This window comes from Oryx dammah, unplaced genomic scaffold (genome assembly GCF_014754425.2).
Source record: "Oryx dammah isolate SB20612 unplaced genomic scaffold, SCBI_Odam_1.1 HiC_scaffold_12, whole genome shotgun sequence".
Taxonomy (NCBI): domain Eukaryota; kingdom Metazoa; phylum Chordata; class Mammalia; order Artiodactyla; family Bovidae; genus Oryx; species Oryx dammah.
This window is the reverse complement of record NW_024070196.1, coordinates 43,490,433-43,562,521: the sequence shown is the minus strand read 5'-3', so window position 1 is coordinate 43,562,521 and position 72,089 is coordinate 43,490,433. Positions and strand designations below refer to the sequence as shown.

General features: G+C 39.9%; 2 protein-coding genes across 7 annotated transcripts in view; both read right to left on the bottom strand.

The window, feature by feature from the left end:
• Positions 1-7,889, bottom strand: part of ZNF140 (zinc finger protein 140) — a 13,776-nt gene extending 5,887 nt beyond the window's left edge. The window contains exons 1-4 of one of the 2 annotated variants that reach the window (XM_040251512.1): positions 7,701-7,889; positions 7,316-7,368; positions 5,645-5,771; positions 5,298-5,396 (exon numbers count right to left, since the gene is read on the bottom strand). In XM_040251512.1, the coding sequence (XP_040107446.1) occupies positions 5,298-5,396; positions 5,645-5,771; positions 7,316-7,324 (235 nt within the window). In that variant the 5' untranslated portion in view covers positions 7,325-7,368; positions 7,701-7,889. Of the gene's footprint in view, positions 1-5,297; positions 5,397-5,644; positions 5,772-7,315 lie in introns of both variants that reach the window. The other variant, XM_040251513.1, reaches the window with a different exon arrangement.
• Positions 7,890-37,463: 29,574 nt separating this feature from the next.
• ZNF84 (zinc finger protein 84) lies at positions 37,464-67,319 on the bottom strand. Of its 5 annotated transcripts, XM_040251485.1 has the most exons (7): positions 67,112-67,319; positions 65,399-65,511; positions 63,513-63,615; positions 62,022-62,214; positions 46,284-46,410; positions 44,928-45,023; positions 37,464-43,560 (listed from the first exon to the last, which is right to left on the bottom strand). In XM_040251485.1, exons 4-7 carry the CDS (start codon positions 62,034-62,036, stop codon positions 41,588-41,590), a joined length of 2,211 nt encoding a protein of 736 aa, XP_040107419.1. In that variant the 5' UTR covers positions 62,037-62,214; positions 63,513-63,615; positions 65,399-65,511; positions 67,112-67,319; the 3' UTR covers positions 37,464-41,587. The 5 variants fall into 5 exon arrangements, with proteins under 5 accessions (XP_040107419.1, XP_040107420.1, XP_040107421.1 ...); XM_040251486.1 differs by lacking the exon at positions 63,513-63,615; XM_040251487.1 differs by lacking the exon at positions 67,112-67,319 and having other exon boundaries at positions 46,284-46,426; positions 65,399-65,643.
• Between the last annotated feature and the right edge of the window lie 4,770 nt (positions 67,320-72,089).

The following is a 72,089-nucleotide window of genomic DNA, read 5'->3' as shown; positions in this document are numbered from 1 at the left end:
TCTACTTTCCGCTCAGTTTTGCTGTGAACCTAAGACTGCTTTTTTAAAAAATAAAGTTTATTAATTAATAGAAAAATCAATATATTATTTGCAGGGAAAGTTTAAGATATTATTAAAATGCTACAGTAAAGACTGAGAGATAAATATACAAAGTCATTAGCATTCCTATAGAAAAGCAATATAACTTCTTAGAAAAGAAACTTTAAAAAATTGCTTAAGAATAAATTCAACAACAGGGGTACGGAGATTTTACAAAGAAAATTCAAAATCTTGAGAAGCTGTACAGGTAACTCCTAAATGTGTATTTTAACTCAGCATCAGTATCACGGGGGCTTGTTAAAAATGTCAATTCTTGAGTTCTGTCCCAAACCTAATGACTCAAAATTTCTGGAGAGGGCCCTGGAAGTATGTTTTAAAACAATCCAGAGGACTAAAATTTGAGAAGCACTGTGATCTCTCTCTTAAGATCTAGACTATGATACTCAGTTGCCTACTGAATTTATATACTTGAGTAACCCAAAGATCCAAAATTTAGTAAGTTACAAATTGATATAATCTTTCTTTTTTCAAACTTGCTCATCCTTTTTTTCTTCCAAGAAATAATAATACCAGCCAAAAAAGTGATGTCAATCACAATTCCTCAGTCATCGTCATGTCATTTATCTAGTCAATCACCGGGTCTTTCTGAGTTCACTTCCTTACTTTGTTGCCATCTGTATACCTTCTTCCATTCCCTGGACACCTCCATGGTTCAGGTGATGATTACATCTAGATTAGGTTATGGAAACAACTCTTAAATGGCTATCCTGTTTCCTAGGCTTGCTTCCAATAAATCTGTTTCACAAACTTCAGCCAGAAGAATGTCACTAAAGTGCTTGCCTGCCTAACATCTTTGGATGACTCCCTATTAGCCTAGGGATGAACTCTAAGTTCATTAATACAGCCTGTAAAATACCTGTATGATCTGACCAGTGCTTTCCAGAACCATCCTTAATTCCCACCATTTTCCTCTTACACTTTATACTTTTGCTCAATCTAAACTGAACCTCATCCTCTCACTTTATTAGCATAATCTTTACACATGCTGTAACTCTGTTTTTTTTTTCTTCACTTATAAAATATGACTGGCTCCCAGCGTGTACAGATGGACTAAGTATACTCTGACTGGCTCTCCCACTAAGTACAAGTGAAAACCATGAACAGTGCATAAAGGAGGTAGCTGAGTATTTTAAAAGGTAAATGGTAGCAAGCTGACTGCAGAAGGAAGTCAAAACACAAAGTAACACAACTGAGTTTCTTGTATTTTTTCCCATCTCCACTCTCTCCAGGCCTAAAGTCAAATGCAACCTGAAAGCAAGAACTGGGCAACAGGTAAAGAGCTCCAAGAGAAGCCTTTATTTCTGTCTTATAAATGGGAGAGGGGGGCCATACAGAGAAATCTTATTGTTTGTTCATTTCCCATTCTCTTCTGCTCAAACCCAAAGCATGCTGCAGCAGTGATGACCATATAGGCAATTAACACTCCAAGGCAGAGTAACATTTCCTCCCTCAGCAGGAAAACCTATCATCCTAAGAGCACAGGGGTAATACCCCTCACCTTGTTTTTTTCCTCTGTCCCCTTGTTGCATGGCTACAGAGGCAGACAAAGTTACAGAAGTACAGAGGGGAACCTAAAGGTCTACCTTTCTATCCAGAAGACCTGAAAGAGGGGTCCCTGGGAGCCAAAAAGGAAAGGGGAGATTGTGAAAAAAGGAGCTCAAGAAAGTGATCTCGTAAAGTTGTGTATGAAATTCTGGGCTCATCCTTGAGCTGTGCATGCATGGATCTGACCCTAAATAAAACACCTAAAGCTGAACCCACTGTCTAAGTTCCGGAAAGGCCACTAAGAGGTGCTTATGGGGATGAATGAAATAGACCTGCAAAGGCTTTGAAAACCAGACTGTCATTGGATCCATGTACAGAGAAAACAGGTTAGAACTTATCCATATTGACAGCCTGCTTAAATAAAGTTAGTATCTCAACAAGATTTAAATAAGACCCAAAGTCTTAACATTAAAAAAAAAGTTACAACTCAGTTACAGGACATAGAGGAACATTTCATAATCCCACAGGGAAAAGACAATCCAGTTATAAACACATTTATGAATCATTTATATATGGATACTGCATTAAAACAAAATTAGGGAAAACTGTTATTCTGATGTGAAAAATATTCCAATTGTATAGAAAATATCCCTATACTTTATACATGATAATGAAGTACTATATAGTGAAGTGTCAAGATGTCTGTAAATGACATTATTCAGCAAAAAAAGGAATGAGGTGAGGCAAATACAATCAAATGTTATCCAGTATTAAATCCATAACTGACTATTGATTTATGCAAAGATAGAAAAATAGAAAAAAAAATAGGGAACCCAGAAACATACACAAAAACTTAACTTTCTGAAGATTGCTTTGGCTATTCGGGATCTTTTGTGTTTCCATATGAATTGTGAATTTTTTTGTTCTAGTTCTGTGAAGAATGCCATTGGTGATTTGATAGGGGCACACTGAATCTGTAGATTGCATCTGGTAGTATAGTCATTTTCCCAATATTGACTCTTCCTACCCAGGGCACAACAACTTAATTTATGAGTAACCAGTGAAGGAAAGGGCAGACATATCAGTAAATGGTACCTTGAGAAATGGATGTCAACAAAGAAGACACCAAAACTGACCACTAAGTCATGTGACACACAAAAATAAATCCAAAGTGAACCATGGATCTAAATGTGAATGGCAAAACGACTAGGCTTTTAAAAAAGAAAATCTGGGAAAACATCATCATGACCTCATGGTAGGGAAATATTTCTTAAACACATCCAAAAAAAAAAAAAAACCCTCATAAAGGGAAGGACTGATGAATCTGACAGCACTAGAATTAAGAATTTCTGTTCATTAAAAGAGGTTTTAAGGGGAAAAGTAAGTCACATGTAAGAGAAGATATTTGAAGTGAATAGAATTGCAAAGGATTTGTATCCAAAATTTGTAATTCCTACAAAACAAGAAAAGAATACAATAAATGAGCAAAAACTAAGAGGCGCTTCATAAAAGAGGGTATCTAAATACTCAATAAACATATGAAAAGGTGCTCAACTTCATCAGTAATTGTAGAATGCACATTTAAACTAGATTAAGCTCCCACCGCACACACTCCTAACAGGTGTGCTATCTCCTGACAGGTGTGAAGATTATGATATCTAATAGTACATGGTGTTGGTAAACATGGGGAGCAAGAGGAACTCACTTATGGTGTTTGTGGGAGTGCAAGTCAGTAAAAACACTTTGGAAAACATTTTGGCATCATCTAATGATGTGAAAGAGGCACATCATCCTCTGGCTCAGCAATTCCAGTTCTAGATATAAACCACAGGAACCCTGTGCCAGGATGTGCCAGGACCCAAGGACAACAGCAATGTTACTTGCAACAGCCCTAAACTGCAAACAACCCAAGAAGCTGTCAATAACAGAATGGATAAACTGGGTTGTATCTACTTGTACAATGAAACAAACTCCTAGATCAATATGCAAAATATCTGATTATAATAATAATTTTGAGAGAAGTAAATTAGAACATACATATTATGATTATCTGTAAAAAAGTCATAAACATACAGATGTAAACTAGTGACTAGAGACACAAACAGTTGAAAAAGCTATAAAGAAAACCAAGCAAGTTACTATCATTAAAGAAAATTAATTACCTTTGCAGGGGGTGCAGTGGGGAGTGACTGGGATGAGCACCCAAAGAGCTCTTAGGGACCCAGGACTTCTGTGTTTACCGACCTGAGTGGCAGATACATGGGTGTCTTATAATAATTTAAGCTGCATGTTTATGTTTTATGCCTTATTTCTGTGAGCTATTTCACCTTTCAAAAAAGTTATGGGGGAACAGTTCCTCAGAACTATCTGAGGTGCTGTCTCCTGGGCTGCAGTGCTCATTTTGCCCCCAATAAAATTTAACTCACCAAAAAAAGGGGGTACTGGAAGGAACACACAAAAATTGCAAGAGCTATATTAAAGTAGTGGTATTAGAGGCTTTTTCTTCAATTCATCCTTTGATGAGGAAGTCTCTGGGCACTTGTCCCACCTTGTGACTTTCAGCCATACAGGACTCTCTTTCCATGTACTTACTCCTGGAAGTCTTGCTCTCAAAGTCAGAACTCTGTTTTCAAGGCATCTTCTGTCCTGTCACTAGTCCTTCCATTAGCTTCTTCTCTTTAAATGTAAGTGTTCCTCTGTTATCTCCAGAGGACCACTCTCTAAAGGCCAGTATATTTCCAATAGAGGTAGGCTTCAGAATCAACTACAGAACTTATGCAAATTGTCATAAATACATGCAATTTAGGCTCCAAAGGTCTTCTATGTCAGAATCTTAAATGGTGGAGCATGGCCATATTGATTTCTTAAAGAGCTTCATCAGCAATTTTATTTCAACCTAACATGAAGAAGGCTTTCAAAGCTCTTCTCAATCAATCTCATTGCTTCTATTTTTTCCTTCTTAATACAAGATTCCCAGTTCTACATTCCTAACTTGAATTCTTTTCTAAGACATATTCCAGTAGTTTGTTGCACCTCTCTACTTGGAAATACCATCACACCATGCATATCTCAAGCTAATTCACCACATTTTCTCAAAAACTGACCCTTTTTCTGTCTTTTTTATTTCTGTTACTACTATCCCTATTTGAATTACCCAGGTCTTTAACACCAACTGGAAATTCCTTTCTTCTAATTGTTGAACTGCCAACTTGAGGACCTCTAACCAAGTTATTTATAGACCCACTATCTCACTATGCCATGCCTTCTACTCTCTGAGGCATACTACCTAAGAGAAAGTCTTAATGAGATTAAAAAATAAATATTGTTAATATATTAGTGAAGGAATAGACCCATTAATTAACCAAAGCATAATGAATTACTCAAGAGGGTTAGAACAACAATATAAAGGAAAAAATATACACCTTTTAACTTAAGACAATAAAAGCACATATGTCAATTTTTAAAAAGAAAGAGAAGAGAAATAAAGTGAGGAAAAGGATGAGAAGAGAACTGAAGGCAGACAGGTAAGTAGGAGTGAAGTGATCCCCTTGCATGGGAAAGACCTCACAGTCCCCTCCTGTATCTCTGGCACCATTCAAGGAAAACTTTCTATCCAACATATAAAAAAGTACTGCTTTCTCACTGGCTGCTTGGGTTGTTATTTTAAAAAACTTCAAAAAAAAAACTTCATTACCAGCTTCTCACTCACTCACCTGGAAACAGCTCTCTGCTTACATCTCCATTCCCCAGCCAGGGCTCTTTCCCTTGCTCCAATAAGGAAACCACATCTGGCTTAGAAATGTTAAGACCTGCTTGTGGAAAATGAAATACATTCAAAATTAGTCCTTGAATCCTTACCAAAAAAGAGGCCATTATTAGAAATGCCAGCTATAAGTATGAAAGATGTCGAAAGACTAGTTGAAGTTATAACCCTCCTCTTGAAAGAAAACAAAAAACAAAAAAAACACTTTCCTTCCTTGGGAATATCAGTCAGATAATCAAGATTCACAACAGTCATCCTAAAGGTCAAAGGTCAGAGGAGATGAGAGGAAATACCTACCCAGTGAGACCAGGTGGCCATAGTTCTCCAACATTACATGTCTGTACAAATCTCTCTGAGCAGGCTGGAGCCATTCCCACTCCTCCCGGGAGAAGTCTATGGACACATCTCTGAATGTCACTGACCCCTGAAATGACACACATACATCTGTACAACCAGCATCTATGCTCCCAAAGGCCCTGATCAAAGAGTGAAATGAATCCACTGTGGAGGGTGGACAATGTACGTAAGTAGTGCAATGACAGTTTTCAGTATTCTGAGTTATTATTAAGACTATAAGTAAGAGCTTAGCTGTTTTGTTTTATTGTGTAGTTGAAAAAAAAATATGCTTTGTCCTGAGATAATTTATAATTTTGTGACTATACATGTGAACAACATGTATTTCTGGCTTTGGCTGTAAATATTCTTAAGATCTCACAACACTTTATCAATAATGAAGACAATCCCTTTATGTTTAATAGGGGATGTATATTTTCCTTAATACCAGCCTACTTTAGCGGGGGCTTCCCTGATGGCTCAGCGGTAAAGAATCCGCCTGCCAATGTGGGAGACACAGGCCACATGGCTTCGGTCCCTAGGTCAGGAGAATCCCCTGGAGAAGGAAATGGCAATCTACTCCACTAGCCTTGCCTGGGGAAATCCCACGGACAGAGGAGCCTGGCGGGCTACAGTCCATGGGGATGCATAGAGTTGGACATGCATTAGTGACTAAACCAACAACATTTTAAAATGATTTGACAAGAATTTCTTTGTAGTCACTACTGGCTGTAGCATATAGCAGCAGCACCTGTTTAAGGGACACCCAGGTTTATCCCAGGCATCCCCATTTCTGAAGAAATAGCTGTGAAACTTGGAGACAGTTTCAGCAAAGGCAGGGAACAAAAGAATAAAGACTAAAGTATAAGGACATTCCAGGGTGGAACCTAAAGCTTTTTCCCTCAGGGTTGGGGTAATAATAAGCCCCTGCTTTGCAGCACTTGAGTGATCCACATAGCCATCAGGCATGAACGGGATTTTTAAAAGTCCCAAACTAGTAACAGTTCCAGAGGTATGACAGAGTTATATTTTACAGTTAAAAAAAAAAATTCAAGTCCCTATAACTTGTTATAGATTATTGGCTAATAAAGGAAGCTGTTTCCTAATATAATATACTGCAGTGGGATCTGCAGTACAGAAGGAAACTGGACTCCCAGCAAAAGTTGGAGAGTCTCTGGATTTGGAGACAAGCATGAAAAAAAGCAGGACAGAGAAATGAAACTGCATCCAGACGGAATAATTTGGACTGGCTGGCCTTCTTGTCCCCCACCTCTGTGAAGCACAACTGCCTGCCAAGCATTTAGCCTCAACGAAAACAATCAATAAAACAATAATAATAAAATAATCAATAAAAACAGGACTAATAAGTGAAAGAACGGCAGCGGGAGAGAGAAGCCTAAAGCACTCCTCATTCCACCGAATTCGTTTGGCAAAAAGGAGAACGGGACAGCCAGGTCTACGTTCAGACCCCGCCCACATCGGGACAGCGCCCCCAGCGCCGCGCCCCCAACGAAGCCTCTCACGTCCTCTCAAGCACGAGAGAGGGAGGCAGGGCAGGTAGAGGGGTAGGAGTTACAGGAGAAGGAAAGCCTATGTGTACACAGCTGCATTTAGAAGAAAGGAAGCACAATTTACCTGCGACATGGCTCAGGGCAGGGCCGGCTGAGAACGGAGCGTGGAGGGCGGAGCTGGCGAGGAGAGAAAGAAGCTGAGGCACTGCCGGCGGGGCCGTGCGGGCGAACCGGGCCGGGCTGGGGGCCAGTCACTCCGCAACCACCACCCTCGTCACGCAGGATCAGGGACGTCCACGACAGCTCCCTCCCCGCCGCGGCAGGGGCACCCAGCCTGGGCCGGACCCGCGGCCGCAGCGCCGCAGCCTTTAACGGGGCCGCAGCTGGGGCATCTCCTCCGCGCTGCTGGCTGGGCAGCCACGACTTCCAGAGCTCGGGATGAGGCCACCGCCCTCAGTCACCTCAGCCCCGGCGGACCCCGGCTCGGGCAGGGGGCCCCCTTCTCCTACCTCGGTCAGTACAGGACAGTTCTTGTCTCTGCAACGGGGACCCCGAGCCAGAGTCCCGCAAACTGCCCCTTCCGGAGCCTCAGCCACCGACCGCGACCAGGCCGCGGGCCTCAGACAGCTCTGCTTCCCAGCACCCACCGCGGTCTCTTCGCCTCGCGGGCAGAGAGCCCCCCACACGACAACTCCCAGTACGCCCCGCGCCCACAAGGTGAACGGGGCCTCAAACAACTACAGTTCCCAGGGTCCACTGCGGCTTCAGCCTGAGTCCAAGCCATCCACACCTGGACTACTGTTCCCAGAATCGACTGCAGCCCTTGCCTTTGCTTCCAAGACTTGCAGCCCAGAAGGCTGCAGTGGCAGGACCGTCCTACCCGAGGGACTCTGACTCCCAGACCCTGGAGTCCGGTGTGGCAGCTCAACCACCGCGGCCGGGGCGGCCACGGCGATCGTCCCCAAGCCGAGCCCGGATTGGCGAGCTGTCCTCATGAGCAGAGGCGGCAGCCGGGCTTCCACCCTGAAGCTCCAAAGGGAGACCCGAAAGCTCGGTTCCTCCCGGTGCTGACAGCTCGGTCCCGAGCACACACAGAGGACTAAGCTCTGACAGAGCTCCGAGCTGAGGGAATGGGAGGTAGGGCGAGAAGCTTTGTATTGTGATAGGAAGGTTAGGAGAGATAAGGCCCGCTGAATCAGGGAACCTTATTCTAGGTGGAGCTGAACAGTTTATGAAAAAAGAGACAAGAAAGAAAAATGATCTGTTAGCAAACTAAACTTGGATTGGCTCAGCCATCCACAGTACAATCAATCCACGGAAACAGGTTTCTGGTGACAGCAAGTGGTGCTTAAAAGACTCGAAGGCTTTCAGTAAGTTTTTAAAAACATGATGAGACAGGGTTTGTGGAGTGCATCAGGTTGTGGACATTCTGATTTGCTGGCTGTGAGGTAATTGGGGGTCAGCATCCCCAACCTTCTGTTTCTAACTGGTCTGGGGTCTAGTACTAGTGGGCACCTTATAGTTAACCTCTTCAACCTGGTGAGGGTTTCGGTATCTGCAAAACAGCTCAAAGGAAGAGGCTTATTATCATGTTATCTATAGCCCTTGAGGAGAAACTAAAGGTCTTTCACTTTGTTTAGTGGCTAAACTATTATTTTTTCTTGCTTTACTGTTTTCCTTTCTGCATTTTCTCACTTCTCTGATTAAATTTGTTCTTTGGAACTTGAAGAAGGCCTAGGAGGCTAAAGTTTTCCTACATTTCTGAATGCATGGACAGGATGAGGGGTGGTGAGGGGAGTTATTCCAGGAAGGCCCTATAGGGTCCTGCTCTGTTAACAGTGTACTGCTTTTCTTGGATACTCCTCAGTCTTGAGGGGGAACAGGTGTGGAATAAGAGAGGGGATAAAGTTTAGGATTGAGAGGTTAATTTGAAACTTGGCAGAGGAGCTCAGTTTTCGTTTCCATTTCTGTTTTAATTTTCCCCAACTCTTTGAGCAAATGGGAAACAGCCACTATGGCTACTTCCTATTAAAGTGCCCTGTAGTCCTGCCTCAATTTGGGGAAATTGGACACAAAGTTGGAAATAGTCTAATTCCCAAGCTTAGCATCAACATTTTGTATTATGAATACATTACTTCTCTCTTTGTTTTGTTATACCACCTGGACAAACATTTGACAATTAGTAGACAATTACATTAAGGATAATGACTAAAATGCACCCTTGTAGTATTCCTGAAAAGAGCCCTCCTATTTTATATGGCAACTGGGAAAATAAGTTTTGGAGTGTTTTTATTTTTTGCCAAAATATAATTTAAAGCAATTTTATTAATGAATACAATTCTGTCTAAAGAAACTAGTGCCTTTTGCTGGCAGGTTATAGCTTGAGCTCTTTTGCCACTACTATTTCTAAAGTAGGAGAAAGATTTCATAGTTGTGAGGAGACATTAAGACCATGAGGTTCTGATTGGCAGCTGCTAACAGATAAAATAGCTGTTTTGATAAAATGGCTGATGATGTCCTTAAGTCTGATAACGTTTAGCTAACTCAGGTTCTCAGTAATATAGGACTGTGTCTGAACCTACATCCACAATGGCCACCCAGCTCCATTTTGGATGTCTGAACCATGGTTACTTCATTCTGATTTTTAAATATTTTTCCTTACTGGCTAAAGCAGATATACAGTGCATGTTTAGGCCACAAATAGACTGTTTTGTTTAGCCTAAAGTTCAAATTAAATCATGTATAAGCCAGAGTCACTTTCCCATACCTCAACATGTGAAAAATTTCCCCATCATTTTCCCCTTTTGATTGCAAATCTTTTAATGGAAAGCATTGATATGATCAACATGTCTATCACTCTATGCCATGGTGGGTCAGCTGCCTGTCCCAGGTGCAGATTGTCTTCCTCGGTGTTGGGTGTTAGTCGCTCAGTCCTGTCTGACTCTTTGCGACCCCATGGTTCCCTGACCATCACCAGCTCCTGGAGCTTACTCAAACTCATGTCCATCGAGTCGGTGATGCCATCCAACCATCTCATCCTCTGTCGTCCCCTTCTCCTCCCGCCTTCAATCTTTCCCAGCATCAGGGTCTTTTCCAGTGAGTCAATTCTTCAAATCAGGTGGCCAAAGTATTGGAGTTTCAGCTTCAGCATCAGTCCTTCCAATGAATATTCAGGACTGATTTCCTTTAGGATGGACTGGTTGGATCCCCTTGCAGTCCAAGGGACTCTCAAGAGTCTTCTCCAACACCACAGTTCAAAAGCATCAATTCTTCAGAGGACAGCTTTCTTTATAGGTAAACAATGGGGAAACAATGTTTTACATTGACAAAACAATGGAAACAGTGACAGACTTTGTTTTTTGGGGCTCCAAAATCACTGCAGATGGTGGCTGCAGCCATGAAATTAAAAGATGCTTGCTCCTTGAAAGAAAAGTTGTGACCAACCCAGACAGCATATTAAAAAGCAGAGACATTACTTTGCCAACAAAGGTCTGTCTAGTCAAAGCTATGGTTTTTCCAGTAATTTCCACATTCAGTTCAGTTCAGTTGCTCAGTCGTGTCCAACTCTGCGACCCCATGAATCACAGCACACCAGGCCTCCCTGTCCATCACCATCTCCCGGAGTTCACCCAGACTCATGTCCATTGTGTCCGTGATGCCATCCAGCCATCCCATCCTCGGTCGTCCCCTTTTCCTACTGCCCCCAATCCCTCTCAGCATCAGAGTCTTTTCCAATGAGTTAACTCTTCGCATGAGGTGGCCAAAGTACTGGAGTTTCAGCTTCAGCGTCATTCCCTCCAAAGAAATCCCAGGGTTGATCTCCTTCAGAATGGACTGGTTGGATCTCCTTGCAGTCCAAGGGACTCTCAAGAGTCTTCTCCAACACCACAGTTCAAAAGCATCAATTCTTCGGCGCTCAGCTGGGAAACTAATCAGATATTGTGACTAAGGTCAGAAGTTATGCTAACAGGGAAACATTTCATAGGCTAGGCATTTTGTCATCCATACCCAGTTGTCACAGAAGCATTATACATGTTCTTTCATCAGTAGACTTTAAATAGTGCTACACATCATGAGTAGTTATACTCTGTGAAAAGTCCATTAGGAAATCCTTTTTCTATGATAAACATGGAGGACTACAATGTGGTTAAAAGTAAAATAATAACTTTAACCATTGATAGGGAGATAAGCATTGAGTAAATAGCTCAGTTAAAGTAGTGTGACTGGTGTTACAGGCCTGATTTGGATTCTTGGGTCTGCTGCCTACCATTGCTATTGTCTTCTTATCCTTGTATGAATGTTGTTTGAGGTCAGCAAGCCAGCAGTCCTTTCTGTAGACTAGTCCAATGCGGAGGCCCTTCTTAAATGGGAAAAAAGAATTTGAGTTAATTCCCTTCAGTTTCTTTGTGCATGGCGGACTTAAGAATACCTGGCAAGAGTATTCTTTCATCTAGGTTGGAGACAGCCCTTTAAATAATGCTTTTTCTAGTATGCATAATCCCCTGTTTATAGGTCAGGGAGCATCTGATTTTCATCTAAAGATAGATTACAGTGATCTTCAGAAACAAGTTTAGAGTATCTTCTTAGTAACTCAGACTTTTCAATAATGTAGCATAGCAACAGAGTTCTTTTTGGGAAGTAAATTTTAAACAGTAAAAATTGACCTTAATTAACAAAACTAGAATTTAGTATCTATTACAACATAATATTTTTCTTTCTAAATTACCTCATTTTACGAAATATAGCCAAATTAAGATCAATTTGTTTGCAAAATGTCTGGTTAATTATTCACAAAGGCTTTTTTTTCTTTATTTTTTCTTCTCCTTTATCATTTTGTTGTTGCCGTCAATTTTTGTTTATTTCAAACCCTTGTTTTGAGAACTGACTTTCAATAGATTGCAGCAAGGGAGCTGCTCTGCTACATAGGAAAACCCCGACCCAGAAGCAGGTTGCCTAGGAAAGGTTTAGCACTAGGTTCCTCACGAACATGTGGCGCATGATGGGCAAGGGGGGGGTCACCTTTCCAGATGCGCCCCTTTTCCCAGGATGAAGGGCTCTCCTCACCGGACCTGGTCCCGACAGAAGGCGGGGTGCGCCATGCTCGGAGGGACATTGGTGGCAGCCTGCCGGCGGGGACAGCAGGAGACTGGCTATCTGAGGCCAATGGAGGCTCCATCAGCACTGCCATATTGTTTCACTTGGACAGGATTCTGACTTAGAGGCCTTCAGTCATAATCCCATAGATGGTAGCTTCGTCCCCTTGGCTCCTCAGTCAAGCACATACACCAAACACAAAGGCTTTTTTAAATTGACCATGCTGTAACTTTTCTTCAGAAATCTCAGACTGAAGTTTTAAAAGGCCTCTCAAGGCCAGGAAAGCCACAGCAAGGCTTTGTCACAGATTCCACCTGTAGATTTGGGTGAATTCTTCTCTCTTAAGGTCCACAAAATATTTTGAGATTCTTCAGTTGTTAAGAGATTACCTTCCTTATTCATTTGATAAAGCTTCTGGGAACCTGAGAAATTCTAATTTCTGGAGGGGTCAGGTAGATATAAAAGATGTATATTTCAATTCCATTTACAATGGTATAATTTACCAAGTTGTTATAAAGTATAATCAGCTTAAAGGGAAATGTTTCCTTATATCTCAGAGACAAAGATTAAAAGCCAATAGTGTCAGACAAAATCAAATCATAAAAATAGAAAAGGCATAAGAAAGGCATAACATTATATTTATCAGTTCTTCAATCCCATGTAATTAATTTTTGTCCTGTTTGAGCTCATTTTTTTTCCATGAATTTTGTGTGCTTTACCTAATGACCAATGATAATAGTGACAGTGGCAATCTCAAGAAGTGTGTGGGATTTTGTTAAGGCTCATATGATTTGCCCAGTTGAAGTAGGTACCTTGATCACTAGAGACTGTAGAAAGTATACCCCAAGTGAAAAATGGATTTTACAACCATTTCTTTTTTCATTTTGAGGGTATCATCCTTGCAACAAGGGAAGATTTTAACCCATCAAATAAAAAATGAGATTTGCCAGGGAGCCAGGAAGAGTCAAGCAGCTTTGTGTTTCCCATAGCCCAGTTGTTTAAATTAACAACTATTGTTAACAGTCTTAATTTCTCTGATTTATGAGCAGATTTTTGCCATGCTACTAGGACATCAGGATGGCAAATTCTGACAATAAAGGGTTAGTTTTTTGTAGGAACAGAATGGACTTTATATGTGCCACAGTCTTTACAGATTCTGTGTTTGCCTTTACGTGAAAATCCATTAGGGCATTTCCCTAATTCTCAGGTTCAGTCTTTGTGAGCCTCAATTTTGATGACAGATAACATTTTATGTCAGGATATATATGATTTCAAGGAATTTCCTATGATTTCTGGAACACTTAATATGTACATTTTAATAGATATAATATAAAGAAGGTTTAATGTTATATTTTATAACACTTCTGTAATTTAATCTACCAAATAATCCTACTTAAAATTTTTTCTGAGATGCCTCAGGGGCCCTTTGGAATACTGAAAGTTAGCTAGAGAAAGAAGTTTACAATCTGTTATCAAAGGCAGCTCAATATATCAGGATAATTTTGCTCTCCTAACACAGAGAGAAAAACAAATTCCAGCTTACTGTTAATAATAAAATTCATTTATTTAATGGAATTTAATCTAATGTCAATGCTGACAATGTACAAAATGATTTTCTCAAGGATCCTTTTCCACAAACCATTTATCATTTTCTAGATCCATATTAGTTTGTCCCTTAGTTTTCCATTTCATAAACAAGCAACTCTAGGACAAAATTATTCTTGTTTGCCCAACAAATGTATTTCCAGTCTTCGTATCTTCTACCACCAACAACATAAATCCTGCTTTCTTTACACTGAAATGTTTCCCTTATTATTTTAGTAGCTTACATTACAATTTTTAACCCTTAAAAAACCTTAATCTCTGATGAAAATCAAGAAGCAAACAATTGTGTACTGTTTATCATACCAGTATTTCCTGATTAGAAAACTTAAGAAAATATTACATAACTTCTAAAAAACATACATTTTTTCATAGCATAATTTCTCTTTTTAATGTGGTGTAAGATATGTGACTAATAAGCCCAAGCATCTTAGTTTTTTTCTCTTACAAAAAGGAAAAAATACATAAACTTAGACTTCTATAGCAATCAATGATGTAGTATTTTATTCTAATTAAATATGACCTAGACCTCCAATGAATTTTTATCATTTAGGTTAATTTAGTGAAATTCTAACATTTGAAGTTTAGTAAGAATCTGGAAAAACTAAAATATAATTATTTCTACAGAGTTCACCTGAAAGCTCCTATACCATTTCTATTGTATTACTTGTGATAGTATCATCATACCAAGTTAATTTTCTTGTTGACAAATTTGCAATAGATATAGTATGAATTTATTGACTTTTATTAAATCTAGAATCTAGGTACAATAAAAGTACCTAGAATTTGATGACTCTAAAGATATATCTGTATTAATCAACAAACAAACTGTAAAATCAGATTATTAATTTAATACTGAATATTTCCCAGATCAAGTGAACATGAAATTCATTTGGGTTATTCTCTATTGCATTTTAAAATGTTTGATTTGTAAACATTTACGTTTCTTTAAGCCAGGTAAATAGAGCTCACTTACAAAATAACCTCAGAATATTTTCCAAAGACAAAGACACAATCATGAGACATACTTATATCCAGACACACAGAGGCCTCATAGCCTATTTTAAAACTTATTCATGAGTTAGTTGTTTAAATATAAACCATAGTTGTTTATAATTTAAAAAATATTTATTGGCTGTATTGGGTCTTAGTTGTGGCACTCAAATCTTTATTGCATCATGTAGGATCTTTCATTGCAGCGCACAGATTGGCTCATGGACTCTAGTCACAGCACAGGTGGGGCTCAGTAGTTGTGGAGCAAGGGTTTAGTTGCCCCTAGGCATGTGGGATCTTAATTCCCCCACCAGGGATTGTATTGCAAAGTATGTTCTTAAGCACTGGACCACCAGGGAAGTTCCCAGTTAGTTTATAATTTTTATCTTTTATCCCCTCTCTATTGTAAAACAGCTCTAATTGCACCATGGATGCATAATTTAGGGATCCATTAATGGACCACTTTGAATCTTGGGAGTATTTTGACCAAGCTGTATTACAAAGGAAAATCACCTTTTTATATTTCATTGGCTTGTAACTAAAAGTAAAAGACTGCATCTGGAGAATGCACCTCAAGCGGCTGCATACAGGAAATGAATTTGAATTTCCCATAGCCAGCACACTTACACAGACAAATGCAAACACAGACACAAAGAATAAAATTGCATTCCTGCAGGACAAAAACCAAAGGGTGAAGTCCAACAGGTTTTTCCTAAATTTTTCCACACAAGGATCCCTCTTTTAAACAACACAACAGGCAAGCAGAAAGACAAGGAATCATGACCTTGTATGTAATGGTAATTCACCTGGCAAATGTAAAACCAAAAATAAATTTACTTATTTGAATTTTTAAAAGCCGCTTTTCCATCCCACACCCCTCCCCATGCCTTTGGTTTGAAGTTCTATTAATTAACCCAAGGCTGAAGTCTCAAGTAAAGTGGGCTGTTTTTATATTTCAAGTATATGAACGAGTTAACTTCAGACTTTCTCCTAGGAGTGTGTTTGTTCTTTTAGAGCCAGAATTCTGAAAAAAGTATTTTATCAAGTCAGCTTTCTCTAACTTCATACGTATAAACAAAAAACCAGTTTGGGGATTTCAAAATAGTTTCATCATAACCAATTTTCTCTGGAGTCTGAAGAGAGTCATCTTTTTCCTTAGTCATAGGTTCATAGTGAAAGTGAAAGTCACCCAGTCATGTCCGACTCTTTGCAACCCCATGAACTGTATAGTCCATGAAATTCTCCAGGCCAGAATACTGGAGTGGGTAGCCTTTCCCTTCTCCAGGGGATCTTCCCAACCCAGGGTTTGAACCTAGGTCTCCCACATTGCAGGCAGATATGAGCTATGAGGGAAGTCCCCATAGCTATAATAAAATAGGTTCATAGCTATAATAAAATCATTTCCCCAAAATGTACTCCAGAGGGCATTCTACCAAGACAACAAGAACCAAACACAAGTGTCACCTCCAAAGCCAAATGCTTGCATTCAAAGAAACAAAGAACCGGTTCACAAATAGGGTAGAAGCCTAAAAACTATTCCTGACTCCAGCAGGGTACCACACCAATACGAAACAAATGGGCTTATTTTGGAAAAGAAAAGCCCAGGGTGGAGAGGAAGGGCATTTTTGGTTGTATTCACCAAAGTGACTTACCCTCCAACATCAAGTCTGTCAACTGCCAAATTGTCAACTGTCAATTAGCAGAGAGACCAAAACCAAAGCCTTGTTTCCTTCATCACAGAATTGAAGGTGCTGGGAGCCAGTGACACCTGGTCTGTGGGAGGCACTTGGGGCTGTGCCTGAGACAAAGGTGCTCAGGCAGGTGGGATCCAAGAGCCTCCATCAGCCCGGGACTGATGTGACACAGGGAAGATGCTCACTTGGGACTTCTGCCCCATTGTGGGTGCCAAAATTGTTACTGAAGCAAACCTGGGTCTGCTGGCCCATGACCAGTAAAGCCAATATATTGACACTGAGTTGTGGTGAAGAAAAGTACAGCATTAATTTCAGGTAGTAAGCAATGAGTACAGTGCAACTAGTGTTTAAAAGGCCTGAGCTTCTTGAAGGATTTTAGGGAAAGATTTTTTAAAGACAGCATGAGGGAGAGGTTAAATGGGGCATGTGATCAGCACATGAACATTCTTCTGATTGCTTGATGGTGAGGTAATCTGGAGTCAACATCATCAACCTTTTGGGGTTAACATGCTGGTGGGCAGCATAGGGTTAAATTCTTCTACCTGGTGAGGCTTTCACTATCTGCAAAATAGCTCATAGGACTTGGCTCAGAACAGTATCTATAACCCTCGTTCAGTTCAGTTCAGTCATTCAGTTGTGTCTGATGCTTTGTGACCCTATGGACTGCCGCACGCCAGGCTTCTCTGTGCATCACCAATTCCCAGAGCTTACTCAAACTCATGTCCATCGAATCAGTGATGCCATCCAACCATCTCTTCCTCTGTCATCCCCTTCTCCTGCCTTCAGTCTTTCCCAGCATCAGGATCTTTTCCAATGAGTCAGTTCTTTACAACCGGTGGCCAAATTATTGGAGTTTCAGCTTCAGTATCAGTCCTTCCAATGAATATTCAGGATTGATTTCCTTTAGGATTGACTGGTTTGATCTCCTTGCAGTCCAAGGGAGTCTTCCCCAACACCACAGTTCAAGAGCATCAATTCTTCAGCGCTCAGCTTTCTTCACAGTCCAACTCTCACATCCATACATGACCACTGGAAAAACCATAGCCTTGACTAGACGGACCTTTGTTGGCAAAGTAATGTCTCTGCTTTTGAATATGCTATCTAGGTTGGTCATAACTTTCCTTCCAAGGAGCAAGCATCTTTTAATTTCATGGCTGCAGTCACCATCTGCAGTGATTTTGGAGACCCCCCAAAATAAAGTCTGTCACACTTTCCATTGTTACCCCATCTGTTTGCCATGAAGTGATGAGACAAGATGCCATGATCTTAGTTTCCTGAATGTTGAGTGTTAAACTTACTTTTTCACTCTCCTCGTTCACTTTCATCAAGAGGTTCTTTAGTTCTTTGCTTTCTGCCATAAAGGTGGTGTCATCTGCATATCTGAGGTTATTGATATTTCTCCCAGCAATCTTGATTCAAGCTTGTGCTTCATCCAGCCCAGCATTTGGCATGATGTACTCTGCATATAAGTTAAATAAGCAGGGTGACAGTATACAGCCTTGACATACTCCTTTCCTGATTTGGAACCAGTCTCTTATTCTATGTCCAGTTCTAACTGTTGCTTCTTGACCTGCACACAGATTTCTCAGCATGCAGGTCAGGTGGTCTGGTATTCCCCTCTCTTGAAGAATTTTTCACAGTTTGTTGTGATTTACACAGTCAAAGGCTTTGGCATAGTCAGTAAAGCAAAAGTAGATGTTTTTCTGGAACGCTCTTGCTTTTTCAATGATCCAGCAGATGGTTCCAGACCTCTGGTTCCTCTGCCATTTCTAAAACCAGCTTGAACGTCTGGAAGTTCACAGTTCACATACTGTTGAAGCCTGGCTTGGAGAATTTTGCTAGTGTGTGAGATGAGTGCAATTGTGTGGTAGTTTGAACATTATTTGGCATTGCCTTTCTTTAGGATTGGAATGAAAACTGACCTTTTCCAGTCCTCTAGTCACTGCTGAGTTTTCCAAACTTGCTGTCATATTGAGTGACACACTTTCATAGCATCATCTTTTAAGATTTGAAATAGCTCCACTGGAATTCCATCACCTCCACTAGCTTTGTTCGTAGTGATGCTGCCTAAGGCCCACTTGACTTCGCATTCCAGGATGTCTGGCTCTACGTGAGTGATCACACCATCGTGGTCATCTGGGTCATCAAGACATTTTTTGTATAGTTCTTTTGTGTATTCTTTACCATCTCTTCTTAATATCTTCTGCTTTTGTTAGGTTCATACTGTTTCTGTCCTTTATTGTGACCATCTTTCATGAAATGTTCCTTTGGTGTCTCTAATTTTCTTAAAGAGATCTCTAGTCTTTCCCATTCTATTGTTTTCATCTGTTTCTTTACATTGATCACTTAGGTAGGTTTTCTTATCACTCCTTGCTATTCTTTGAACTCTGCATTCAAATGGGTACATCTTTCCTTTTCTCCTTTGCCCTTCACGTCTCTTCTTTACTCAGCTATTTGTAAGGCCTCCTCAGATAGCCATTTTGTCTTTTTGCATTTATATTTCTTGGGGATGGTCTTGATCACTGCCTCCTGTACAATGTCACAAACCTCCATCCATAGTTCTTCAGGTATTCTATCAGATCTAATCCCTTAAATCTATTTGTCACTTCCACTGTATCATAGTAAGGGATTTTACTTAGGTCATACCTGAATGGTCTTCCCTACTTTCTTCAATTTAAGTCATACCTGAATGGTTTTCCCTACTTTCTTCAATTTAAGTCTGAATTTGGCAGTAAGGTGTTCATGATCTGAGCCACAGTCAGCTCCCGGTCTTGTTTTTGCTGACTGTATAGAGCTTCTCCATCTTTGGCTGCAAAGGATATAGAATATAATCAATCTGCTTTTGGTATTGACCATCTGGTGATGTCCATGTGTAGAGTCTTCTCTTGTGTTGTTGGAAGAAGGTGTTTGCTATGACCAGTACATTCTCTTGGTAAAACTCTATTAGCCTTTGACTTGCTTTATTTTGTACTCCAAGGCCAAATTTGCCTGTAACCCCAGGTATCTCTTGACTTCCCACTTTTGCATTTAGAAGGACCTAAGAGTCCTTGACTTTGTCTAATGGATAAGCCATTATTTTTTCTTGTTTGTTTTCCTTTCTGCATTTTCTCACTTTTCTGATTAAATTTGTTCTTTGGAACTTTGGGAAGGCCTAAGAGACTAATTTTTTCTACAAACAAGAGGCAGGTGAAGAACATGGTAGCGGGACTATCCAGGGAGGTCCCATAAGGTTCTACTTGGTTACAGTCCAGTATAAAAACTGGAAGAGAAAAAAGGAACCAAGAAATTCACTGGCCTGTTTAAAAGAGGGCAATGGAGAGATAGTATGAAAAGAGAAGAGACTGGAAAAGTTGATCCTTCACAAGGACATGTGAAGGAATATGCATTCTGTGAATGAGAAGACAAGAGTTCTGAAGAGGCTGTTACATCCCATGTACAGTGTGATGCTGAGTATCAACAGAAAAATGTCTTGATCCAGGAACACCAATGAAGGCAATGATTCTGTATCCTGGAGACCAGGAGCTGGGGACTAAGGTAAACAGGGTCAAGAAAATATTTAAAGGAAGAACTTAAAGGACCTGGTAATGAATTGGACATGGCAGACTGGGGAGATGGAGGAAGTAGGTTTCTTATTTGGGTGAAATGTTTTCAGAAATTCATTCTTTAAAACCTCAGCTACCACTGTTATCCACTTTTATGATTTCAACTTCCACTTATACAACTTGCTCAGGTCTTTTAGTAAATCATCATATTTTACAAAGGTGATAAACACATGAAAAGACAAATTTAGGAGAGAAGAAATGGGTTTGTTTGGGAACATGTTGAGATCGACATGTCTATGTTTAATCTCAACTACCAATCTTGTCCAAACTATTATTTCTCACCTACAACCTTGCTATATCTTCACATCCATTTCCTCCAAATTTTTTCTTCATATAGAAATCAGCCTGATGTTTATAAAAGCAATTCCAAATATATTCCTCTTGGGACTTTCTTGCTGGTTCAGTATTTAAAAATCCACCTTGCAATGTAAGGGATGCCAGTTTGATCCCTGTCAAGGAACTAAGATCCCACATGCTGTGGAACAACTAAGCCTGTGCATCACAACTACTGAGACTGTGCACCACAACCAGAGAGTCCCTGTGCCACAATGAAGGTTCCCACATGCTACAACTAAGACCCAATGCAGCCAAATAAATAAAAAATTTAAAAATATATTCCTCTGTTTAACCTAATATGATGGCTTTTGCTTGCTCTAAAGACAATAGTCCTTAGTATAGTCCCCAGTTGTCTGTATGATCTTATCCCTGTCTTTTCAAGGGGACTTTTCTTAGGCCCCTCCTCTCTGAATGTGCTAACCTTCTTTCCCTATATGACACGCACTGCAGGCCCTTTGAGCATGTTAATTTTCTCTACTCTGAAAACGTTATCTATCCTTTCATACAATAACTTAATTAGTACATTTCAAGTTTATGCTTCATATTGCAGCCCAAGAAACTCTTCCTCACAATAAGGTTCCTTTGATTGTAAACTCTCCTTGGATCCTATATGTCGTCTCTTTAAAATCTACAATAATTTGCAATTATATTTGTAATTACTTGTGTGTATTTGTGATTATTTTGTTAGTAATTATCTTCCTCACTAGACTATAAGCACTATGAGTTATACCCATAATTATAGCACATTGCTTGGCACAGAGTGAGGGCTCAGTGAGTGGCAAAAGGATATCATCAAAACTTAATACTAATATGATCAGTTAAAATATCTTGTTTTAATTTACTTTTTTGTGAGAATAAACAACTGTTTATTGACTAGTTCTTATTTATCTTTGAAATGCCTGTTCATGTACTTTGCCTATTTTCCCATTAGTATCCCTGTATTTTTATTATTGATTTGCAGCTGTTCTTGGGGTTCCCCAGGTAGTGCTAGTGGTAAAGGATCCACTTGCCAATGCAGGAAACACAAAAGATGCAGGTTCAATCCCTGAGTCCAGCAGATCTCTCGGAACAGGAAGTGCCAACCCACTCCAATATTCTTGCCTGGAAAATTACATAGCAGAGGAGCCTGGCAGGCTACAGTCCATGGGTCCAAAAAGAGTCAGACATGACTGAGCACACACATAGGAGTTCTTAGGTGGTTGGATATTATAACTTTCATATGTATGTTTCAGATACAGCATATTTGCATAAATCACTATTTGTATCTTCCCTTTGGGGTTTTGTGTGTGTGTGTACACACATGCATGCTGTACTTTGAAATCCTTATGCATTCAGATTTATCAGTCTTTTCCTTTCTGGCTTTGAATTCTTCTCATTTAGAAAGTGTTTCTGCACACCAAATTTTAAAATATACCCTACATTCTTCTAATACTAAATCCCCTTATATCTATGTCTCTTTCCTCTGTTTTGTCCTACTGATCTATTCATCTATTCTTATACATATCATACTGTTTTAATTACTATAGCTTTTTGGGAGAGCATGTCCCCTCTTACTCTCTTTCCTGATTTTTCTAGGTTAGTCTTATGAGTTTGTATCTCTGGATAAACTTTAGAATAATCTGGCCTAATTCTCTATACTAATTCACTAGGAACTCAGTTGTGACTATTCAATTTGAAGAGAAAAAAAAGTGTATTCCTTGTAGTGGGAACAATTAAATAACATGAATTTCTCATCTGAAACCACAGAGACCAGAAGGAGATGGCACAGTAATTTTCAAGTGCTGAAAATAAAAAAAACAAACACCCAAACTGTAAACTCCTAATTCTGCATCTAGCAAAAATTCTCTTTAGAAATGAAGGGGAAATAAAGACCTCTAGATAATGAAGACCTTCAGGTGAAGGAGAATGAAGAATTTGTCACCAGAAGGCCTAACCATAAAGACCAGCTAGAGGAAGTTCTATGCTTATAAAGGAACTGGTAACAAGAAGAGGGTTAGAGCCTCAAAAGAAAAAACAACAGTTGTCAGGGAATGTTTAATGGGAGGATTCCTACCTGCTGTTTCTCATAAATCCTCTGTTCCTTATCAGCTTCTGCCAGAGGTGAGTAGAACTGCATGCAGCTCTCAGGACTGAGGTCATTGTGTGAGACAGGCTTGGGTCTCCTTTAGTCAGTTCAGTTCAGTTCAGTCGCTCAGTCGTGTCTGACTCTTTGCAACCCCATGAATCGCAGCACGCCAGGCCTCCCTGTCCATCACCAACTCCCAGAGTTCACTCAGTCTGACGTCCATTAAGTCCGTGATGCCATCCAGCCATCTCATCCTAGGTCGACCCCTTCTCCTCCTGCCCCCAATCCCTCCCAGCATCAGAGTCTTTTCCAATGAGTCAACTCTTTGCGTGAGGTGGCCAAGGACTGGAACTTAGCTTTAGCATCATTCCTTCCAAAGAAATCCCAGGGTTGATCTCCTTCAGAATGGACTGGTTGGATCTCCTTGCAGTCCAAGGGACTCTCAAGAGTCTTCTCCAACACCACAGTTCAAAAGCATCAATTCTTCTGCGCTCAGCCTTCTTCACAGTCCAACTCTCACATCCATACATGACCACAGGAAAAACCATAGCCTTGACTAGACGGACCTTAGTTGGCAAAGTAATGTCTCTGCTTGTGAATATGCTATCTAGGTTGGTCATAACTTTTCTTCCAAGGAGTAAGCGTCTTTTAATTTCATGGCTGCAGTCACCATCTGCAGTGATTTTGGAGCCCAAAAAAATAAAGTCTGACACTGTTTCCACTGTTTCCCCATCTATTTCCCATGATGTGATGGGACCGGATGCCATGATCTTCGTTTTCTGAATGTTGAGCTTTAAGCCAACTTTTCCACTCTCCTCTTTAACTTTCATCAAGAGGCTTTTTAGCTCCTCTTCACTTTCACCATAAGGGTGGTGTCATCTGCATATCTGAGGTTATTGATATTTCTCCCGGCAATCTTGATTCCAGCTTGTGTTTCTTCCAGTCCAGCATTTCTCATGATGTACTCTGCATAGAAGTTAAATAAGCAAGGTGACAATATACAGCCTTGACATACTCCTTTTCCTATTTGGAACCAGTCTGTTGTTCCATGTCCAGTTCTAACTGTTGCTTCCTGACCTGCATACAGATTTCTCAAGAGGCAGGTCAGGTGGTCTGGTATTCCCAGCTCTTTCAGAATTGTCCACAGTTTATTGTGATCCACACAGTCAAAGGCTTTGGCATAGTCAATAAAGCAGAAATACATGTTTTTCTGGAACTCTCTTGCTTTTTCCATGATCCAGCAGATGTTGGCAATTTGATCTCTGGTTCCTCTGCCTTTTCTAAAACCAGCTTGAACGTCAGGGAGTTCATGGTTCACGTATTACTGAAGCCTGGCTTGGAGAATTTTGAGCATTACTTTACTAGCATGTGAGATGAGTGCAATTGTGTGGTACTTTGAGCATTCTTTGGCATTGCCTTTCTTTGGGATTGAAATGAAAACTGACCTTTTCCAGTCCTGTGGCCACTGCTGAGTTTTCCAAATTTGCTGGCATATTGAGTGCAGCACTTTCACAGCATCATCTTTCAGGATTTGAAACAGCTCAACTGGAATTCCATCACCTCCACTAGCTTTGTTTGTAGTGATGCTTTCTAAGGCCCACTTGACTTCACATTCCAAGATGTCTGGCTCTAGATTAGTGATCATATCATCATCATTATGTGGGTCGTGAAGATCTTTTTTGTATAGTTCTTCTGTGTATTCTTGCCATCTCTTCTTAATATCTTCTGCTTCTGTTAGGTCCATACCATTTCTTTCCTTTATCGAGCCCATCTTTGCATGAAATGTTCCCTTGGTATCTCTAATTTTCTTGAAGAGATCTCTAGTCTTTCCCATTCTGTTGTTTTCCTCTATTTCTTTGCATTGGTCGCTGAAGAAGGCTTTCTTATCTCTCCTTGCTATTCTTTGGAACTCTGCGTTCAGATGCTTATATCTTTCCTTTTCTCCTTTGCTTTTTGCTTGTCTTCTTTTCACAGCTATTTGTAAGGCCTCCTCAGACAGCCATTTTGCTTTTTTGCATTTCTTTTCCATGGGGATGGTCTTGATCCCTATCTCCTGTACAATGTCACGAACCTCCGTCCATAGTTCATCAGGCACTCTGTCTATCAGATCTAGTCCCTTAAATCTATTTATTACTTCCACTGTATAATCATAAAGGATTTGATTTAGGTCATACCTGAATGGTCTAGTGGTTTTCCCCACTTTCTTCAATTTAAGTCTGAATTTGTCAATAAGGAGTTCGTGATCTGAGCCACAGTCAGCTCCCGGTCTTGTTTTTGCATTAACACTTGTTTTGTATTAATAACTATTGTTAATACAGCTTTATTTGTTTTAATTTTTTTAAATTTACCACAAGAAGATATCTTGACAAGAACAACAACAAAAAAATCTCAAAAAATTAAAAGACTCTTCTCTTCCTCTGCCCATTTGATACCAAGATGGGTTAAATAAACAATGGAAATCTGAAAAATTAATCTTATAGAAAAATGGTATGCTATATTTCCCCAGATAGATCCAACAAACTCACATGGCTTCCTTTTCAAAAGATCCGACCCAAGGGGTCCCCCAGCTTTCGAGATAGAGAAGAAACAACAACCCCCCCCCCAAAAAAAAAAGAATTCCAATATGGGCCATGGTGGCTCTAAAGATCTCCAAAAAACACCACCCTCAGCAATATCAACCTCATAATCTCCCCTTTGGAGACAAATAAAAACCCTTACTAATCAAACTAAAAATCTGGTTTTTCAACAAAAAATGCCTAAAAGTTCTAAAAACCTCACTATGCTCACTTTGCTTGCGCCTCCTCTGCTCAAACTGAACCAATTAATCACACTTACTGGACTTACATACCCAACCCCCCCTGTACTTCAGGTTGTAAAATAAAAAAAAGCCCTATCATATTAACCAATGACTCTATACTATGCCTTCTCCTTAGAGCCTTAAATGGCCCTCACACCCTAAAAAAAAAAACAAAAACAACTAATTAATATCTCTCTAAGTTATAAAATCCTTCCTTTGTGTATGAGCCAAACAAAATTATACAAAAACATTAGCTGACAAACTTGGGCTTTCATCCTGCCTCCAAAAAAAGACTTTCAGACACTACTTAGATTATTTATTGCCCTTTGTCCATAAACCATGTTTATACTACTAAAACTTTAGAAAAAAAGTTAGGGAAAAAACCACTATACAAAGAGTTTACTAATAAAAACTTTAAATATATTCCTGTTCATTGGGACAAATGTCAGGCCAAATCAAAAAAATTAATGTTTGTGGCTAATCATACAATTGTCGATTGGAGACTCCATGGTATGTGGTTATCTAACTGCTCAGATGATATTAACAAAACTATATATGATTATGTTATTCAAGTAATATAAAAGGTTACTAATACTACAATAAAACATTACCATGACAAAAGACTTCTTAGATGGCTTGATGGTAAAATGGCCCCCCCCCCTCGTCCTCAAATCATTCTTGATAAACAGATTGGGCCTGAACAATGAGACATCTAAAAATTTGCTACAAACACCAAAAAACTTGAGACTTAGACCAGACATTTCACAAAAACTAGTCATAGCCATAAGAATTATTTCTTTCGCTACAGTCAATCATATTTTATACAAGCCTGTGTTCCACTTCCTTTTGTTATAGCTATAAAAATTTTACAATTCAATAAGACTTTATGTTCTGTAACTTACATAAATTGTAAATTATATACTTGTCTTAACTCCTCTATTTCCTTAAAAAATGACTCCCTTTTGATTCTTCGATCTCCACATAATCTGTTCAGTTCAGTTCAGTTCAGTCGCTCAGTCGTGTCCGACTCTTTGCGACCCTATGAATTGCAGCATGCCAGGCCTCCCTGTCCATCACCAACACTGGAGTTCACTCAAACTCACGTCCATCAAGTCCATGATGCCATCCAGCCATCTCATCCTCTGTCGTTCCCTTTTCCTCCTGCCCTCAATCCCTCCCAGCATCAGAGTCTTTTCCAATGAGTCAACTCTTTGCATGAGGTGGTCAAAGTACTGGAGTTTCAGCTTTAGCATCATTCCTTCCAAAGAAATCCCAGGGCTGATCTCCTTCAGAATGGACTGTTTGGATCTCCTTGCAGTCCAAGGGACTCTCAAGAGTCTTCTCCAACACCACAGTTTAAAAGCATCAATTCTTCGGTGCTCAGCTTTCTTCACAGTTCAACTCTCACATCCATACATGACTACTGGAAAAACCATAGCCTTGACTAGACGGACCTTTGTTGTTGTTACCAATAAATCTCCCGCGGCCCTGAAAAAAGGTCCCATGGCTAGACTTGCTTCCTGGTTACTTACTAAATTGATCTGACAATCTAAACAATTCATTAGATGGCTGATTTTTGACATTTTGAAATTAATAGCTATTTATACCACTGCTGCTGTCACTGGTGTTGCTTTACAAACCTCAATTCAAACACATAATTTTATTCAAAATTAGACTAAAGATCCCCAAAACATGTGGGCCACTCAGGCTCAAATAAATAGAGATATTAAAAAACCCCAAAACTAAAAATGGCCATCAAATGGGTTAGTAATCAATTAACAGATATACAAAAACAGGTGATGCTAAAATGTGATTAAGATTCAACTCAATTTTGTGTTACTCCTATTCATTTCAATAATAGTGCCTACAACTGAAAACAAAGCAAATTTCATTTACAAAACATACATGATAATGCCTCTATAAATATACAATTATTACAAAAAATGTTTAAAACCTTTTCTAATAATCTGCCCTCTTCCACTAATTTAAAAACTCTAACTAAACAACTAACTGATCAATAATCGGGGCTAGACCCACACAGATGGTTTCAAAACATTACTCACAACATCAAGTCTTAATTTTAGTGTTTGTCTTGACAATTATATTTGTCATCTACTGTTGCCTTCATACAAAGATTGCTAAAACTAAACAAACTCTTATAGCCAAAACTCTTTTTACAAATATTATAAATAAAAATTTAAAAAATGGTTAGAAATGGGTAGAAGTAGGGTAAATATAATGGACTATTCTCATGAGTTTTTAAAATCACATTTGATGGTTGAAACAGAAAATTACACCACCATCTGATGTGGAAATCCAATGTATGTTGAGGAAATCCTTAAGGTAGTTATATTAGTGAGTGGGGAGGGAAGTAAGGTTTGTGCACTTCACTCTAATGGGAAAATGTCAAAAACCAGTAGACTATGTTAAGTAGGATGTGTAATATCTAATGAAACCACTAAAAGAAAGAAAGAAAGAAAGAAAGCTGTAAAGAGACACTCAAAAATACTTTCAATAATTAAGAATAGAATTCTAAAAAATGTTCAAGTAACCCACAGAAAAGTAAGAAAATTGGAAAAGAGGTATGATAAACAAGGAGCAAAAAATTTAAAAGTCCCAACTCATGTTTATGTACAAAACCAGTACATACTCACACTTAGCTATGAAAATGAAAGTGGAGAGTGAAAAAGTTGGCTTAAAGTTCAGCACTCAGAAAACGAAGATCATGGCATCCGGTCCCATCACTTCATGGGAAATAGATGGGGAAACAGTGGAAACAGTGTCAGACTTTATTTTTTTGGGCTCCAAAATCACTGCAGATGGTGACTGCAGCCATGAAATTAAAAGACACTTACTCTTTGGAAGAAAAGTTATGACCAATCTAGATAGCATATTGAAAAGCAGAGACATTACTTTGCCGACTACGGTTCATCTAGTCAAGGCTATGGCTTTTCCTGTGGTCATGTATGGATGTGAGAGTTGGACTGTGAAGAAGGCTGAGCACCGAAGAATTGATGCTTTTGAACTGTGGTGTTGGAGAAGACTCTTGAGAGTCCCTTGGACTGCAAGGAGATCCAAACAGTCCATTCTGAAGGAGATCAGCCCTGGGATTTCTTTGGAAGGAATGATGCTAAAGCTGAAACTCCAGTACTTTGGCCACCTCATGCGAAGAGTCGACTCATTGGAAAAGACTCTGATGCTGGGAGGGATTGGAGGCAGGAGGAGAAGGGGACGACAGAGGATGAGATGGCTGGATGGCATCACTGACTCGATGGATGTGAGTCTGAGTGAACTCTGGGAGTTGGTGATGGACAGGGAGGCCTGGCGTGCTGCGATTCATGGGGTGGCAGAGTCGGACACGACTGAGCGACTGAACTGAACTGAACTGATACTGTATTTTTGTTACTATTTTTCTTCTCTTTCTCAGACATACTAAGATAATTGTTACCGATTTCTCTTTCCTCTGCCTACAACATTCTGTGGTCTCCACTCAAATTTATCTTCTCAAAAGTTTCTTTAAAACTACTCCATCCAAGAGCAGCTTCTCTCACACTCAAATTATTCTACATCATATTGCCCTGTTTTGTTTTTATCATAGCATTTGTTTATACTAGATAACTTCTTCTGTTTTTAAAATTTTAATGATGATTGTCCATGTTCCTTCATTAGAATATCAGATCCTGAGTGTAGAAAACTTTTTTGTCTTATTTGGACCTTTACCTCATTGCCTGGAACTGTGGTAAATGGTATGTATAGGCTCATAAAATTATTTGCATAATTGAATATATTCAATAAGTATGTTTTTGTAAATGTACATTCCTTCAATGTATCAATTTACTGTAAATTAGTCAAATAGATAAAAGATTTAAATGTTAAAAATAAAACCATAGTCAAGTAATAGAAGACAATTTTATAGCCTATAACATTGAATTTGTGAGGTGAAATCTGTGTTTTATAATTGATCTCCTCAATAAGCTTTAAAAATCTTTTTCATCCATAATATTATAAGTATCCATATGATTGTATATGATACTTTTGTTGTTTCTTATATTGCAATTACAAATTACCCCTTTTGGAATTGGTGTTTTTTAGTGTAATGTCGGGGTGCAATGGGGCTTCCCAGGTGGTTCAGTGGTAGAGAATCCACTTGCAATGCGGGAGACTTGGGTTCTATCTCTGGGTTAGGAAGATCTCCTGGAGAAGGAAATAGCAACCCACTTCAGTATTCTTGCCTGGGAAATCCCATGGACAGAGGAGCCTGGTGGGCTACAGTCCATGGAATGCAAGGGTTGGACATGAATTAGAGAATAGATAACAATAGCAAGGAATGCGATGCTATTATTTTGTCCAAAATGTTTGGTTGAAGGTCCCAACAACATATATTTAATGAAACATCCTGCTCTTAATTTTCAAATTTACTTTTTAGTTGGAAGAAAATTGCTTTACAATGTTTTGTTGGTTTCTGCCATACAATTTAAATTTAAGTGACCCAGAGATTACATAAGCACAAATCAGAAGTCTTATGTTCACATGGGCTCCCAGACTCTGTCACATGAAGGTAAATTCCTGAACAGATTTTTAAGAATAAGAATGTATAGGTACACCCCCTCAGGTTTCTCCTTTCATTGACTTTTTCTTATTCTCTGACCCTCAGATCATAGTTTCAGCAACAGAGACCAGAAGCAGAGACAAATCAAATCTTCATTAAACTGATCTTATGAGCTAGGTATACAAGCTTTTATGGACATTTTCATTTTCCTTGGGCATATAGCTAAAAGGAGAATTGCTGAATCCTGTGGTCAGTTCATGTTAATCTTTTGAAGAAACTGCCAAACTGTTTTCTAAAGTGGTTGCATGTTGTTTTATATCCCCACCAGCAGTGTATGAGGGTTTTGCTTTCTCACACAGTTGCAACACTTTTCTTGGAGTCTTTCACGTCTGGCCATTCTGAGTATCATGTGGCATCTTTGGTTAATTCTTAAGAGTTGAAAACATGAAACAGTCCAAATGTCCATCAATAGGTGAATGGATGGACTAACTGGTGTAACCATACAATGAACTACTCAGCAATAAAATAACAGGCTACTGATGCCCACAAATTTCAAAAACATTCAGCTGACACAAGGGATTACTTATTGTATAATTCCATTCATGTGAAATTCTAGAAAAGATAAAAATAATCCACAGGGTTGAATGTGAGATCAATGGTTGCAGTTAGTGGTAGGAGTAGATCTGACTGGGAAGAGGCATAGGAAACATTTTGAGTGCTGGAAAGTTGTACATCTTGGTAGCAGTGGTGGTTATATAAACTCAGACATTTATCAAAATGCATGGAACTCAGGGCTTCTCTGGTGTTCCAGTGGTTAGGATCCCATGCTTCTACTCCATGCAAGGGGCACAGGTTTGATTCCTGGTGGAGAACTAAGATTCCACATGCTGTGTGGCGAGGAGCCTCCCTGCCCCCCAAAAAGGCTTGGAACTTGAACTTTACATTAAAATAGATATATTTTATCAATAAAATTTATTTTTAAAATGTGGTTCTGAAGAAAGAATGAAGATAGGCAGACTAAAATTGTTAAAGGAACAATTTTAAAATTTTTGATTTATTTTTGGCTGTGCTGGGTTTTCATTGCTGTGCAGGCATTTTTTCTAGCTACAGTGAGCAGGGGCTACTCTCTAGTTGCAATGCTTGTGCTTCTCATTGCAGTGGTTCCTCTTGTTGCAAAGTAGAGGCTCTAGGGCTCTCAGCCATCAATAGTTGGGGCTCCTGGGCTCTAGAGCACAGGCTCAATAGTTGTGGCTCAGGGGCTTAGTTGCTCCATGATATGTGGGATCTTCCTGAATCAGGGATCAAACTTGTGTCTCCTGCATTGGCAGGCGGATTCTTTACCACTGAGCCACCAGGGAAACCCTTAAAGGAACAATTTTTAAAATAGCAGGTCTAACCCCATTAGAAAGCAGCAATTGATCAGAGCCTGGGCCCTGTGGAGGACAGCTCTATCACTATTTTTTAAGGGGTAGCAAGTACAGATGCACTGGTAACACACATATGCCCCAGAGGTGTAAGGCAAACCCCAGAAAGATTTAGAAGCCTGATATCAATGATGTTTTTAGAAGTTTAGTGAACTAGGAATGCTGAGACAGCCTTGTAAAGTAAGGGACAAGTTATTTAAATTCACACTTGACACCGCAAAGAGGTATAACACTTAGTGGACCTCTCCACATTAGGAAGGCAGTTTGGAACACACTCGGAAATTCTACTGTGAACAGTTTCCAGTTTTGAGTGAAGCTCAGATCAAGATCTTGGTAGCAGGCCCAGCGCAGTTGCAAGATTTCCTCCAGATGAAACTGCAAGATGCTTCAGCTCTTGCTGTGTTAGGACAGGAGGGAGACGGGATGCTGTGTGGAGTGGACTTCAGTCTCTAATAGATTTACAAAGGCCTCAGATTTGGGAGGAAGACCATGACTTCTGTGGCAGAGAACTATTTCACTATATCACTGGAGAAATAGATTCTGTGGCAACACACTCTAATAGAGACCAATCTCGTCACCACCATGTGGTCCTTGACCAGTGACAGCCATCCTCTGATGGATTATCAGGTTCGTTGACTGCTGCTGCATCTCATCATATTGTGGAAATGATCTATTTGGAATTGGGCCCTGGAAAGTCCATAAAGTAAAATGAATAAGTGGGGAGTCCACAGCCCTATATCATTCATGGGGACCTACAGGCCTGGTTCACAGGTACATCAGCACCATATGAAAGGCGCCACTGATACGTGGAGCCCCAATTTTGTGAAGACCTTCCTAGTGGTCAAAGCTATGAGCAGGATACTTGGAAATCTGCTTTATGTAGGAGGAGGGATGCCTGGGAAATTAGATATGAATCAGTTTCTTGGCAGAAGTAACTCACTTGTCTGGTTGTTAGAATCCCAACAGGACACAAAACTGGGACACCAGGGACAAGGAAGTGTGAAGGAAAGGCGATGTGGTTGAACTTGGTGCTTTGGTCATGGACATAAAGCGTGTGGAGTTTTGTGTTTCACACTGATGCCTAAAAGAGACAGAGAAAGCAAACAGGACAGAGAGGCTCATTTTGTGCAAACGCAACAATATCTTTTAAGGCAGAGAAAGTGTAGTGATGGAATCATGATCATGGGTAAGTCCACTAGTATTAACATTTATCTGCTGCCCAGAAGCAGTCAGTCTGACACACAAGAAAGTGGCCTGTTGACTGTTCCTAAATTTTACTGTATGTACTTGTGACCCAATGACAGGGTCTGTCCTCAATGACATGCAACTTCTATATGTTTGATATTACAAAGATAAGTCCTTCATAAGTTGTCCCTCTATTTTGGTCCTTAAGATCCCACGATCAATTAACCACTTCCAAAGACTTCTGTAGGTCAAGCAATTCTGATTACCACAATGACCTTGAGCCCACTGTAGTTGTAACGGATGAGGTAGGCACACAGCCACTGGAACATGATCATTACCACAAGGCCCTTAAGGAGGGACCATTAACCCAGCAGTTAGAATTCCTACTAGGTCAATAATCAGACTTGCAGGGGTCCTGGGTCAGAGAGAGTTCAGTGAGAGACGGCTGGTGGCCTTCTCCCTGGGGCCCTTCAGACTTTCTGGCCTTGGGACAATGGGTGAACTGGGGAGCCCAGGGACAAGTTGGGGGCCAACTGGGTCCTGGACACCTGGCTTCCTCAGTGATGATTGCTGGACAAAGCCTGGGGACCTGACCCTGAGGGCCCTGCCAGCTGAGATCTGCCTCTTCAGCCAGGCGTGGGCACTGGTGGGAGGACCCAGACTAGGTGCTGGACATAAACTCTCAATCAGGGTGACCAGTCCATACAGGAAACCCCTGTTATTAAGCAGGGCCTGGACTTCAGAGGGTGAAAGTCAAGGCTCAGGACCTTAAACAAATAAAGTGAGGGATAATAATGCTGCTTTGCTTACGGGTTTGCTAAGTATTAAAAGCTGCAAGGAGGAATGGAGAAAGAATTAAATGCCTCCTCTTTTCTTTCTTCTTAACAGAAAATAACATTAAAAAAACATTTATTTATTTGTTTTTGGCTGCTCCGTCTTTGTTACTACGTGTGGGCTTTGTCTAGTTGAAGAAATCAGGGGCTACTATCTTGTGGTAGTGTGTGGGCTTTCTGTTTCGGTGGCCTCTCTTGTGGAGCACAGGCTCTATGATACATAGGCTCAGGAGTTGCAGCTCACAGGCTCTAAAGCACAAGCTCAGTAATTGTGGTGCTCAGGATTAGTTGCCCCAAAGCATGTGGAATCTTCCCTGACAAGGGATTGAACTGGTGTCCCCTGCATTGAAAGGGAGATTCTTAACCACTAGACCACCAGGGAGGCCCTGACATTTGTTTTGTTAGAGGTTTATAGGCTCACTGTGACCTGACCGTGACCTGACCATGACCTGACCTCAAGAACTCACATTTTTCTACGATGCTGGGGATCCCATCACCCAGCATTTTCTCAGAGTCCTGGCAGAAGTGTCTTCTAGTCCCTCTTGGAGGTCAAAATTGGGGGAATTGGTGAGTAAATTACTCATGATAAATCTACATCAACAACCATATTTCCTTCAGTATTTATATTATGCCAGGGCATTTCTGATATCTTAGTATTGGCCTCTGCCCAGTTCAGCTTTCAGCTAATTAATTAAACAGAAACAAAGGTACCGACAGATCAACAAAATCAAAATCTTGCTCACTGTAAAAGCTAATAGACACACTTCTACCAAAATGGAATAAGAAAACAGAATTTATTGATATTATTAATGAAAAATTCAACGTAAGCACAGAGAAGATTCCAGTTAGTAAGAACCTATAACTTGATGTCAATACATCATATAAATTACTAGAAAACCAGCCCTGGATAATCTATGAAGCAGGGGCTTCCCTTGTGGCTCAGTGGTAAAGAATCTGCCTGCCAATGAAGGAGATACAGGTTCAATCCCCAATCCCATATGCTGTGGAGCAACTAAGCCCATACACTACAACTACTGAGCCCGTGCTTAAGAGTAACTCTGAGCCTATTAGCCGAGGCTACTGAAGCCCACATCCCATTCACCACGAGAGAGGCCACCTCAATAAGAAGCCTGTGCACCGTAACTAGAGTAGCCCCTGATTGCCACAACTAGAGAAAGCCCATGCAGCATTGAAGACCCATCACGGCCAAAAATAAAACAAATGAAATTATTTTTAAAAAATTTAACAAAAATCTATAAAGCAGTGTGCAGAAATGTGAGTCCTATGGTATCTTCTGTGCTGCTACTGCTGCTAAGTCACTTCAGTCGTGTCCGACTCTGTGCAACCCCACAAACGGCAGCCCACCAGGCTCCGCCATCCCTGGGATTCTCCAGGCAAGAATACTGGAGTGGCTTGCCATTTCCTTCTCCAATGCATGAAAGTGAAAAGTGAAATCAAAGCTGCTCAGTCGTGTCCGACTCACAGCGACCCCATGGACTGCAGCCCACCAGGCTCCTCCGTCCATGGGATTTTCCAGGCAAGAGTACTGGAGTGGGGTGTGAGTTGCTAATCCTTCTCAGGGTGTCGCCTAGCTTCTGGAATGGATGTGGTACATCGGGTCTCCAAGCTACTGGCCACTTCCTGCACAACTTGTTTGACTGGCATGATTTCACTGCTGTGGTGGAGCATGCTGATGTTCTGTGCATGTTCAGGTAGTCTGGATCTCTTCAAGCTATATTATAACAATCCAGGAGTAAAACTGAATGTGTAGTGCTGTCTGCTCCATGGTAATGAAAATTTTTCCTTTTTCCTGAGAAGGATACAAAGAATGCATTTGTGAAATCAAAGCCTGCATATTATGTATCTTAGGGCATGAAAATCTGCTTTAGAAACAATGCCATGTGTGCAAATTGGATCACTGCTTGACTGAGCTTGTGTCCAGTCTACAGTCATTCTCTAGGCTACGTTGGGCTTCTACACCATCTATGCTACCTAATTAAACAGGATTATGATAGGAATAGTCACCTTGCCAGTCTTTGCTGCTGCTGCTAAGTTGCTTCAGTTGTGTCTGACTCTGTGCGACCCCATAGATGGCAGCCCACCAGGCTCCCCCGTCCCTGGGATTCTCCAGGCAAGAATACTGGAGTGGGTTGCCATTTCCTTCTCCAATGCATGAAAGTGAAAAGTGAAAATTGAAAGTGAAGTTGCTCAGTCATGTCCGAATCTTCATGACCCCATGGACTGCAGCCTACCAGGCTCCTCTGTCCATGGGATTTTCCAGGCAAGAGTACTGGAGTGGGGTGCCATTGCCTTCTCCTTGCCAGTCTTTAAGAACACTAATCTCTGCCACCCTCCCTGCTGAGCCCCTTACCTGGAATGCAATCTATATCTATATATCTATATCTTTTTCATTTACTATCTTACCTGGGGAGTAAGTTTCAGAGCCATCCATCTGGCCTCCTCACCATGGTGGCCCTTAACCAAAGACCAGGGTTCCAATGCAGGGGTTACTCTAATGGCCGAGAATGTCAATCCTGTCCAACAGCAGTCTCTTCCACCAGGGCTGATTTGGCCACTACTGAATGTCTAAAATAAGAGACAAAGACTGAGTCCCCAGTATAGCACGATTACTAGGAGAGACCAACTAGCATTTGACTATTTTGGCCCTCAAAAGGCCAATGTTTGTCCTCACAGGAAAATCTAATATTCCAGGCATGTGTTTTCTTTCCTGCCCCCAGGGCCTCAGCCGGCACCACTATCCAAAGGCTTACAAAATGTCTGGTCAGCCAGTATGCTATCCCACATACACTGCATCAGTCCAGAGGATCCACTTTGCATTAAAGGATGTGCAAGACTATGTCCAGCACAAAAGGACCCACTGCATGTACCAGTAGCTGCTTCTGCAAGAGAGCTTTGGAACAGCCTCATGAAAGCACAGTTGAAGCCCCAGCTCAGAAGCAATATTCTGCCAGGACAGGGTGCTTCCCTTCAGAGTGCAGTCTACGAAATGGACAAAGGCAGTGCTGTGTTCTCAAAGTGGAAGAACCCAGCAGTGAGGGTAGGCCTCATCAACCACCACTACCAAAGACCCTCCAGGGGCCGTTGTGCTTCCTGGATACTCCACTCAAGGCTGCAGAGTTAAGAGGTCTTGAACCCCACAGGAGACATACATTTCACCAGGGACAGAGCGTTTCCCACTTAATTAATAAAGACAGACATGACTTGAGGATTGTGCTCCTTATAACCTGGGACCAGCAGGAAAGAGGAGCTGTTGTCTATGCAGGTTATCTGATACATCATGAGGAGAATGGGCTGCTGTCATACATGGGGCAGAGAATTTGAGTTGATGCAGGTAACCCACCGAGATCCTCCTTGGTGTTTCCTTGCCCACTTGTGATGGTAACTGGAGAAACACAGCAGCTTGGGTGTGAGAAGGGTGTGGTGACCAGGGCCCAGAGCCCCTAGGAATGAGGATCTTGCTCTTACTGACATTAGCAATGGTGGTAGCTGTGAGAATCTGGAATGCGTAACAGGTGAGAGCAAACAGTTGCAACAGGAGGGCTGTAGTTCTTCCTGATTTCCCTTAGTCTCTCTCTAGACAAACCCAACCTTGGAAGGGATGCTCTGTGCAGTTGTGGAGCTGAACCACCCAGATCCCTCTTCCAGGAACAACCTGCTGCCCAGAGGCAGGGACTCCCTCCACTTGCCAGCTTGTCCAGAGGTGGTCTCAGGGGAAAAGGGCTGCTTCACCTGAGATCACTCTCTCCTCAGGGCAGCCTGCCTGTACTGACTGACAGCTCAGGGTTGTAAGGGCCTGAATGTCATGGCCAAATATGAGATACTTTTACGAGTGATTCTCTTCAGAGCCTCTGCTGGTCTGGCCAATGTCTCCACAACCTACAGTGCAGTTTTGACTTCTCCTTTGACCAATCCATTCCCTTCTCTTCTCCCATTACTTCACGTTGATTCTCAATAAACATCTTGCACCCCAAACTTCACCTCAGTATCTGCTTCCAGAGGCCCCAACTTATGACACAGTCTGACCTTGCTGTCAGTGAGGAGTAGCACTTGGGTTGTAATAATGAACATAACTTGAACGAAACAAACATGGGGATTTATTATAAGGATATTTGGGATATCTCACAGAAAATCCAATAATCAAGGCAAGAAAATGGCAGAGATAAACCCAGACTTCAAGACAAGAACCAGATCCTGGAACCCAGCCAGGATGCTCATGACTTGGCTTCCGTGGTGGCTTCACACTTCTCTCATTGCAGCTATGCCTCCTCATGTGGTAGAAAACACAGCCACTGACAGCACTCACATTTATGTACCAAAGCTTCAGTTGTTAACATTATATAGACAAATAAGAAAGTCCTAGATTTCCAGAAGCTTCCTAATGGGAAAGATAAAACATGCAACGATTTTATCACCAGTGAAATACATGTACAGGTTCACATAGGTTGAATAGATATTAACAAGGAACAAGGGCATTTCAGTGGCAGTAGATTGACAAAAAAGCACACACACACAAAAGCATAAAGACAGATTGTAGAGATTGTAGAACTCTCAAGTAGGTTAAGGACACAAAAACAAAACAAAACCAAGACTGTAAGAGGAAAGATAAAGTATTCAGAAATTATGAACAGGTGTGGTTTTGTATAAAAGTACTCATATACCACGAGGACATTACAGCTTAAGTCCACAACTGTATGTGTGTGTGTGTGTGTGTGCACGCACATGTGCTCAGTCATGTCCAGCTCTTTGCAACCTCATGGACTGTAGCCCACCAGGCTCCTCTGTCCATGGGATTTGCCAGGTAAGAGTACTGGAGTGGGTTGCCATTCCTTCTCCAGGTGGATCTTCCTGATCCAGGGACCAAAGCCATGCCTCTTGTGTCTCCTACACTGGCAGGCGGATTCTTTACTGCTGAGCCACCTGGGAAGCCAAGTGTACAATTAGCCACATGGTATTTCAATAGAAGAGTGTATAATCAGAATTCCATCTTAAAATAACTAGTATATATATAAGTGCAAAACATGAACTGAAAAGATGAAAGGGCAAAAAAGATGCATACAGCTGCAAAGTCATAGCTGAATTAGTTAATTGGCATGCAGGCCAGCACTAGGTGCTCAGCATCTGAAAACTTGTTGGTATCATGTTTGTAGGCTAACAAACTCAATGAAATTGACAATCTGGGCACATACTGGAGTAAATGACCAAATGACTGAGATCTCGAGTGTAGAGTCCAAATGTCTATGGATGTATACTTTGCTATGTAATGCAGATGTTGGTAGATATGTCTGGTATTCTTTGGGTTCATTTCATCTCAGGGTTCTACATGTGATCAAAAAAGTCACATGAAATAAAAATGTCAGGAACATATATATCCATACAGATAATGGTGTCTGAAAATATCAAAGCCCACAAAGAAAAGTTGAACACAAGGCAATCCTGATATAGGTCTCAGAATTCATAGATAGGACCTCCAGAAGATCCAGTATTTAATATAAGGAATATAACAGAAAGTATGCTCTGCAGGATTGCTTCCACACCAATGGAGGAACCTGAGAGGTGAAAGAGGAAAGGGAAGGAGATGCTCCTCCTCAAGTATTCCATCTAAATCTCATTTATTGAGCTTCACAAAACCATAAGTAAATCCAGCCTAACTTTAAAATTGGCTTTCTTGATGCAGCATTTGTAGTAGGAATCAGTGAGGGGAAATATAATTTTGTAGTTTACCAAGGTGTCTTAAAAATGTAACACTAAGAATCTCTAATTTCAGAATCAGAGGCCTGTTGTTACCCCTCAGAAGACAGAATGCCAAGTGAGTTCTACACCACACACTTGGGAGGTGGAACATCAGGTATTTTGATAAACAAAACCCCTGCTGCCAGCATCAGCCCTGGCACAGGATGACTGACATCAGACCCTTAGGAAACACATTCGCCCTTGGGATTCAATCAAAAGGCCAGTGAAGTTTCATCATCTCAAAAAGGAAGTTCTAAGATTAACTGCTTAATAGTCCAAAAATAATCTAGAACAGGAGTGAGCAAAACTAGGAAGTTTTTAGACAACAGACTCCTGGGCCCAATCCAAGACCCAACAAGCCAATCACTGGGCTGAGGAAAGAGACCCAGGATAGATGGAAAAGAAAAAATGGAAAACAACAACAACCACCCACAAAGTAAAACACCACACTGTAACTACTTGTTCTTTTACAAAGGTCTGTTTCACCAACCTGGTACAACGACCTTAAGGTATTAGGGAGAAAAGTAGGATGTCCATAAATTTATGTATGAATAAAAATTTGGGAAATAGGACTTTGTTGAAATTCTGGTACAACAGTTCATGAATTTACCCTCATTTATTTAATATTCCAATTTTCCAACAATGATGTAAAATTGTACATAAAGAAAAAAATACTGTTAGAATCAAAGGTACCGAACACCACACTGTTAAAACGACTTGTGCATGAGAGAAGGCCTGATTTTTCCAAGTATGGAAACTAGACTAGACTTTTCTGAATTTCACCATCATACAAAAAACATAGTTGATTTTGTCAAACGACATTATAGAGAGATTGCTACAGAAGTCTAAATAAACCTAGGCATGGGTCATGCATTTTCAGAAGGAACCACCCTTATAAAATGGTAAGCACACATAGGAAATTTCTCTTGTGCATGATATGACAGTTGAAAGGCAAGTGAAACACAAATATTTCCAATGATGAAATAATAAAAACTTGTTTTCTGATACCTGTCTGGTAATCACAGAAATCTGCAGGAAGGCAAAATAGGCTTCCTGGGATACATAAAAAATATGGTTCTCACCACGAAATCCTCTATATTTTATATTCTCTGCATAGTGACTCTCAAGTACTAGTTTCTTCATCTAATTTTTACAGGATATTTTATGAAACACCAAAACATAATAGCAGCACACAATATTCATGACAATTCATCACAGTAAATTAAAACACAAGTTGTACTTGGGTGACATAGCACTTAAGATACACACACTGGATGCACGGAGGCACCTTGTTACACAAGGAGGTCATTCTGCTCCAAGTTAATGCCACTGAGCAGGAGTGCAGAGCCACAGTGCCCACTCCTCACAATTCACTTGTGCCATTCTGCAGTTCTACACTAGAATACTTATTAACCAGGTTTTATATAAACTGTTTCTCAGAGTCTAGGATCCAAAAGACTTTATATAATGTTGGCTTTTGCTACTAAAGAGAAAGGTCAGTGACAACAATAGAGTCTTTTATAAACTAACAAATCATGAGGAAATGTGTTGATATTACATGCTACTTATTGAGCAGTAAGACATGTCCTATGAGTTACCATTTTTATAGTATTATTAAAATAGAAAAACCAGTGGCACATGGTATGTCTTCATAGACATCAGAGGCACTACAAGGCATGTACATCTCATGCTCCCAATTACATTACCATATGTACTTCCAAAATACAAAACACAGCCTGTGACACAGGAAAATAAGCCATAATTATATACCATGGAGAAATTTTGTATTCCAAAGACTCAATTTACTCACATTTTTAGAAACTTCATACTTGAGCCTTAATATAATTTAGAACCAGTTATTTTTGGTACCCATGTCTATAGAGTGCATGGCTTTCCATTATAGCATTATATCTAGGGGCATGTATTTCTAATGTCTCTAAACTCTTAGGTATACCCACAGGATACAATATGGTGGGGTTACTTGCCAAAGATTGTCCCATATTTAGTATTTTCAAAGAATTCATTCCTGAGGGCATCTTCTTATGTACAATGAGCTGTTATTTCTTGATGAAAATATCACCTCACTTGCTGTATTCATGAAGTTTTCCTTAACTCACTAGAATAGGGTTCATTTTCAGTGGTAATTTTCCCCATGGCTAATGAAATTTGATTTCTGGAAAGCTCTCTGATAGTCACAGTACTCTTCTGTACTGTTAATTTTCTACTGTAAAAGGTTTGACTACGGTTTGAAATGTTTTTGAAATCCACTGCAATTCATAGGGTCATTCTCCCTCTATGGATTCTAATATAAGAAACACATCAGTCTGCTGAAATCTTCCCCGACATAACCTATTTAGAGTTCCTAACTTAAAAGTGTATTCAGACATATAATGTGATGTAACTATTATCTGAAAGATTTACCATAACTGATGAGGTAAGATCTCTGTCAAAGACTAACATTAATACCATTCTTAGGATTTCTTTACTGTATGAGTTCTCCGATGATTAATGAGCTGTGACTTTTGGGAGAAGGCTTTCCCACATTCACTGCATTGAAAAGGTTTCTCTCCTGTATGGATTCTCTGATGATTAACAAGCTGTGACTTCTGAGAGAAGGCCTTTCTACATTCACTGCAACTGTAGGGTCTCTCTCCTGTGTGTGTCCTCTGATGTGGTATGAGGTGTGACTTCCGAGAGAAGGCTTTGCCACAGTCGCTGCATTCAAAGGGTTTCTCTCCTGTATGTGTCCTCTGATGATTTATGAGACTTGACCTCTCCCTGAAGGCTTTCCTACATTCACTGCATTCATAAGGCTTTTCTCCTGTATGAGTCCTCTGATGTCTAATTAGTTCTGATTTTTCAAAGAAAGCTTTTTGACAAAGACTGCATCCATATGGTTTCTCTCCTGTGTGAATTCTCTGGTGAGTATTGAGCTGTGACTTCTGGGAGAAGGCTTTTTCACAGTCCCTGCATGCATAAGGTTTTTCTCCTGTATGGGTTCTCTGATGTGTTGCAAGGCTTGACTTTTCACCAAAGGCTTTTCTACATTCACTGCATTCATAGGGTTTCTCTCCTGTGTGTGTCCTCTGATGTGATATAAGATGTGACTTCTGACAAAAGGCTTTTCCACACTCACTGCATACATACGGTTTTTCTCCTGTATGGATTCTCTGGTGATTAGTGAGGCTTAATTTTTCACTGAAAGCTTTTCCACATTCACTGCACTCATAGGGTTTTTCACCTGTATGAGTTCTCTGATGTCTGACAAGCTGGGATTTCCTACTGAAAGCCTTCCCACACTTAGTGCATACAAAGGGTTTCTCTCCTGTGTGTGTCATCTGATGTGATAAGAGGTGAGATTTCTGGGAAAAGGCTTTCCCACACTGGATGCATCCATGAGGCTTCTCTCCTGTATGGGTTCTCTGATGGTTAATAAGACTAGACCTCTCTCTGAAGGCTTTCCCACATTCACTGCATTCATAGGGTTTCTCTCCAGTATGAATTGTTTGATGTCTAATTAGCTCTGATTTCTCAAAGAAGGCTTTTCTACAATCGCTACATCCATAGGGTTTTGTTCCTGTGTGGGTCCTGTGATGTGTGACAAGCTGTGACTTCCTGCTGAAGGCTTTCCCACATTCTCTACATTCAAAAGGTTTCTCTCCTGTATGAATCCTTTGATGATTGATGAGATTTGACTTTTCACTAAAAGCCCTCCCACATTCAGTGCATCCATAGGGTTTCTCTCCTGTGTGTGTCCTCCAATGTGATATGAGATGTGACTTCCGGGAGAAGGCTTTCCCACACTCACCACATTCATATGGTTTCTCTCCTGTATGTGTCCTCTGATGGGACGTCAGCTGTGACTTTTGGGAGAAGGCTTTCCCACACTGGCTACAATTGTAAGGTTTCTCTCCTGTATGAGTTCTATGATGTGTAATAAACTGTGACTTCTGGGGAAAAGTTTTGCCACATTTACCACAGCCATAGGCTATTTCTCTTATATGTCTGCTCTGATGTTTAATGAGACTTGATTTCTTACTGAAGCGTTTCCTACATTCACTGCATTCATAGAGCTTCTCCCCTGAACGACTTCTGTGATATATGATGATCTGTGACTTCTTATAGCTAATTTTATCACATGCATAGTATTTTAACCAAGTATCAGTTTCCTCAGTCTTGGTATGGAGAAATAATTTATCAAATATGTTTAAGTCAGCTGGTTCCATTCTTCCATAGTTTGCTTTTGGAATAAGAAAATCTAAATGATGTTTTAAAATTAATCCATCTATGTCACCTTCTTTGTTTGATTTCCTTAAAGGAATAAAGTTCATGCTCAGATTAAACTTTTTTCCAAGTGTATCACATTCATGATCTTGTTTCATATTTTTAAACTTCTTGTTATCCTTGTGCCAAGTCATGTGACCATTTACTTGAAAGACTTGATCTATGAAGAAAAAAAAAGTCCTATAAGTCCTTTCATAGTTGTGTTTATTGAATAAAAACCTAGAAATGCTATTTGATGGAATTAAGGCCTTTTAATGTTTAGTTTCCTAGTATGACTGCAATGTCTAACCTCTAGGTATTGAAAAACACTTTAAACCCTGTAAACAAGAACAGAAAGCAGTAGATTAAGTTTAAGTGAAACTGACCACCAACTTGGGGCAAAGGGAGTAATCGCTGAACAGGCTACATGGGCTCACTCCACAGGTCCTCAGTGTCACCTGCCCCTCTTCAGCCACACTCAGAGGATACTGCAGCTCAGGTCAATTGTGGGACCCAACCTGCATACCCACATCTCTCCACCAAGAGATGGAGAGATGGGCTTCAAGTGCATTCTTGGGCCATGTGCAGGGATGCCAGATACTCCGGAGCCTTAATATTCCCTGGGGCAATACTCAGTCACTGAGAAACAGGAGACAGAGGGTGGTACTAGCTTTCTGGTTCCTCAGAGGGTTCTTCCCAGAAGCACACTGTTCATGCATTTCTCTCTCACCCCATCTCACTTCCTCTTCTCCCACTAACACTGTAGAGATCACAGTCCCACTAAATATCTCACGGTCTGCTTTTGAGGGGCCTTGAATTAAGTCAGTGTCACACAACAGGAAATGAGGAGAAGGGCCCAGCTCTTCAGAGCAGTGCTGGATGCTTGGTGGTGCCACGTAACTCACAAAAGAAGCTGAGAACTGGGATCTACACTAGCTAGTAATTTGGGAAGTTCAGACTAGGCTTAGTTTTAAGTGGGAATAGAGAAGTCTTTCAAAAGATGTTTTCCAAAGGTAAAAAACTTAGTAAAAAAAAAAAAAGATAGAAAAGAGGTAATTCTATATACTCCATGTCTAAGCTACAGAAAAAGCACAACAGAACTTGACCAACTAAGGGGAGAAGTGGACCAACAGTTTGGGAGGAATAATAATCCACTTTCTGACATAATAAGGCTGAACAGAGAGGGTTTCACATCAGAGACACCCAAAGTGGGGAAAAATAAAGCCCTGATGGTCAAGAACAGGTGTCTTTGACCACAGAGAGAAGGGAGGACAGAAGGAGATTAACCACATCAGGGGACAGAATACCTAAAAAGAAGTCAAAGTCCCAGATGTGAAAGACTGGGAATAACATCATGGGCCAAACCAGCTGGAAACATTTCACTTCAAGCTATGAGCACTTTAGTAGCTCATGTTAACTGCTCTGAATCACCATTAAAGGTTTCAGATTTTGAAAAGAGCCCTCTAAGGCATATTTCAAGGATGCCAAGCACCACCAGCTGAGAATGACTTCCACCTTCTCTCCTCTGCCTGGTCTTCATACACTCACCTAATGAGTCTGAACTTGGAATTTCTCCATCTCCTGTCCATGGCTCTTCTCCTTGCTCCAACTTAAGGATGACACCAGGTTTCATAACTTCATAACCTGTTCAGGGAAAATCACAAAGACCTTGGCCCCTACTGCATGGCCTTTGAGGCCTCTGAAGAAGAAGCAAGGTTTGGAATTAGCTGACCCAGTGAAGCCACCCACATGAATACCAACAAAGTAAACAATCCTCAGAGGAATGATAACAGTCTCCCCAGTGGATAATATGGTCTAAGAATCTTTGACTTCTATAACTCAAGTCCAAAACCATAAAGCCTTCAGAGGCTCTGTAGTTGGTCTGCCCTGGTTCAAATTCAGGCTCTTTCATTTCCTAGCTGTCAGGCCTTGGGAAAAATACTTAACTCTTTTCTTTGTTTCAATTTCCTCATTAGAAGAAAAAAAAATAGTGCAACACACCTGCCATACAGGATTGCTCTTACGATTGAGTCAATATAAGAACAATATGTGAAATTCGGTAAATTACATGCCTCAGGAGCTTTGTTGCTGTTCAGTCACTCAGTCGTGTCTGACTATTTGCGACCCCATGGACTGCAGTATGCCAGGCTTCCCTGTCCTTCACCATCTCTCAGAGCTTGCTCAAACTCATGTTCCACTGAATCAGTGATGCCATCCAACCATATTCAATCTTTCCCAGCATCAGGGTCTTTTCTAATGAGTTGGCTCTTCATATTAGGTGGCCAAAGTATTGGAGCTTCAGTTTCAGCATCAGTCCTTCCAATGAATATTCAGGATTGATTTCCTTTAGGATTGACTAGTTTGATCCTCTTGCAGTTCAAGTGACTCTCAAGAGTCTTCTCCAACACCACAGTTCAAAAGCATCAATTCTTCAACACTCAGCCTTCTTTATGGTCCAACTCTCACTCACATCCATATATGACAACTAGAAAAACTATAGCTTTGACAATATGGACCTTTGTTGGCAAAGCCTCAGGAGCCTCACTACCACTATTGCTATTAGCTTCAGAGGCGGCACAATGAAATTAAGACTTCATTATTGGAAGGTGAGGTTCAAATACTTTCCCTGGGACTGTCATAGTCCAAGAACTTTGATCTCTAAAATTTAGGTCCAAAATCATTAAAAAATTTGCAAGTCCCAGAACTCTCAGAAACTAAAAAAGAACAAGCAAGGTACTAGACACAATATGAGATCTTCTGGGAAGTTTTTCTTTTTTTGCCCATGCCACAAAGCTCTCAGGATCGTAGTTCCCTGACCAGGGATTGAACCCAGGCCCCCCTGAAGTAGAAGCACAGAGTTCTAACTGCTGGACTGCCAGGGAAGTCCTGGGTAGCTTTTCTTACCTAGGGACACGAGACTGCTATAATTCTCCAACATGACATCCTTGTATAAGTCCTTCTGATGGGGGTCCAGTAGCTGCCATTCCTTCTGGGTGAAGTCCACAGATAAATCTTCAAATGAGAATGACCCCTGTAAGAGCACAGTCCTAGTGAATCAGAAGCAGAAATCACTAGGTGATATAGGAAACAAGTATCAGAGCTTAAACACATCATTCTTATCATGGCAAGTTACAGAATGTCTATTGGGTCCCAACTTTTGCAGTGTATTTTGTGGGATAAAAGGCAATTATGCATTCTTTCATCCTCTCATTTACATGAGAACTGAAGTACATGACTTTAAATTTTCCAAACCACTAACAAAGTTTTCACTGAATGTCAAATTTGGCACCAGAAGAGGCGGCAACACAAGAAAGATAATAAAACAATATCCTCAAAAACTTCTTAGGTTGTAGACATATACAAATGTGTACACTTATAAATAAAGCAAGTTGCTTTAAGAGTTGAGGCAGAAAGGCCAGTGAGGGCATGACATGGGTCAGAGAGGGAGCCCAGCACTCCATCTATGGTCATATCATATCATATCATATCATATCTCTACTGAAGATGTGATACATGAAATAAAGTTTTAGGAAATTAGTAGTGGTTTCCATAGAAAAGGGGGTGCAAAAGCATTCTGAGTGACCGCAGGTCCAAAATGGGGACCCAAACTGCTAGGGTAACACAGTATAAACAGTTCAGTCAGACAAGGTCCCAGGGTACCTTGGGGTGACTGGACTGCAGGCCACAGTGGGAGCAAGGCAGATGTGGTTACCAAACCTTCTCACTGCTGACAATTACCCATTAGAGCTTTTACAGGATGGAAGTGATATAACCTAATTTACATTGCAGAAAGATATCCAGATATTTAAAAATTAATTTTATTTATTTATTTTTATTTTTGACTGCTCTAGATCTTTGTTGCTGTGTGTGGCCTTTCTCTTGCTACAGTGCACGGGCTGCTTAGTGTGGTGGCTTCTCCTGTTGCAAAGCACAGGCTCTAGGGCACATGGGCTTTTGGTAGTTGTGGCATGCAGGCTCACTAGTTGTGGCATGCAGACTCTAGAGCAAGCAGGCTTAAGTAGTTGCGGCTCACAGGCTCTGGAGTGTAGGCTCTGTAGTTGTGGTGCATGGGCTCAGTTACCCCATGGCATGAGGAATCTTCCTAGACCGGGGATCGAACCCCCATCTCCTACATTAGCAGGCAGATTCTTAACCAATGGACCACTAGGGAAGTTGTGGTATCTGGATTTTAAATCAAGATGGATTTCTGTCCCAAAGTCTCCTAAGATGACAAGAAAGCACAAACATACTCTTTTAAAAATTCAAAATACCACCAGAAAATAAGAAACCTGACTGTAAACAGCACATCACACACTTTGAGAGTGATGAAAGGGAAAAACCTACAATCAAGAATACTCTGCCTACCAAGCAATCTTGTTCAGATTTGACAGAAATCAAAAACTTTACAGACTAAAGAAAACCTAAAAGAATTCAGCACCACCAAACCAGCTTTACAACAAATGACAAAGGAATGTCTCAAGGCGAAAAAGAAAATTAAGAAACGAGAAAGTCCACCAGTAAAGGCAAATAAATACACAGTAAAGCTGGTAATCCACACACAAAGCTGGTAAGAAGGTTAAAAGACAAAGCTGGTAAAATCACTTATCAATAAGCAGTTAAGGGATCATAAAATAGAGGTAAAATATGGTAACAACAGTAACTGTGAGGGGAGGAGAACATAAATGGAGGCTTTTGAAATTAAAAGATGAGCAACTTAAAGCAATCACTTATATATACAGATTGCTATACAAAGACCTCATGGTAACCACAAATCAAAACATCTGTAATAGATATACAAACCAGAAAAGAAAAAGAGATACAAGCCTAACATTAAAGAGAGCCATCTAATCACAAGAGAAGAGAACAAAAGACAGGAAAAAGGAGACCTACAGAAACAAATCCAGAACTTCTCTGTTACAAGACAAAAGAGGACACTATATAATCATTAAGGGATCAATCCAAGAAGAAGATATAATAATTGTAAACACATATGCACCTCAATGTATAATGCAAATGTTAACAGACATAAAGGGAGAAACTGACAGTAACACAATAATGTGCTGTGCTGCTGTGTTCAGTCACTTCAGTCATATCCAACTCTTTGCAACCCTATGGACTGTAGCCCACCATGCTCCTCTGTTCACTGGATTCTTTAGACAAGAATACTGGAGTGGGTTGCCATTTCGTTCTCCAGAGGATCTTCCTGACCTAGGGTTTGAACTTGCCATCTCCTGTGTCTCCTGCATTGCAGGTGGATTCTTTACCGCTGGGCCACTGGTTTTATATATTACACCCACACACAAACACATAAAATAGGGGACTTTCACACTCCACTTACATCAATGGACAGATCATGTAGACTAAAGAATCAGTAAGGAAACACTGGCCTTAAAAAACAAATTAGACTAAACTGGTTAATATAAACATAGAGAACATTACACTCAAGACCAGCAGAATATACACTCTTTTCAAAAGCATGTGGAACATTCTCCAGATCACTGCAAAACAAGCCTGCATAATTTTAAGAAAACTGAAATCATATCAAGCATCTTTTGCAACCACAACATGGTTGAGGTTAGAAATCAACTGCAAGGAAAAAATATACTGCAAAAAACACAAGCACATGGAAGCTGTAATATGCCAGTGATTCAATGGACCACTGAACAAATCAAGGAGGAAAAAAAAAAAACCTAGAGACAAATGAAAATAAAAATATGATGACCCCAAACCTACGGGATGCAGCAAAAACAGTTCTAAGAGAGAAGTTTATAGTGATACAAGCTTACTTCAGAAAACAAGAAAAATCTCAAATAAATAAGCCAACCTTACATGTGAAGCAACTAAAGAAAGAAAAACAAAATCCGAAGTTAGTAGAAAGAAATCATACAGATCAGAAGAGAAATACCTGAAATAGAGATAAGGGAAGGAAAAAAATAAGGAAAAGATCAACGAAACTAAAAATTGGTTTTTTGAAGAGACAAAACTGACAAACCTTTGCCAGACTCATCAGGAAAAAAGGGAGAGGGCCCAAATCAATAAACTCAGAAATGAAGTTACAACCAACACTACAGAAATAGAAAGGCTCATAAGAGACCACTACAACTATATAACTATATATAGTAACTATATACCAATAAAATGGTCAACTTGGAAGAAATGCAAGAAAAAGACATACAAAAAGGCAAAATGGTTGTCTGAGAAGGCCTTACAAATAGCTGAGAAAAGAAGAGAAGTGAAAGGCCAAGGAGAAAAGGAAAGATATACCCATCTGAATGCAGAGTTCTAAAGAATAGCAAGGAGAGATAACAAAGCCTTCCTCAGTGATCAGTGCAAAGAAATAGAGGAAAACGATGGAATGGGAAAGACTGGAGACCTTTTCAAGAAAATTAGAGATACCAAGGGAACATTTCATGCAAAGATGGGCTCAATAAAGGACAGAAATGGTATGGACCTAATAGAAACAGAAGATATTAAGGAAAGGTGGCAAGAATATACAGAAGAACCATATAAAAAACATCTTCCTGACCCAGATAACCATGATGGTGTGATCACTTACAAAGAGCCAGACATCCTGGAATGTGAAGTCAAGTGGCCCTTAGGAAGCATCTCTATGAACAAAGCTAGGGGAGGTGATGGAATTCCAGTTGACCTATTTCAAATCCTGAAAGATGATGCTGTGAAAGTGCTGCACTCAATATGCCAGCAAATTTGGAAAACTCAGCAGTGGCCACAGGACTGGAAAAGGTCAGTTTTCATTCTAATCCCCCAAAAGAGCAATGCCGAAGAATGCTCAAACTACTGCACAAGTGCACTCATCTCACACGCTAGCAAAGTAATGGTCAAAATTCTCCAAGCCAGGCTTCAACAGTACGTGAACTGTAAAATTCAAAATGTTCAAGCTGGATTTAGAAAAGGCAGAGGAGCCAGAGATCAAATTGCCAACATCCCCTGGATCATGGAAAAAACAAGAGTTCCAGAAAAACATCTACTTTTGCTTTACTGACTACGCCAAAGCCGTTGACTGTGTAGATCACAACAAACTGTGCAAAATTCTTCAAGAGATGGGAATACCAGACCACCTTATCTGCCTCCTGAGAAATCTGTATGCAGGTCAAGAACCAACAGTTAGAACTGGACATGGAACAACAGACTGGTTCCAAATTGGGAAAGGAGTATGTCAAGGCTGTTTATTGTCACCCCGCTTATTTAACTTATATGCAGAGTACATCATGTGAAATGCTGGGCTGGATGAAGCACAAGATGGAATCAAGATTGCAGGGAGAAATATCAATAACCTCAGGTATGCAGATGATACCACCCTTATGGCAGAAAGTTGAGAGGAACTAAAGAGCCTCTTGATAAAAGTGAATGAGGAGAGTGAACAAGCTGGCTTAAAACTCAACATTCAGAAAACCAGGATCATGGCATCTGGTCCCATCACTTCATGGCAAATAGGTGGGGAAACAATGGAAAGAGTGACAGACTTTATTTTGGGGGGCTCCAAAATCACTGCAGATAGTGACTGCAGCCATGAAATTAAAAGATGCTTGTTCCTTGAAAAGCATCTTTTCAAGAAAAGCTATGACCAAGCTAGACAACACATTAAAAAGCAGAGACATTACTTTCCCAACAAAGGTCCATCTAGTCAAAGCTACGGTTTTTCCAGCAGTCATCTATAGATGTGAGAGTTGGACTATAAAGAAAGCTGAGCACCAAAGAATTGATGCTTTTGAACTGTGATGTTGGAGAAGACTCATGAGTGTCCCTTGGACTGCAAGGAAATCAAGCCAGTCAATCCTAAAGGAAGTCAGTCCTGAATATTCATTGGAAGGACTGATGCTGAAGCTGAAGCTCTAGTACTTTGGCCACCTGATGCAAAGAACTGACATTAGAAAAGAGCCTGATGCTGGAAAGATTAAAGGCAGGTGGAAAAGCGGACAACAGAGGATGTGATGGTTGGATGGCATTACCAACTAGTTTGAGCAAGTTGCAGGAATTGGTGATGGACAGGGAAACCTGGCGTGCTGCAGTCCATGGGGATGCAAAGAGTCAGACACGACTGAGTCACTGAACTGAACTGGAAGAAATGGAAAAATTCTTAGCAAAGTATAATCTCTTAAGACTGAACCAGAAAGAAATAGAAGATATGAACAGATCAATTACCAGTAATGAAACTGAATTAGTAATTTAAAAACTATCAACAATAAAAGTCCAGGAGCAGATGACTTCACAGGTGAATTCCACCAAACATTTAAAGAGTTAATACCTATCCTTATGAAACTATTCCAAAACTTGCAGATGAACACTTTCAAACTCATTCTATGAGGCCATCATCACCCTGATACCTAAACCAGACAAAGGTATCACACACAAATAAAGAGAATTACAGGCTGATATCACTGATAAACATAGATGCAAAAATCCTCATAAAAATACTAGCAATGTGAATCCAACAATATAGTAAAAGGATGGATCATACACTATGATCAAAAGGAGTCTATCTCAGGAAGAGAAGGATTTTTCAGTATCTGCAAATCAATCAACATGATATACCACATTAACAAACAATAGAATAAAAACCATATAATCATCTCAATAGATGCAAAAAAGGCTTTTGACAAAATTTAACACCCATTTATGATAAAAACTCCAAAAAGAAAGCATAGGGGAAACATACCTCAACATAATAAAGGCCATATATGACAAACCCACAGCTACCATCATATTCCATGGTGAAAAGCTGAAAGTATCCCTTCTAAGATCAGGAACAAGACAAAGATGCCCACTCTTGCCACTTTTATTCAACAGTTTTGGAAGTCCTAGCCATGGCAATCAGAGAAGAAAAAGAAATAAAAGGAGTCCAAATCTGAAAAGAAGAAGTAAAATTATCAGTTTTCAGAAGATATAATACTATACATTGTTGTTTAGTTGCTCAGTCATATGTGACTCGTTTGCAACCCCATGGACTACACCCCACTAAGCTCCTCTGTCTGGGACCCCATGGGATTTCCCAGGCAAGAATACTGGAGTGGGTTGCCATTTCCTTCTCCAGGGTATCTTCCCAACCCAGGGATTGAACCCTTGTCTACTGCCAAGTCTCCTGCAGTGCAGGCAGATTCTTCACTGCTGAGCCACTGGGGAAGTCCCTGATACTATACACAGAAAGTCCTAAAGATGCCACCAGAAAACTACTAGAACTCATCAATAAACTTGGTAAAGTTTCAGGATACAAAATAAATACACCAAAATCCACTGCATTTCTATATACGCAAGAATACATGGAAGAACTGTACAAAAAAGATCTTCATGACCCAGATAATCATGATGATGTGATCACTAATCTAGAGCCAGACATCTTGGAATGTGAAGTCAAGTGGGCCTTAGAAAGCATCATTACGAACAAAGCTAGTGGAGGTGATGGAATTCCAGTGGAGCTGTTTCAAATCCTGAAAGATGATGCTGTGAAAGTGCTGCCCTCAATATGCCAGCAAGTTTGGAAAACTCAGCAGTGGCCACAGCACTGGAAAAGGTCAGTTTTCATTACAATTCCAAAGAAAGCCAATGCCAAAGAATGCTCAAACTACTGCACAATTGCACTCATCTCACATGCTAGTAAATGCTCAAAATTCTCCAAGCCAGGCTTCAGCAATACATGAACCATGAACTCCTTGATATTCAAGCTGGTTTTAGAAAAGGCAGAGGAACCAGAGATCAAATTGCCAACATCCGCTGGATCATGGAAAAAGCAAGAGAGTTCCAGAAAAACATCTATTTCTGCTTTATTGACTATGCCAAAGCCTTTGACTGTGTGGATCACAATAAACTGTGGACAATTCTGAAAGAGATGGGAATGCCAGAACACCTGACCTGCCTCTTGAGAAATCTGTATGCAGGTCAGGAAGCAACAGTTAGAACTGGACATGGAACAACAGACTGGTTGCAAATAGGAAAAGGAGTACATCAAGGCTGTATATTGTCACCCTGCTTATTTAACTTCTATGCAGAGTACATCATGAGAAATGCTGGACTGGAAGAAACACAAGCTGGAATCAAGATTGCCGGGAGACATATCAATAACCTCAGATACGCAGATGACATCACCCTTATGGCAGAAAGTGAAGAGGAGCTAAAAAGCCTCTTGATGAAAGTGAAAGAGGAGAGTGAAAAAGTTGGCTTAAAGCTCAACATTCAGAAAACTAAGATCATGGCATCTGGTCCCATCACTTCATGGGAAATAGATGGGGAAACAGTGTCAGACTTTATTTTGGGGGGCTCCAAAATCACTGCAGATGGTGACTGCAGCCATGAAATTAAAAGACGCTTACTCCTTGGAATAAAAGTTATGACCAACCTAGATAGTATATTCAAAAGCAGAGACATTACTTTGCCGACTAAGGTTCGTCTAGTCAAGGCTATGGTTTTTCCTATGGTCATGTATGGATGTGAGAGTTGGACTGTGAAGAAGGCTGAGCGCCGAAGAATTGATGCTTTTGAACTGTGGTGTTGGAGAAGACTCTTGAGGGTCCCTTGGACTGCAAAGAGATCCAACCAGTCCATTCTGAAGGAGATCAGCCCTGGGATTTCTTTGGAAGGAATGATGCTAAAGCTGAAACTCCAGTACTTTGCCCACCTCATGCGAAGAGTTGACTCATTGGAAAAGATTCTGATGCTGGGAGGGATTGGGGGCAAGAGAAGAAGGGGACGATCGAGGATGAGATGGCTGGATGGCATCATGGACTCGATGGACGTGAGTCTGAATGAACTCCGGGAGACGGTGATGGACAGGGAGTCCTGGCATGCTGCGATTCATGGGGTCACAAAGAGTCAGACATGACGGAGTGACTGAACTGAACTGAACTGAACTGAATAATGAAATATCAGAAAGAGAAATTAAGGAAACAATCCCATTTACCACTGCATCAAAAAGAATAAAATACCTAGAAATAAACTGATCTAAGGAGGCAAAGACCTGTGTTCTGAAAACTACAAGATGCTGATGAAAAAAAAGGTGATACAAATAGATGGAAAGATACACTATGTTCTTGCATTGGAAGAATCAATACTGTTAAAATGACCATAATACTCAAGACAATCTACAGATTCAATGTAACCCCTATGAAATTAGGGCAATTTTTCACAGAACTATTAATAGAACAAATAGTATTAAAATATGTATAGAAACATAAAAGATCCCAAATAATCAGTAAAGAATCTTTAATAGAGCTGGATGAATCACACCCTCTGACTTCAGACTATACTACAAAGGTACAGTAATCAGAACATTATGGTACTGGCACAAAAGCAGACATATACATACATCAATGGAACTAGATAGCCCAGAAACATACCCACACACTAGGGTCATTAATCTACAACAAAGTAGGGGAAAACATACAACAAAGAAAATATAATCTTGTCAATATGCAGTGCTAAGAAAACTGGGCAGTTACACGTAAATGAATGAAAGTAGAACCTTCTCTAACACCACATACGAAAATACACTCAAAATGGATTAAAGACCTAAATGTGAGACTGGATACTATAAAACTCCTTGAGGAAAACACAGGGAGAATACTTTTTGATATAAATCTCAAAAATAGTTTTTTAGATCTGTCTCCTAGAGTAATGGAAATAAAGCAAAAATAAACAAATTGGATTTAATTAAACATAAAAGCTTTTGCACAGCAAAGGAAACCAGAAACAACATTTAAAGACAACCTACAGAATGGAAGAAAATATTTGCAAATGATGTGACTGACAAGGTCTTAGTTTCCAAAATATACAAACAGCTCATAAAGCTCAATATCAAAAAAATAAACAATCTAATCAAAAAAATGGGGCAGAAGACATTAGTAGACATTTTTCCAAAGAAGACATATAGATGGTCCAAAAGCACATGAAAAGATGTGCACCATCACTAATTATTAAAAAAGTGCAAATCAAAACTACAATAAGGTATCACCTCACAGTAGACAGAATGGCCATCATCAAAAAGTCTAAAAATAATAAATGCTGGAGAGGGCATGGAGCAAATGGAACCCTCCTACACTGTTGGTTGGAATGTAAATTTGTGTAGCCACTCTGGAAAACAGTACAGAGGCTCCTTAAGAAACTAATAACAGAGTTACCACAGACTTGGCAATCTCACTCCTGGGCACATATCCAGAAAAGATTAAAACTCTTATTTGCAAAGATACATGTGCCTCTTAAGTTCACAGCAGCACTATTTACAATAGCCAAGACATAGAAGTGACCTCAATGCCCACGGAAAAATGAATGGATAAAGATATGGTATTTGTATACACAGTGGAATACCAGTCATAAAAAAGAATGAAATCATGCCATTTGCAGCAACATGGATGGACCTAGAGATTATCATGCTGAGAAGTAAGTCAGACAGAGAAGGACAAATATTATATATCACTTATAAGTGGAATCTAAAAAAGTAATACAAATGAACTTTTTTATAAAACAGAAACAAACTCACAAATATAGAAAACAAACTTATGGCTACTAAAAGGGAAAGGAGGGAAATGTGAAGGGATAACTTAGAAGTTTAGGATTAACATATACACACTACTATATATAAAATCCCATTGATAACCAACAAGGACCTGCACAGGGAGCTATATTCAATATCTATAATACCCTATAATGAAAAAGAATCTGAAAAAGCATATATATATATATATATATATATATATGCATATACATATAAACGCTATAACCTGAAAGTAACACAACATTGTAAATCACCTATACTTTGATTAATAAAATACTTATAAGTGATTGTTCATATTAGTACTACTTATAAAAATATATTTATATAACAAATATACCAAAAAGTATAAATATTCCAAGTGTCCATCAAGTGGTGAATGGATAAGTAAAAAATGATATATTCAATACAATGGAATATTATTCAACAATAAGACTGTGTTTCTGACATATACTAAAGCATAGATGGACCTCAAAAATACTATGCTAATTGAAAGAAGCTAGAAACAAAAGATTATGCTTTTATAAAAATCAATTTATATGATATTTCCAAAAGGAAAACCTGTATACACAGCAAGCAAATTAGTGGTTGCTTCAGGCTGGGGATGGAAGGAGGAACCAACTGCAAATGTCACAGAGATTCTCTTGGGATGATAGAACCCTTCTAATACTGGATTGTGATGATGGTTATATAATATAAAGTTACTAAAAAAATTACTGAATTATACACTTGTCAGTGATATCAGTGGACCCTACTGACATAGTTCAATAAAGGTGTTAAAAAGATAATTTATGCCAACATACATGACAACTTAGATAAAATAGATATATTTCTTGAAAGACAATGTACTCAAAAGTGACAGAAGAAAGAAGGTCTGAATTAGTCCTTTAACTCACAATTAAAAACCTTCCTTCAAAAAAACCACAAGTTTTAGATGGCTTCAGAGGTGAATTCTTCCCAACATTCAAGGAATAAATAAAATGATCTCATATAAATTCTTTCAGAGAATAAACAGTGCAAACTTCTCAATTCATTTTGTAAGGCCAGCAGACCTCTAATCCCAAATCAGACATGAACACAACAAAAGAACATTACAAGCTCTTAGAGAATCAAAATTCCTAACAAAGTGTTAGCAAATTGAATTTAGCCATGCAGAAAAGGGGCTTCATTGGTGGCTCAGACAGTAAAAAATCTGCCTGCAACGCAAGAGACCTGGGTCTGATCCTTGGGTTGGGAAGACCTCCTGGAGAAGGGAATGGCTATCCACTTCAGTATTCTTGCCTGAAGAATCCCATGGACAGAGGAGCCTGGAGGGCTACCGTCCATGCGGTTGCAAAGAGTTGGACGCGACTGAGCAACTCACACACACACATGCATAAAAAGTATAATGTGGCCTGACCAAATGAAGTTTCTTTCAGTTATGTAAGATATTGATTCTGAAATCACTATTATATTAACAGAATAAAGGAGAAAAGCCATTATCATTTCAAAATGCAGAAAAGGCATATTGTGAAAATCTGTTCATTGTAAAATACTATCAACAAACTAGAAATAGAAGGAAATTTAATCTGATAATCATAATCTATAAAATATGTACAGCTAGCATCATCAGTTCAGTTCAGCTCAGTTGCTCAGTCGTGTCCGACTTTTTGCGACCCCATGATCGCAGCACGCCAGACCTCCTTGTCCATCACCAACTCCCGGAGTTCACTCAGACTCACGTCCATCGAGTCAGTGATGCCATCCAGCCATCTCATTCTCTGTCGTCCCCTTCTCCTCCTGCCCCCATCAGAGTCTTTTCCAATGAGTCAACTCTTCGCATGAGGTGGGCAAATTACTGGAGTTTCAGCTTCAGCATCATTCCCTCCAAAGAAATCCCAGGGCTGATCTCCCTCAGAATGGACTGGTTGGATCTCCTTGCAGTCCAAGGGACTCTCAAGAGTCTTCTCCAACACCACAGTTCAAAAGCATCAATTCTTTGGCACTCAGCTTTCTTCACAGTCCAGCTCTCACATCCATACATGACCACAGGAAAAACCATAGCCTTGACTAGACGGACCTTTGTTGGTAAAGTAATGTCTCTGCTTTTCAATATGCTATCTAGGTTCATACTTAATGGTACAACACTGAGTGTTTGGTCTCTGAGGACTAGAACAGCACTGTCCAATAGAATTTCTTGTGACGACTGAAATGCTCATATCTATATCATCCAATATAGTCACTGGCAGCCACCAGTGTCTACTGAATATGTCAAAGGTGACTCGAATCTCACTTTTCTATTTTACTTAATTTTAATTAAACAGTATGTGAAGCTAATGGTTATAGGTTATCTAACTGGTTTTTGTGCCATTTTTCGGGATGGCAGGTTTCTGTGCTATTAGTGGTGGGTCCCTCCTGAGTTTATGGAACAAGGTAACTCATGGTGGGCTGCTGGAGTCTCCAGGTGAGCACTGGCCATGCTGGAAGAATCAACCATTGGATTGGAGGGTTGGGGCTTTCAGAGAGATGCTATCAGTCCAACCTCCATGAAGCAGACAGGGCTGGAGGCTGAGTTCCACCAAATGGCCAGGGATTTAATCAATCACACCTACATAGTGGACACCCAATAAAAACTCTGGATATTTCTGCCTCAGGTTAGCTTTCTGGCTGGTAAGCAGACACAGGCCAGGAGAATGATGTATCCTGATTCCACAGGGAGAGGGCACAGCAGCTCTGTGTTTGGGACCCTTCCAGACCTCACTCTGTGTCTCTTCATTTGGCTGGTCCTAACTTGTGTCCTTTGTAATAAAACTAGTTTTAGGTATAGCACTTTCCTAAGTTTTGTGAACTGTTCCATTGAACCTGAGGGGGTCATAGGAACCCCCCAAATTTGCAGCCAGTTAAACAGAAGTGTTGTGTGTGGCCTGAGGACTCTTGAACTTACAGCTATCAACTAAAGTGAAGGCACTCTTGTTGGGGATGGTGCTCTCACCCTGCAGAGTCTGTGCTAACTCTAGGTGGCTGGTGTCAGAGGTGAGCACCTATGATGTGCTATGTAGTGTACAGTGCAGGCCTGGGTGTTCCTAATGAGACAAGGGTGTTCCTAATGCCACCTCTAGTCCACAAAGTACTGCAGGAGGTCAGAACAATACAATGCGAGGAACAAGTATAAATATTGAAAACAACATGTAAAACTGTCATAGATGGCATGATTGCATAAAGAAAATCCAAAAGACCCTACAACAATTAGAATTAGTTCATTGTGGACATTCTTTGATATCACATCAAAACTAATCAACTGGTCTCACAAAAATGAGCTGCAATGTATACATTGAAGATGTGAACTTCTCACACGGTCACATTAAAATCTATTGTTTTATCTTGCTTCTTAAATGGATCATTTACTCATTAATGATTTTACAAATCATGCATTGGCCATGTGGAAAACTGGTCTCCTGAGTTTAAATCTCACAAAAAATGGTTTTACCAGTTAATTTTATAAACATTTAATGCTGAAATAATTTCAACTTTATTAAACTCTTATATAACGTGGAAGCAACTTTTGATAAACTTTTTGACACTTGCATGATCTTGATAACAAAACTCAATAGGGATACCGCAAGAAGGGAAAAGCAAAGGCCAAGTTACACATGAACACTGATGTAAAAATCCTAAGCAATATCACCAAGCTACTATACTGAACAAAATATAAAGAAGAAAATATATCAAAAATAAGCTGGAGTTTATCCCCAAAATTCAAGGTTGATTTAATACTTAAAAAAAAATCATTGATATTTACTATATTAATAGATTAAGGAAAAACATATTATCACCTCAGTAGATACAGATAAAACATATCTGTAAGTGGAAGAATGTACATCACAAGAGCTACAGATAACAGAAAAATCTAACAGCTTTAAAAAAGCACATTTATGTTTTTCAAAAAGAAGGACTAGATTTCATAAGTGAGAATATAAAAGTATGAAAAAGAACAAACAGATGAAACAACACACCAAAAATTGAAAAATAATCAACATTTATTTGTTACAGAAAGTCTTAGCAAACTAGGAAGTCAGTGGAATTTCTTTTTATTAAAAAAAAGTATCGCTGGTATTTTTATAAACATGGAAATCTAACCAAATCTAAAGAAAAATTATTAGTTAGTTTAAATGGGCTTATGAAGTTCCTGAATACCAAGCCAATATGCAAAAATCTAGTATATTTCCATGTTTTGGCCATACTTTTAAAATTATAACAAAATTTTAAGCTACTAATTGTAGGGCAGATGTACAAACTGAGCCTTGAGGTATTTTGTGGTACTAGAGAACAGCATTCTAGTTAGTAAATAAGAAAAAACGTTACAAGGAGGATGTTATCATTTTGCAGCTCCTAATGAAATGATCCATACAAGCAGTGATCATTTAAAGCCATAGCAAGACAGAGAGAGACCTGTGGGCATTGCGTACCTCCTGAAAGAAGTACCACAACAACTTCTGAAGCATTCTTGCCAAGAAGTCACACTTGAACCTGATCAAACCTCAGTGTGGAACTTGCTGTAATGATGGAAACATTCTTTACCTGTGCTACCCAGTTCGTGGCTGTCCAATCTGTAGCTACTAAGCACTTGAGAGGGAACAACCGTGACAAAGGGATTTAACTTAAGTTCAGTCGTATGTGGCCAGTGGCTTCAGTACTGGACAGCACATCTCTGAATCTACCAATTTACAGGAAACACAAGTGACAACACACCAGTAACACCATGGGGATACATTACCCACCACATCACTTATTCAGAGCCTTCAGATAGTGAGAAACTACAGATCAATGGCCTGGCCTCTTCAACAAATGATTTGGATAGAAAAAAATACGCAGTGCCAAAATTAAGAGACAGATCAACTGCACTGTATGAACTTCACTTGAGTCTGATGCAAACAAATGACAACTTATGAATTTATGAGACTAATGGAAACTTGATAGTGGCTGGATTTGATGATACTAAAAAGCTGCCTTCAGGGACTTCCCTGATGGTCCAGTGGTTAAGAATCTGCTTTGCAATGCAGGGGACAAGGTTTGAGTCCTGGTTTGGGAACTAAGACTCGACATGCTGTGGAGTAACTAAGGCCATACACTGCAACTACTGAGCCCATGTGCCACAACCAGAAAGTCTGTGCACTGCAATGAAAGATCCTGAAAAGATGCAGGAAGAACCTACATGCCACAACTAAAACCTGACACAGCCAAGTAAATAAACTTTTTTTTAAAGCTTTGAAAAAAATAAACTGAGGAAATGGAATGTATATTTCTTAAAAAAGAAGAAGCTGCCTTCATCGAAGAGGTTGTAAATGCAATGAATCTCAGAAACAAATGAAAGTGACAGTGAAAGAAGCAAAACACAAATGAGCATGCAAAACAGCAGACAAAACCAACTGCAGTGTTTGCAAATAAACCCTTAGGAGTAAAACTAAACAGACAAGCAAGGAAATGGTTACAGAAGCTAGAGTCCTGATTCCCTCTGTCAGGAAGAAGCTGTGATTGGGAGGGGATGTTCAATTTCTTGAAATGAAATGGTGGTTTCATGGGTATTCATTTGATAACACATTAAGCTGCACTTTAACATTTTATGAATTTTTCTCCATATGAATTCTGCTTCACAACTTAAGAGGTAGATAAATAAATAATTATAGTGATTAAGTTCGGCTTTGGCATACTACCTTTAGGTCACATTCTGTGGAAAACCGTGAAAAATGGCTTCCATACTCTTGTATTTATTACAATGTTTCTCCTGAGGACATTACCACTATATTATTTATTTAAAGGCTTCCCCAAGGAATGACCAATAAATACTTACTTTCAATGAAGAACTCTGTTTTTTCCTTTGGATAATACAATTCATATATTTATTACACTTGTCGAGAATTTGAGAAGTTTATAGCTCATTCAGTAATTATGTAGGACACGAAGGCTTACAAAAATTGAAACTTTAAGAACTTCTCAAGGCCCTATAGTTACTGCATCACTGCTTTGATTTTGTCCCAGTCTGGATCATCCATTCTGAGGGTATCTTCCCCTGACTTCTTAACAATGTAGTATTTCCTTTTTCACTCAAGTCTTACCTACCTCTTCTAATCCCCTGGAAAAATAATGAGGAATAAACACAAACTCACCTGTAACATGGTCATTTCTGCAGCCTGTGTGAGATGATCAGCAAGTCTGAGGTTTGTTCAGTCCTGTGGCCTCTGCTTCTACCCTGAAGCTCTGGAGTGAGGTCTCTAACACCAGGAATGAATTTCTCTGCTGGGAATGTCTTTCTTGTCTCACATGAGCACGCTTATTTGTGGGGAACCAGGATCTGTGAACCTGGGGACCAATGCACTTCAATTGGTATATTCATAGTGCACCTAAAATACCTTCCTTTCTTGCTAGGAAATAGGAATTCATAATCATCTAACGCCAGAGTGTGTTTTCTGTATAACTGACACAGGACTACCAGGGACAGAAATAGAATGTGATACAAAAGAATGGCAGAAGTCTATGTCTCTGCACACAGATAAAGATTACTCAGCAGAAGTAATCCTAAAATCCAGTTAATGTCCACCGAGGACATTGAGGAACAGGTGCTGGGAAGGACAAGGCAGCTCTGTGTTTGACAGATAGACTTTTGGAAAGCTTATGTGATTTGTATTAAAACAGATCTGAGTTTTAATCAACTTTTTCCTTTTTCTGGCTTTGTGACTTTGGGTAAGAACAAATAGGAAACTAAGGTTTAAAATCTATAACATTCCTAATTTATGTCTGCCAATCATATCAATTTCTAAAAGAAGTATGTTAAATTCTCCTAATATTACTGATTGGCCAGTTTTTCCTTGTACTTCTGTTGATGTTTGGATTATATGCTTAAAGTTATGTTATTTGATGCATAGAGATTATATATTTCTGGAGAATTACTCTTTAACCACTATGTAATGCCATGGGGATTCTGAGGAATAAATGAGATATTAAAGGGAAAGTGACTAGTTCCTGGCAATAACAATAGCTCTCACATCTGAGTGCTTTCAATATATAAGACAAAACACTAAGCACTTTGTAACAACCCTCACAAACAACCCAAAAGGCATTTGACAAAAAAGCATTAAAATCTCCATTTTATAGAACAAAAAATGAAACTTAGAGTGTGACAATGACTGCACAACTATTAAGTATCAGAAATGAATGCTATTTCTCTTTTTTGCTATGTTCAGGGTTGTTGTCATTTAGTTGCTTAGTTGTGTCTGACTCTTTTTCAAACTCCATGGACTATAGCCCTCCGGGCTCCTCTGTTCGTTGGATTTCCCAGGCGAGAGTACTAGAGTAGGTTGCCATTTCCTTCTCCAGGGATCTTCCTGACCCAGGGGTCAAACCTGCATCTCCTCAATTGGCAGGTGGATTCTTTTATGACTGAACCACCTGGGAAGCCCTACACTCAAGATATTTACTTCCAAAATCATAAAGTTATTTGTGTGTATTCATGTACACGTATGTTCACACACTCACCATTCATCCCAGAATTTGCTCTTATTTCCATGTACACATTCTGTCACCTTAGTTCCACAGAAACACAAATGAAGAACAGCCTGCTCATCCCTATGTCACACTAAAGCAGCACTTCAAACACCAACCTCTTCCCTTTCATGTCTTCCTGTGATTCAGCCCTTGGTATCAACTCAGAAATATATATTGAAGTTCTTTCTAGTTACACAAGAAATGATTCCTTTATATACCCTAAATTGTGAAAATATAGTCATTTTAGAACTGGAAATGGCACACATAAGAACTAAACAAAGAGAGACATAATTATTATTACAGAAGTAAAATATGATGACAAAACTTAGAAATGTATATAAACTAAATAAGAAAAATTTCTTTCTTGTGACCAAACATAACCACTCTTAAGAGGTGGTATAAACAATCTGGATATTTTTAACAAAAATATAAGGTCACATTTAAAAACAGTTTTTGCTTTCTTCCCACTATGCAAACCATCTTTCCAGATCAGCAGACATAGTACTGTAATATCAACAGCCTTCTTATTTAAACAAATAAAAAGGTAGAAAAAAAATCTATGCATATCAGAAAAAAAATACATAAAACATAGAAATATACGTGACAAGAAATGTATACAGTTCATAGGCTAAAGCAAACTAAAACCACCAATGGGGACTATAAAAATAGACTTCCTCACACACAAATTGGTCTTTCTAGGACAGAAAGACTGCATAATTCAGCCCTGAATGATTTATATTTTTAGTCAATTCCAATCACAATCTCAAAAAAATTTTTTTAACAAGCAATTCTAAAGTTCACCTGGGAGGAAAAAAGGTACAGGAACAGCTTTGGACATTTTGGTAAACACAAGATAATGAGTGTAAATAGGTCCATGTAATATTAACATATACTGTACAATTATATTTAAAAAAAAGTATTTCATACTGTCTCCAGAAAAGATTTACAGTTAAATAAAGCATAACAGCCCAAATATGTAAACCTCTCATGCAATAAATGTGGCACTTCACACCCAAAGTAAAACCTGATTACTTAATGAATAGGAGAAGTAATTAACACTTGAAAGAAAATAAAGCCAGATGTCTATCTCATATATTACAACAAACTACAGTTGACCCTTGAACAATTTGAGGGTTAGGGACACTAACCCACCTCACCACCCATGCATTCAAAAATCCTCACATAATTAATTTTATAGTCAGCCCTCTATATCCAAGGTTCATATCTGCAGATTCAACCAACCACTTATCACACAGTACTGTGGTATTTACTGAAAAAAAAACTGCATATAAGTGGACCCATGCATTTCATACCCCTATTTTTCAAGGGTCAACTTTCAGAGGGATTAGAACTTAAAATAATGAAAACCATGATAGTGCCTAAAGAAAACACAAGTGAGTATTGGTGTAATTTGGGGGACATGTCCCTACACATGCTACAAAGGCAAAAGTCAAAAAATTTTACTTAAAAGCCAACAGATTTAACCATTAAAAAATGTAATAACCTCTGTGTGGTTCAAGAAAAGTCAATCATAATACAAACATACACACATACCCCAGACAAGGAAGATACACCTCTAGTAAATAAATAGGTTATTTCCTTTGTGTTACTTTATTTCATGGAATAAAAATTAAGCAGACAGCCAAATTCACAATGTGATCTTTAAATATCCTTTGTCAGAAACTACTTGGCAAAGTTTAGTTGGGTTTCAGTGAAAATTTATCAAGAGTAGAGAGAAATGTTGAAATGAGGCATAAGAATCTGAGGTGGAAAAAGTGTGATAAGCCATCAGTGTGGTAGTTTTTAAAATTTTGATATTAATTGCTCAGCACAATAGATTCGACCTTATTTTCATTTAATTTAAACAAATGTTTTTGCAGGTTGGCTCTTGAGACAGCTCTCCCTGAGAAAGCTTGACTTTCCATGTGTTCCTTCAGCAAATGGAAGCCTACCCCTCCGCTATAAAATTTGACCCCTTTTAACTTCATGGGTTTGACTTTACCTCAGCAGTTTCCTGCACAGGACTGCAGTTCTCCCCATGACATGCTCACGTTCACCTGCAGGAGGAAGGGGCACCTTCATCATCATCCCAAAGTTCCCACTCAGCATCAAGTCCTGTGGAATTACAAGGGAAAAAGAACAACGAAAAGTGACATTTACTCACACCTATCATGTGCCAGGCTTCCCTGGTGGCTCAGTGGTGAAGAACTTGCCTGCCAACGCAGGAGACACAGGTGGGATCCCTGTGTTGGGAAGATCCCCTAGAGAAGGAAAAGGCAACCCACTCCAGTAATCTTGCCTAGGAAATCTTGAGGACAGAGAAGCCTTGCCCACCTGCAGTCCATGTGGTCCCCAAAGAGTCAGACACAATGTAGCAACTAAACAACAACTATGTGCCAGATGTTCTATACACCATGCTGTCTTTTTTGATGCATTCAGCATTCATTACAGAAGTAATACTGCACAAAAGTTCATGTGCCCCAAACAGATGATATATGCACGAATGGTAGATTGGGGCCACTGGTTCCATGCAGTCTACCCCAGGGCCTGTGACCAAAGACCCACAACAGCTGTAGAAAGAGGGATGGGCAAATGTCTTGGGAGTCCCTGTTTATGTTCCCAGTACACGCATGATACAGTCCCCTGTCCAGAGATGATGGCAGCAGGGCAGACTAAGGAGAAAAAGAAGAGAAAGATCTCAGGGGCAAGTTGAAAGAACTCCCCCAGAAAGGTCAAACTCTCCATTTGGGACAAAATATTTCAACTTAACATATTTGTGATAGATTGTAAGGGCTTTAAGTAGGATATGTAGCATATTCCCAATTTTGTTGTTTTTTTCTTAAAGGGAACAAATAAGGTTATTAACAATATACACACATTTATTGACTAAAAGATGTACAAAACGTTAGCGTAGCAGTGACTATTTCCTGTTGATTGGATTATGAATGATTTTCATTTGAACCTGTTTATCAATACACTCTAAACTGACGGACAGTGAACATATTTTAAAATCCTTAACCCAAGAAAACAGGCAAGCAAAGTAGTTTCAGTCCAGCACCATGTGGCTGAAACAAACAGTAATGAATCAATAAGTAACCAATAAAATAATGTGTTTTAATGACTGCAAAAAGCTTCCAAGCTAGGGAAGAACAGGTCATTTCTTGCCACTCCCTCGGTTTCAGATGAAAAGCCTGAGACTCAGAAATTGTGAGTTGACTGATTCAAGTGGCAGTTGTGGGTCAGAGTCAGAAACAAGGCTTGAGGCCAACGCTGTCCTCATCGCATTAGCAACTGTCAAAGTTGTTTGGCTTTTTTGTTAGTAGAGACGCCTCGGAAAAAATCCTACTGATAAAAGCAGAGGCAAGCTGGGTGGAGCCGGGATGGAGGCGAACAATCGGGTCGCCCCGCGTACACTCCCAGGGGGCCCCTACGACTGGCCGTGTGTCCCTAAGGTCGCGCGCGGCCGGGCACGCGCGTGGGAGACACCACCTGTACGAGCCGGTCTGGAAGGAAACGTCAAGGCGCTCTGAGCACTGGCCGCAGCAGAGGAAGGGCCTCCCCCCACCGCTAGAGCCCACCGGTGCACCGCAACCCAGCCACTGAGACCCAGACCGAAATGCGGACGCCCACTTGCAGCCCTGGCACGACCCCCAGCCGGCCCCCGCGAGCCCTCTCAGCCCCCGCCGCCCGCCCCACAGGGATCCAGCCCCGGAACCTGCAAAAAAGGCCTCGGACCACGGACGCGCCGACGGGGACCGGGACCCAAGTGACCGCCCCGCCCCCGGGCTTTGCGCGACCCGGGCAGATCCGCGGGATTCCCAACGGCCTGGAGCCTAGCCGGGGAACAGCGCGCGCACGAGCACGCGGACACTCGCACTGTGGCCTCTCGCGTGGTGGCGAAAGACAAAGAGAGGGGCCAAGCCGGCTGCAGAGGGTTGCGCGTGCGCGCGGGAAAGGCTCTGCCGAACTACATTTCCCAGGAGGACCTGGGACACGCAGCGTCAGGCGTCGTTGGAACGTGGGTCGGTCCTGGAGAAAACAGAAAAATAATTTTAACACATTTATGGAAAACAGATAGCAAAGTACAAAAAAAAGCGCAGTTAATCTATAACTCAAGTGCAGTGGGGTAGGTTATAATTAAGTCGCTATAGTTTTTTTAAAAGAGAGTGAAAGGTAGGATGAAAAAAGAAAATGCAGAGCCACAGACACTTAAGGGATTGAGAATCCACTCTGTATTAATAAATTCTAAATTCTTTATGGTTCTCAAGGAGTAGATGTGTCAGATTTGATCCGAGAAACGGGAAAACCTGGACGTGAATAAAAATGAAGACAGTATCACGGAATCTGTGCCGAAAAGTATCCATCATTGTGTTTCCAATGAATTCTTTCAAACATCCAGTGATCAGAAAACTCTTATATTTGAATTGTTTTAGAGGAATTAGAAGAAGGAAAAGTTTCTATTTGTTTAATAGCATAAAGTTACCAAAATGGACAAACTATGATTTAAAAGCACAGACAGAACTTGATTATTGCTGCCCATGCAAAAATACTGAGAAGTTATCAACAGATAATTTTTTGTAGGATATTTTGTTAATATTTTGTAGAAATAGAAATATTTTCGTAGACTAGAAACCAAGTGGATTCTATTCTAGAACTATAAGGGTAATCAGGGTATATATTAACATAAGTAAATAAATTAAAGGGAAAAACTGATATTGCCTCGATGAATGAAAAAAATGTTTAACTGAAAAAATACATTATAGGTTTTAAAATATAAATTAAAAAAGTTGTTTCCTAATTTAGTCTGATTGAAAAAATATCCATTTCAACTATTAAACCACTATGCTGCTTAAAGGTGGAATATCATTAGGATTTAGAAACAAGGGATCCATACTCAGGATTCAGATTTTTTTTTAACCAGGCTAATACTGATAATTTCCAGGTGCTCCAGTGATTAGAACTCCTTGCTTCCACTGCAGGGAGCTCGGGTTTGATACCTGGTGGAGGAACTAACCAAGATCCCACAAGCCTGAGTGGCACGGCCAAAACAAAGCACCTACTTCCCGGAAAAATAATTAAATCACTATAATTTAATTATTTTATTCACGGAAAAACTAAACTAATACTTAAAATGCAGAACACAAGCGAGTCCAAGTTCATGCTGGCAGCTGCATGACAGGGCAATAAATCCAGAGGTGAGTTGCTGGGGCAATGAATAGTGACTTTATTTGGAAGGTCAGCAGACAGAGAAGATGGTGGACTAGTGTCCCAAAGAACCATCTTGTTGTTGTTGTTCAGTGGCTAAATAATATCTGACTCTGTGACCTCCATGGACTGTAAAGCACACCAGTCTTCCCTATCCTTCACTATCCTGGAATTTGCTCAAACTCATGTCCATTGAGTTGGTGATGCTATCTAACCATCTCATTCTGTGCCGTCCTCTTCTCCTTTTGCCTTCAATCTTTCCCAGCATCAGTTTTGTTTTTGTTTCTTCCAGTGAGTCAGCTCTTCTTATCAGGTAACCAAATTATTGGAGCTTCAGATTCAGCATCAGTCCTTCCAATGAATATTCAGGGTTGATTTCCTTTAGGATTGACTGGTTTGATCTCCTTGCAGTTCAAGGGACTCTCAAGAGTCTCCTCCAGCAGCACAAGTCGAAAGCATCAATTCTCCAGCGCTCAACCAAAGAGTCATGGCCCAACTCTCACATCTTTACATGACTACTGGGAAAACCCTAGCTTTGACTAACAGACGTTTGTCAGCAAAGTGATGTCTTTGCTTTTTAATATGCTGTCTAGGTTTGTGATAGCGTTCCTTCAAAGGAGCAAGTATCTTTTAATTTCATGGCTGCAGTCACCATCCACAGTGACTTTGGAGTCCAAGAAAATAAAGTCTGTTACTGGTTCTACTTTTCCCCCTTCTATTTGCCATGAAGTGATGGGACCAGATTCCATGTTCTTAGTTTTTTGAATATTGAGTTTTATAAGAACCATCTTACCTGAGTTAGAATTCAGGCTTCTTTTATAATGAAAGGAGAGGGGGAGTGGTTGGTTTTTGCATACTTCTTAGTGTTGGAATCCTTTGTTCTCAGAGCTGTTCATGTAGGTCTGGTCAAATGTTCATTTAAACCTCCAATAAGAGAAATGTTATTCTTCTGCAACTTTTTATCTCTGTGTGAATAGAAAAGTGTTACACCTTTAAAGGGCAGAGACTTGAGAATGGGTTATCCTGTAAATTTTAGACTATAGGCAACACTATTGTAGCAAAAGCAATAGAATACAAAGATTAAAGTAAAAGAAACAGATCAAATATGGAGTCAGATTTGTTCTTCCCTATTTTACAAGGATGTGTGTCAACAATCACTGCTGAAGCATACACATTTTTACACCACTTGGGGATTTTATTCCATAAATTGTCAATTATCTTTGCCATTTTTCAATTGTGTTATCTGTTCATGGAGCTGAATGTATATTGTTTACTAATCCTCAATATGCAATATATGTTTTAATTTTTTCTGTCAATATATGCTTTACTTTGTTTATAAAATTGTTGATCCCATAGGCTTTATTTTTGACATAAAATTTATCTAGTTTTTCCTTTATCGTTTCATTTGTGGTTTACTTATGTGTTTTGTTAAGAAATCTTTCTCCATTCTGATATCATAAAGGATTTCCATGTATTATCTTTTAATAGTTTCAGTGTTTTGCTTTCATATTTAACTTGTATTCTGTCAGGAGTTGTATGTATGCACAGAGTATGAGATACTGTTCCAGTTTCATTTTGTTTCCACATGGGAAGCCAATTTTCTCATCTCCAGGTTGGTTGCTAGAGCTGCCACAACAAAATATCACAGATATTTTGGGTGGGATAAACATCAGAAATTTATTTTGTCACAATTCTGGAGACAGGATATCATGATTTTGTAGCTTTGGTTTCTTCTAAGGTCTCTGCTTGGCTTGCAGGTGGCTGTCTTCTTCCCATGTCCTCACATAATCCTCCATCTGTGCATAGCCTTGTCTTAGTCTCCTTTTTTTCTCCAGTTGTATTGATATATAATTGACATACAGCACAATATACATTTGGGCTTTCCTGGTGGCTCAGAGGGTAAAGAATCTGCCTGCAATGCAGGAGATGAGGGTTTGAACCCATCTCTGGGTCGGGAAGGTCTCCTGGAGATGAGAATGGCAACCCACTTCAGTATTCTTGTCTGGAGAATTCCATGGACAGAGGAGCCTGGCAGGCTACAGTCCATGGGATCACAAAGAGTCAGACACAAATGAGCAACTAATACTTTCACTTTTTCACAATACACAGTTAGGGTGTATAGCATAATGATTTGATTTAAATACATCATAGAATGATTATGACAAGTTTAGTGATCATCACCTCATATAGATACAAATTTAAAGAAACAAAATATTTTTCATTGTGATGAGAATTCTTAGATTTACTGTCTTAAAAACTTTTATATATAACATACAGCAGTGTTGATTATATTTATCATGTTGTACATTACATCCCTGTCAGGAAGCATTTAACAGGAGGCTTCCTGTGTGCTGTTTTGGATCTGTCATGAATCCTCCATCCCTTATTAATTCCTGAATATTCAGGAATTAAGTGGAGTAGCAAACTACTCCCAGGGAATGAAGAATGCATGCATTTCCTTCGTTAGTTTTTCCATACGGTGATAAGTAACTATTTATGACCCCCTTCCTTTTTATGAACCGTATGGTAAAAGTGATTATTTACAACCCTCTGTCTTTGATATGGATTGCCTTATGATAATTTGTAAGTTTGGACTTTTGATTTTTATCTTTGCTGAAAATAGTTACCTTATCACTTCATGGGAAATAGATGGGGAAACAGTGGAAACAGTGTCAGACTTTATTTTGGGGGGCTCCAAAATCACTGCAGATGGTGATTGCAGCCATGAAATTAAAAGACACTTACTCCTTGGAAGAAAAGTTACAACCAACCTAGATAACATATTCAAAAGCAGAGACATTACTTTGCCAACTAAAGTCTGTCTAGTCAAGGCTATGGTTTTTCCTGTGGTCATGTATGGATGTGAGAGTTGGACTGTGAAGAAGGCTGAGCACCGAAGAATTGATGCTTTTGAACTGTGGTGTTGGAGAAGACTCTTGAGAGTCCCTTGGACTGCAAGGAGATCCAACCAGTCCATTCTGAAGGAGATCAGCCCTGGGATTTCTTTGGAAGGAATGATGCTAAAGCTGAAACTCCAGTACTTTGGCCACTCATGAGAAGAGTTGACTCATTGGAAAAGACTTTGATGCTGGGAGGGATTGGGGCAGGAGAAGGGGACGACAGAGGATGAGATGGTTGGATGGCATCACGGACTCGATGGACGTGAATCTGAGTGAACTCTGGGAGTTGGTGATGGACAGGGAGGCCTGGCGTGCTGCGATTTATGGGGTCACAAAGAGTTGGACACAACTGAGCGACTAAACTGAACTGAAGACAGTATAAATACGCACACTATGTTGAAATAAACACCTTTGCTCCATCAGAGCTTGAGTCACCGTCTCTCTCTCTCTCTCTCTCTCAGCGCAGAAACTCACTGAGCTCACTTTCTTGCCTGGGCTTCTAAGACCCTCTGGTGAAAGTGCACTGTGCTTTCACCTCCTCGAGAGGGCGCCTGGTGCCTACGTGTAGCAGTGCAAGCCTTGTGTCAA

What these genes read in the sequence shown, in the direction of transcription:
- ZNF84 (XM_040251484.1), bottom strand. Translation starts at nt 52,110, where the DNA reads ATGGAATATGATGGTAGCTGTGGGTTTGTCATATATGGCCTTTATTAT. An exon ending in ATGGCCTTTATTATGTTGAG is followed by an intron (nt 46,411 to 52,056) that starts GTATGTTTCCCC and finishes GTGCTCTTACAG; the next exon opens with GGGTCATTCTCATTTGAAGA. An exon ending in TCCAAGTTCAGACTCATTAG is followed by an intron (nt 43,561 to 44,927) that starts GTGAGTGTATGA and finishes TTTTCTTCATAG; the next exon opens with ATCAAGTCTTTCAAGTAAAT.